Raw genomic sequence first — 72089 nt, 5'->3', positions numbered from 1 at the left:
TAGCACGGCGCTCAGGCAAGAGCTGGAGAGGCTCTCTGCTACTACAAATGGCCCCTGTTTTAACCCCCTGTTCCCTGGGGATGTCACACGAGATCTGGATCAGAAGGGACACCCAGAGTCAGGATTAAACGGGGGCCTTGTTTATGCAATTTTACAACAAGGCATTGAGAATGCAGAGCGCACGCACTGATGATAGAGTGCATTAAGGATGCTCCCTTAAGGGTATATGATTAACTCAAAAGACTTGTCACAATGCCGCCCAATGGCAGTATGATTTTTGATTTCACTTTTAACTCGATTTGAGTCACTTATAAAGCTGAAAGTATTTAGACGGAGCTCTTCAGAGATCGGCAGAATTAAGCAAAGTCCCAGCCCTGACCTCAAGGGTCTCACACACCTAGACCCCCACTCCATTTGTGACGCACTCCAGCATCAGCCTTGTAGGCAGCCCAAGGGCTTTAGGCTCAAGCCCGGCAGTGCCCAGCCGTAACTGTCAATCAGGTTTCATCAGAGCCGCACCCGAGCACTTCACAGGTCGTTAAAAGACCATTCGTATGTTAATGAGGCTTTTTTCTTGTTTCACCTCTTAGCGCCCCTGCAGCTCCACTCGGACCATCACTGGAATGCCCGGGCCCCAACAGAGCATCAGAGGCTCGGCACGCAGTGTTTGCAGACACTCTTAATTTTTTTATTTTAAACATGGGTAAATTGTCTGCAAGGTCCGCGGGCCGCCAGGGAAAGCTTGCCGGGCCGCTGGCGGCCCGCGGGCCATACTATGAGTACCCCTGACTTAGAGTAACCTAGATATGCAGGCAGTAGGTAATGCTGTGCTGAAGAATGCATTAAAGTTACTGAAACTTACATAAAAAACGTCTGCCTGCTCTTCTGATACTATTCAGTTGAGTTGGGCTGATCAGCAGCACTACGTCCTGCCATCTAGCCCCTCCCGAAAATCTCAGTGTGGACAGGTGTGGGTCAAATGTTTCCTGGTTTCTCCTTGCCAGGGCCTCCTCTGCTTCTGCGTCGTTGGTGCCCTTGGATGCAAAAAGAGAAAGAGAAATGGCCCTGTTCACCATTTATCTGGTGAGCAGCACCCTGGATGTGAATTCCCTACAAGTGCACATACAGCAGGGGGAAAGGGATGTCCAGTGCAGGTGAAGCTTTTCCTTTGTAAATTAATTCCTGCTGGCGTCATAGCCCAGGCCTGATGAGAGCAGCATCGGGATTTGCAGAAGGGGGTGGCCTGAGGCTCCTTGAAGTGCATTCGAGTGAACTCCAGAAGAAATAGGAAAATGCGGAGCGAAACGAAGGTAAGTACATTTGCTTTAAAATGATCTCTTTGCCCGCCGGGGTTGTCTGTCGCCCTCCCCTGATGTCCCTCCTGTGTTGAAGCTCACAGCCCACCACTGATAGAGACACATTTGCAGTGGTTGATCAACAGTCCGTTTTACGTTGCTTCAAATTATATTATTACAGTCCTGTTTGCTCATACCCCAACCACCATTCCTTCCGTTGGTGTTGCCGCCCGTCTGTGGGCTATTTCTTATTTTAGCACCGCGCTGGTATTTATCAATTTTAAGTTATGTTCATACAAACGAAGAATGCATTCAGACATTCCATAAAGCAGTACTAAGCTGTATGAGATTAAAAAGAAATCTCTAAGGTAAAGTTAAAATTACTACCTGCAGAAATGCTCAGTACCAGAGAGGTTGAAGGATAAATGTGAATCAGTAATAAGTAATGAGGCATGGCCTATTAGAAGAGCAGTGGCATCCCAACTGTAGATAAACGTCTCTAAATACTTGGGTCATTTGCATCAAAACTTCCTTACTGCTGTTTTATTCTTGATTTATGTTGTCTAATCAATAAACTTCAATCAACAAGGATGTGAACATAGGGCAGTCCTCTCATAAGATATCTGTTTTATTAATTAGGCACAAGGGAACTATTTACACAAATGTTTTGCTTAAGCTTTTAACATAGTTTCCTGGCAAATGATTTATGGAGAAACGTTTCCTGAAGACATATTGGACTAAGTCACCAACGAAACAAAACTCATTTGTTAGTCAAAGCCTTTAGGAATATCATACAAGGCTATCCTTTTTAAAAATGTGCACTGCCAGCGAAATTGTTTTGATTATTTATTTTTCTCAGTCGAAAATTAGACCCCAGAGCATCCAACAAAGCACACGATTTATTATCCACTTAAGGTCCATTTAAGATTTGAAGCAGCTGGAATAAATTATGATTTCATGGGTTGTTTTAAATTCTATAGGTTGGTAGTTTAGCTGAATATTTCTCGACCAATTGAATACACGTTTGAGGTTGTTTTTTGTACAATTCAATGTTCCTTATACTATTTGAGGCTGTTTCACAATTATTTGTCCCATAAACAGGAGGACATTTTGGAATTTCTTGTGCATATTTTGTGCTTCATTCAGTGACTAACTAGCCAGCAAAGAAGCTTAACCAAACGAAATACAAACGCTCCAAAATCATAATTAGCATAATATGCTTTTATTCTCCAATCTCTATGTATGTGTCGACTAGAAAATCAGACTGACTAAAAGGCAGAATTAGAAACAATGAGCGTCAATAAATTACTGGGAAAATTGCGATAAGCAATCAGTAATATTTTTTATTGAATTGTCATGATGATTAGTGGGATTCATGTTCGAAAGTTAAGGTTTAGTTATTTTTTGATATGCCTATTTTTAGTGGTATGTCTTTATCAGAGTTATACAGTATGCGAAGTGGCAGAGTCAGTGGGGCTTCATATTACCTAAAGGAATCGTTAATCATGTAAAATCCTCATCGGTACTCATATGACTCGAGTTAGAGTACTCAAAAGTGCAATGCCGCTGATGCGTGAAATAAGCATAAAACACTAGATTTGAACAGGCTTACATCATATTATGTAACTAGCAGATGAAAATATACATTCATATTAAACGTTTTTGAAGACCGTGTCTGTAGGCCATATAGTAGTTCATATTTCCGTTGCAGACCTACAGTGGACAAAACCATTGAAAAAAAACAAAGACACTGTGCCTAACTCACATATTTGTCCAACGGTACATAGAACTATGTCATAAATACTGTCATGAGGGACAATGATCAGTTATAGGATTCTTACTGGGGGATTACATGACAGCCGCCATGTGATCATTATTTTTAGGTAAGACATGCTAACTGGGCATAGCTGGTATCTTGTTAATTCAGTCCATTGCTAATGGAGTTTAGGTGTGTCATCCATTTGCTTTCTCTGAGACTCAAGATGGATCCTATGTTTCCTCCTCTCGGGCCCAGAGTCACCTTCTCCAGGACGATCCATTGAAGATCCTCCGGTCCATGCCTTGCGGTTTTGAAATGTTCAACCAGCGGTGCTCCCTGGACTTCACATCTTATTCTACTGTAGAGCTTGCATTATTTCTATCACTCCGCTGGTTTCTGTGACGTCAGACGCCAAACGCTGTGCTGTGCTGCTGTGCTGCCGAGGAGGCTGGCGAGGAGGCTGACGCAGAGTTTGCCGAGGAAGAGTCATGGGGGAGCCGCTTGAGGCAGGCAGGATTCAGTGAAAAAAGCCCCGAACCCCCCCATCGCTGCCGCTGTTACAGCCGCCGCTTACCGCTGCCAACCCCGCGGCGGTACGAGGCCGACTCGAGGACCGATCAGGAGGGGTTGTGGCGGCCGCCAGAGCGCGTGTCTGTAGGACAGGCGGTGAAGAGGCAGAGAGGCGGAGGTGCGGCTGGTGCGGCTGGGAGCGGTTGGAGCACACCGGGCAGGAGCACACCGGCACACCGGCACCAACGGCAGCAGCCGCGGCCTCAGTGAGGAGGCGTAGTAGGGAGGCGGAGGAGCGGCAGGAGCACAGAGCACGGTTTGTAAGACCCGCAGCAAGGGGTAGGATAGAGGAGGAGGAGCGGCCAGAGCTCACCAGCACCACCAGCTGCAACCGCGGCCACAGTAAAGAAGCGGTGGAGCGGTTAGAGCACACCAGCACCACCAGCGGCAGCCGCGGAATCCGAAGGCCAGCTAGTCAGCCAGCCAGGTGAGAGACCGACTTGTAGTGCCCTATGTGTCCCGACATTTGCGACCTGAGCTGGGTTCCTGGCCAGCGATTTGTTCCATCAGCATCCACCCCTAAGCTCACGGGGCTAGTCAGCGCAGGGTTGCATTCCCCGATGTACTACTGCTTTAGAGATCGTCAAGAGATCGTCAAGAGACCGTCAAGTAACAAGTCCAACTTGCTTACTGCAGCTTATAACAAGGGAGGAGGAGTGAGTAGCTTGAGAAGCAGCCATAAAAAATAGGTAGTAGTTGGAGGTACAAGAGCCGGAAGCGCTAGCAGCAGAGGTGCTGGGCATAAACCAGAGGAACCAGAGGAAACGGGGTCTGTACCCCCGCCAGACTCCACTCCTCCTCAGTCCCAACAAAAGGTACCGGGAATCTACCCCGTAGCAGGGTAGGGTGCTGCGAGAGAAAAAACACCCCTCCCTGGGAGGTTATCTGTAATAGCCAGAATACCTAAGCAATAACAACTAGCGCTAGCTACCAGTAGCTCTTGCAAGAAACAGGCAACAATCAACAAGAGCTAGCAACTCGTATCTCCCACCAGTAACAGGCAACAAGAGCCAGGAAACAACACCTCCCAGTGAAAGTTAAGGAGGTGCATGCCGGTCTCCAGCCCCTGGGTGTGCGCCAAAAAAACATAGCGTCAGGGTTCTGCACAGATGCGATCAGGAACCATCCATCAGGGGGCAACAGAAAGACCGTGAAGGAAACAAGGAAACAAAAACAAAAAAACAAAACTAAAATCACAAGAAGAGGAGGCCTCACAAACCAACATCGGTGAAAACGGAGCCGGCCATAGGGATAGGTTTGTCTCAGTCCCCACCCCACCAACAAAGTTAAACCCCAAACCGACCCAGCAAACAGTGATTCAAAAGTTCTTCTTCTTAAAAGACCCCATGGCGGCAATGTACGTCCCCCAAAAGGAATCAGCTCTGTTGCCAAACCCAATACAGCCGGCCAAAACACAACCTTCTCTAAGAGGTACCCCAGGAACGTTGGACATTGCATCACCAAAAGAACTATTTCCAGAGAATCAGTTGGCTCAGACAGATGGCAGGAAAACGGTATCAGTAACAGCCCAGGTGCACCAGGCAGCTACTGAAATGCCTGGACTAACTCTCAAAACAGAATCGGAAGAACAAGCCAAAGCTCATAAAGAAACCACAGCAAAAGTAAAAATAATTAATACCAGAGATCCAGCGGAACCCTTGGATTTAGAGGCCCCCGTGGGGATAATCAGAAAGCGTGGGAAATCTCACTCCTTTCTAGAAGGATCAATACACGAACAAAATGATCCTTCACTTATACTAAATCCTAACTCCGGAGAACTTCCCCAAGGAAACAAGGAACAGTGCCGAGTTAATACAAGATGGTCAAAGGAGGAAAAAATAGATCTAATAAAATCAGCAGCAAGCGCAGCCTCAAAGGATATGCTGATCGGCAAAACGTTCTCCAACATAAGCGAGGCGAACCTAATTGAAATCTTGGAGTCTCTAGAAGGGATGGGACAGGAGAAGGAGCAACGTACCCCGAGTCCAAAGAAAACAAATTCACAAAGAAGAGCCATCTTGGTCTCGTCAACCCCCCTGAATCCTCAAAGAAATCAGGATGACAACATGACAGAGCCACAGGAGGAGGGCCACAGTCCTATAACAAACAACCAACTAATCCTGTCATCACCAATAACTATCTCTTCCGGAAACGGGTCAAGCCCTGGTTCGTTAGCCCTGGCTCAACACAATGATGTCAATCATCATGCGCATGAATGGACACTTGTATCTACAATAACCTTTGGTTATCCTTTGAAAACCCTCATAGACGTTGAGATGTTATAAGTGCGGTATATCTTTTGTCCGCCCCTTCTCTAACGTCATGGCATATTCATCGGGTTAACAAATGACGTGCTATATGCCTGCCTCACCCGAGGCAACCTCTGGAAAGAGTAGAAGTGTCCAGAAATGAAAAAATGCACTCGTCCAGAGGATTTTAGTGTAGTGCTAGTGAGCCAAAAAATTCTAAAAACTATTTAACACCCGAACACACAATTTATTGAAAAAAGTGGTGTAAATAGTGATTAAAAATAGTGGTATATGAGGTAATCGAGTTACAGGACTACCATATAACTCCATCTAGGTCAACATGTTTCAGCTCTAATTGGCCCGAGGGGTCTATAGAGCTTTCGTCAGGACAATACATAAAAACAGGCTGAATACTCACACTATTCGTGTAGTGTTCAATGGAAGTATGAAAGTATCACACTCAGTTTCCTATGTTTAGTAAAAAACAAATATAAGAATAATTGTACATAGCGGCATATAGCATGCACATCAGGAGACTCAAATTTTGTGGCCCGGTGCAGAGAAGTGATATAAATTACATCAAACTCCATTAATATACTTATGTGCATCACGTTATGGATACAATACTACATAGAAGTGGTGGAGAAATAGAACAATGGATCGTGACACTGGGATTTCAGAGTGATACAAAATGAAATTCATAGTCATTAAGTAATTCGTGAAAGTTCCTATAGGTAACCCTAAAGCCCATAAGGTGGATTTAGGCACGAGGGTCTGACACTGTGCGTCATGCAAGTAGTCTTACAATTAATGCGCTAGAAATAATTGTACCTTAAATTGTAGGAAATCTCTCCGCATCAGATGGGATGTCAGAGTCGCTTGTTACAGGGCATTCGCTAGAATAATAATAAAGGACAACAAGGTTTCGTAATGACAGCAAGAGCGCAGCCGTTACTCACTGCGTTTGGTTAGCCGCTCTTCTGGCGCCATCCTTACCCTCGTGTACGCTGCAATTGCTGCTAGTGCTGACTCTACCCCCTGGAAAGAGGAACTGCAATCCCTCGTTTGTTTTTAACATCATAGAAAACAACAAGGGACTGCTGACAACCATGGTTCTTAAAGAGGCAGAAAACATTTCATTTGTTAACGATCTCAAGAGCACAAAATAATGATATAGGAGCAAATCAATGTCACCATTTTTCAAGAAAGTCGTAAATAATCACATGGATTATGTTGGAAAAGACTCTTATATGGAAAATTAAGGGTCTCTTATTTGATGTGATATATAATATGATTCAGCTCAAATGAGTAGGGGTTAAAGAGGATATATTACGAGCAGGGAACATATTGAAATATCAATAATTTCTAATATTGATTTAATCCCACTAAAAAGGTATTACGTGAGTACATCACAAACAGGAAACACTATAAAATATCAAGGGTTTCTCATTTAATATGATATTTAATGTAGTCCCTCTTGAATGTTTTAGGGTTCAAGCAACACAATGATGACCATCACAACACAAAATGGGCTGAAACTCTGATTCACACCCTGGAACAATCCATAAAAGTACTACATTTTCAATCAGACAAAATGGACATCCAAATTGATCTAATTAATCTCATGGCCAGTCACATCGCTGGAGTAAATAAAAAACTGGACGTAATATCAGCGCTATTAACAAAAAAAGAAACTCTAGACAGGCAAAGTGACACAAATAACCAACTAGCCACATGCCACAGTAGCCCGATCATAGAGAAACTGGCAACACTTCCGGAACTCCTAAAAGATGTTCTAGGGGCAGCAAAACAGTCCTTAAATACCTACTACCAAGGAACACCTCTAAAACCGATCGCGCAAGAGCAAACCTCTCACCTACTCAAAGTCAACAATGAGGAAACAAAAACAAAAACGAAGCTCAAATAAACTTAGAATTTGAGACAAACCAAAGTCAACGTGAAGATCAAACAGTGGCATCACAGCCAATAACAAAGGCGGGAGTCAAAATCACAAAACGGGAAAGAAAGCGCGCAAGGAAGGCCAGGCTAAAATATAACAAACAACCAAGCCTTGCCCCGGTTAAATTATTTCCACTCTTTACAGCAAAATCAACCATGGAAATGAAAGCAACGTTTCGCTCCTAATCCGAGGCAGGAAGCGCCAAAAGAAATCAAGCACACTGTTCACAGACCTCCTTTGCAAATAGTCAAGGTCTTAGGCACACAGCAAAACCTTATTCTGTGCCTCAAAATAAGCAAGGAGCTAGAAGCCCAGTGCGTGAGGACAAAGAAATTGGTAAAGAAACCCGGTCGGTGAAGAAGACAAAATTACATGAAAACGAACAGGATGAAGTGGTACATACGAAAAACCAGCAATCACCGGGACACAGCAGCCCGAGGGGCGGCAAAGTACAAAATAGCCAACAACTTGCATGGCAACATGCAGAGACACATGAGGGGCCCAACTTAGCAGAAGTTAAGCAGCACCCAGAAAATAGGTCGGAGGCCATATTGTCAACCAGCCCTCAAATCCCTCTCAAATCAATTGCTGTAATACTAAGGGGAAAGGATCGCCACTGCAAGCTTTTAGTCCAGGAGCAAGCGGACCCACAAATAAGGACGTCGACCCGAAAAAATGTAGGCCCTCCAATTGCCAGGCAAGAGGTAATAATTAAAAATCCAGTAGAGTATGAACAAGGAAGCAGCAAAGAACCCGCGCAAAACCTTACAGGATCAGGGGGAAGAAACGAAAGTGCACCACTGTCATTTGTAAAGCAAATCAGATTTGACTCGTTTGAATTGAAGCTGTCTTTTATCTCGGAATACTCATCAAAAGGCACCCAGGATATGCTCAACAGGGGAAAGCTCTTGAGACTCTTCCATGAAATCCCCGAACTAAAAGGAATCCGTTTGCGTGACCTAATTTCACTGGAATTCAAGGAAACAGCCCGAAGGGTGGTAGAGGAGTCGCTGACAACGTGGTCGTCCAAGGACCTCGTGGACAAGATTGCAGCTATGAGCGGAAGATTCGAGGCATGGGGAATCAGGCTTAAGGCAGCGCAACGCCCAAGGTACCCGTATCCCTTTCTAAACAAACCAAATGAAGAGAAAAGCCCACGAAAATACCAGCACACATACTTATGCGGAGCACGTTCCAACTCACCGACAACGTCCCTGCAAAACAATAGGCACCCCAAAAGCGAAAGCCTGGGCTCCATCGTGGGAAGCCTGCAGGAAATCAAGAATTGGGCCTGGATCTCCAAAACACTGAATGATAAGCACTCCTAACCAAGGAATACAAACACTGGGACCGGCAAGGAAAAACAACGAATTAATTAATATCTCGCTCTGTTCATGGAATGTGCATGGCTTCAGGGACATGGGCCAAGATCAAGATACCGTAACCTTTTTTATGCAACAACAAATATTCTTGCTTCAAGAAACATGGAACATGGGGGCAACCTCAATACCTGGTTTCATTGAACATCATTGCCTGGCAGAAAGATACTCAAATTATGGCCATCCGAGAGGGGGTTTATCAACTTATATAACTCAAAAATTGTACTGGGAATCAGAAGAAATAGACACATGGGCAAACTGGATCCAAGTGACCAAGGTAACCGGCAAGGAACAAGCCATAAAACTCCTCCTAATAAATGTCTACATTCACCCGGCGAGAAAGAAGCAGAATGGTAAATATATAACTCTTATAAAATTATTAAAATTATTGCAGAAAAGCCACACAAATGCTCATATGGTGATTGCTGGTGACTTCAACACCGATCTTTTAGCGACTAAACGGGGAAGAAACTATAATGTTCCGAATGGTGCGTCCAACTTTGTCTGCAAAGTAGCAGCACTCGACCTAATAATCATGAATGGTAAACCCCCATGGGACTCGCCCCCCCGTGGCAACACACCTGAGTGGAAAGGTCACCTCGACAATAGATTTTATCATTACTAGCATAAATCTGTCCTCAGAAATAAACAGTTTCAGAATAATCCCACGAGCAGAAAGTGACCACCTGCCGCTAACCCTAAACCTGAAGAATAGAACAAAAAATGCTCAGAAGAGTAATGCCATTATGCAGCACCCAGAAACGTTCAACTTGCGTAAAGTAAAATGGCGAGGAGTGGCACCACACGCCATGAAGGAGAAAGTAAAGGCCTTTAATGAAATCCAAGGCCCGGTACAAGAACGGGCTCACGTAATTCATTGGGAGCAATTGGCAGAGTTCCTGCTTCAATCCTTCCCGGTGTCCAAGCCACAGAGGTTATCAAAACAGCAAGAAGGGAGCCATGGTTTAACCATGATCTAAAGATGCGCATAAGAGAGATCGCGAGAGAAATGCGACACCTATCCCGAGAAGGAGAAAAAGGCCTAACACAAGAAAAAATAAAGTTGCAGGCACTAAGGAGTGCCTACAGAAAGAACTTGGGGACAGCAACATCAGTGTATAAAGAATCAATCTGGCAGCAACTATTAACAGCTAGTAAAAAATCTAACAGCAGCGATTTCTGGGGATCATCAATACTTTAACAGCTGGTCCAACACTTCAGCAAGAGGCAGGAATCAGTGCAGAAGTTTGGATAGACCATGTAATCTCCCTGTTTAATAAACCCACGAGGGATCTAGAACAACCACCTCAGGGGCCACACCATGATCAAAAGGAGGCCCAAGCCGGACCCAGTCATGTAACATCAACAGACAATTCAGCCCATTCGAACTCCTTTTTCAATGAGCAAACTCCTCTGATAAATGCGAAAGAACTGAAAAGACTAATAAAGAAACTACAGTCTGAGGGAGCGGCTGGGCCAAACGGCATACCAAATGCAATTTTCAGGAACAATTCAGATTTGTGGTCGGAAATGCTAACCCCGGTCTTCAATGAGATTTATGCATATTCTAACATCCCATTTTCCTGGAGGGGGGACTATCATCCACCCCATACACAAAACGGGAGATCACGGCAAGCCAGGGAACTACAGACTAATCTCTTTGATTGACTTGGAAGCAAAATATATGCCTCGTGCCTACTGAACCAACTGCAAGGTTGGATGGAGGAAAATAACATCATCCCGAAATTTCAAACAGGATTCAGGCAAGGCATGGGCACTCAATCGAATCTCACAACTCTAGCCCTCTTGACGGAACAGGCGCAAAGAAGGAAAGTCCGCCTCTTCGCCTGTTTCGTGGATATCAAATCAGCATTCGACAGAGTGAGTCGGAATCATTTATGGAGCAAACTTAAAAGATGGGGCCTACCAAATGTACTCCTCACTGCCATCATAACCCTGTACACTGACACCTGGACAAGAATCAAGCTGGGAAATGGGTTGAGCACCACCGCAAGTATTCTTACACAAAGCGGTCTGAAGCAAGGCTGTGTCTTGGCCCCCAGCCTTTTTAATCTGTACCTATCGGACATTGCCCGACACTTTGAAAACCCAGACTGCCACCCCCCGAAACTGGCAAATGAGCCAGTCGCAATCCTCCAATACGCAGATGACATAGTCTTGCTAAGCCAAACCCCTGTGGGGTTACAAAGATCAATAAATAACCTGCCATCCTACTTGGACTCGGAACAGCTAGAGATAAACAAAGATAAAACAAAAGTTGTTCGCCTAGTTGATAGTAGGAAATTAAAGTTCAAATGGATGGTTAAGGGGGCTCACGTAGAAGAAAAAAGCTCATACAAATACCTGGGCGTAATAATCGGGCAGGGCACAAGTCATAAAGAACACAAACTGGCCCTTAGGGCAAAGACCCAGTCCTTGATCTATGCTTATAGATCCTTGCGCAGAAAATTGGAATGCCCAAACCATTCTCATCTGTTAAAAGTTATGGCTGCCCAAATCCAACCAAGTCTGTCCTATGGCCTTGTCCCCTGGTGTGGCAAAGATTCGCATTTTCAGAATGAATTACAGTCAAAAATCTACAAATCGGTTTTTGAACTGCCAAAATGCGCCTCGCCTGCCCAGGTAAGACTAGAATTTGGGCTCCAGGATCATAAATACAGGGCAATGAGCAACTTTATTAAATTCTGCCACACTCTACGGTTATCCGAAGCGGACACTCTGAATAGACTCTGCTGGGACGAAGTTAGGTCAGAGAAGGATCAAGAAATTCCAAACTCTTGGGGGAGTTTCCTGAATACATCTCTGGCCATGCTGGAACATCAAACAAGAATGTGACAACAAGATGGATCGAGTTTCTTTAAACAAAATTGTGAACGTCGCGAGCAAAAAGAAATCTTTACTGGAAGATAAATTGGCGCTCACAAAGAGGCAGCACGGATGGACAGTTATAAAATCATATAGGGCTTCAAAGCCAAAAGCCTATTTATCTGCCCATTTTAGCTCGTACTTAAAGATGTGCTACTTAAAGTTCAGGATGGGGGTGCACGTCTCCAAGGATTTATCCCACTCATGGGTGACAGGTTTTGACTCAGAAGTTTGTCGTTTATGCGGATTCCAAAAAGAAACCCTGACCCATTTGTTGTGCGCCTGTCCAGCCATGTTAAGCCAAAGGAGACAGTACCTAAAGGTGATTTTTATCAACCTGAACATCCGTTCTAGCAGACAAGCAGTGTTAAGCTGGCTGGAGGGCTCGTCATGCATCCTGGCTTGCCGAGGAGTCAAGTATATATAACTCGTGAACAGTTGCCTAGCGCAAGCGGATGATGACTAATCAAAATCACATGTAAAACATCCCCACACTCTTACTTTGGGGTACATATTTTTACTTTTCTGCTGTAACTTGACTTTTAACACAGTTTTAGTGTGATTTTATAATAATAGAATTTTATACATTCGAAATGTATGGCAGACAGAGCACAGATGTAATACGATCACTCGCATAATGACAATCTTAGCTGCCTGTAAAGGTGCTTTTTATTCACTTTATGTTGGGGGGTGGTTTGTGATGATTTTAATTAATCAAGCAATAAACATTAAACTACTGCAGTGTTGCAAGACTCGTGCCTTGATCTTTTGCTGGGTCTGACCTACATAAATGAGCCCACAGGGGCACGTAATGCAGTAGATCACGTTATTAGTGTTGCAGTTTGTCAAAGACTTAATATCAATGCCGTGTTGTTTGTATACGAATCGCTTGGTCTGTACAGTCATCTTACAGGCTTTGCATTGTCCCCATCTGAAGTGTCCCAGTGTGACTGGTAAGTTCCACAGAGTTTGCAGAGTAGGTGGTTCAGGACGTCTAGGAAAGAGCGTACCACATGGTCCCTAATGATCTTTGCCTTCTTGAATGAATGCATCGGAGGAGTGGGTTGTTCGATGTCGTCCAAAATCAGATCCCAATGTTTATTTACAATCTTCCTGATGGCATTGCTCTGTGTACAATACGTCGTCACACAGATCATTTTCTGGAGACTGTCATTGCTCTTATCCTGCACAGTAAGAAGTACTTCCCGGGGACTATACCAGGCCCTCTTCTCAGCTTTCTTAATCAAACGTTTGGGGTAGCCCCGCTCCAAAAGTCTGATACTCAAATCTTCTGATTCTTTAAGATAATCCTCTTTCCTGGTACAATACCTGCGGATCAGCAAGAATTGACCTACCAACAGATTGTCTCTTAGTCCACGGGGATGATGACTGTTATAGCGTAGTAGGGAATTTCGCTGCGCTGGTTTACGATATAGAGTAGTGGATAGTTTATTGTCTTCATTGAAGATGGTGATGTCAAGGAAGTCGACTCGATTTTTATCGGACTGCATTGTAAATTGGATATCTTGGCTTTGTTGGTTGAGACAACCTTGAAAAGAGTCCAATTCCTCTTTTGTGCCTGTCCAGAGCATCAGCACATCGTTGATATAGCGCCTCCACAACGTGACCTGGTTGTAGTATGGGTTGGTCAGATTCAGAGCATACTTATGTTCAAAGTCATCCATACAAATGATTGCTATGTCCAGCGCGAAGGCTGCCCCATCACGACGCCCTTGGTCAGTTGGTAGAAACTGCCTTAAAAGAAGAAAACATTCTTCATCATGGCGATGGAGAGTAGAGCGATGATGAAATTGGTTGGTACTGCCATCACAGCTGGGCGTTGGTCCAAGGCTTGCTGAATCACATCAAGAGCTGCAACTTGTGGAATGCTGGTATAAAGTGATATGATATCGCATGTCACTAGTATTTGTTTGCCAAGATCAGAGGGATGTTGGTCAACCAGGTTGATGGTCTGGAGTGTGCCTCTTAGGTATGTTTCAATTGTTTCGGCAATTAGTTTAAAAAAAATGTCAATGAATCTGCAGAGTGGCTCCAACATTGTGCCACACCCAGACACAATCGGTCTCCCTGGTGGGTTGTGCATGATTTTTCTATCTTGGTTGGCGTATATATTGTGGGCAGCCCAGGGTCCCTCTGGTTCAGATACTGATACTCATGCTCGCTCAGGAATCCTTGTTCTTTGCCTTCCTTCGTCAGGGCCACGATCTCCAGTGCCAGATCTTTGGAGGGATCGGTTTGTAGACTCTGGTAGCTCACTCCATCTCCCAGTTGGTTAAGGATCTCCAATTTGTACTTCTCAGTATCTTGCACCACAATTGCTTCATCCTTATCTGCAGGCTTAATCACAATATCTTTGTTGTTCTTCAATGTCGTGAGGGCTTCACTTTACCTCCTAGGTACATTAATCGTAGTGTGTTTATAAACCTCAAGTGTCTTGGACACATCTTTGAGCACAGTATGTTCATATGCCAGAATCTGATTGGTCATTAAAGTGGAAGGAGGGACAAAGGTAGAGGGTACTCGTAGTCCAGTTTGTGATGTGGTTATGAATGGAGGGCTATTCCTGAAAAAATATCTAAGTCGGATCTTTCAAAAGAACTTCATTAGTTCAGTCTTAATAGCAAAGTGATTGGGTTGTGCAGTGGGCACAAAGACAGGCCCTTGCTAAGAACATTAACCTTGTCTTCTTTCAGAACATAGGAGATGTTGACCACTGGATTAGACTGTCTCTTTACCACCTGTAGACTTTCCGGCACATGGCTATTTCCCCGTGGCTCTCTGGTGGGAAATGCACTTGCTTCTGGGTCTTGGCTCATCCCCTCTCCCAGCTTGTGTTTGATGGGTGCTGTCCTCGTGGTGGTCCTCTAAACCAATTGCCCCCTCGGTCTCTTGGTTGGCGCCATTGTCCTTCCCCTTAAAAAGGAAAAGGGCCTTGAGGTTGGTTCCAGTCCCCTTGATATCCGTAGTTAGTGCTCTGGCATCCCTGGTCGTTCTCACTCTCTGTGCTGTATGGTGACTCAGAAAATGTTGTGTCATTTCTGCGACCACGGTAACCACCTCTCCCTCACCCTGTAAAGCGTCAATGAATATTGCAGGTTCGTTCTTCACCTGCAATCCAACCGGAATAACGTTTGAGTGTAAATATTTGGTCAAGAGGTGACCGTGTAACCGGGGCCGAATTAATTTCTTCGCTAGCCATTCTAGACGTGCTACTTTATCGTTCAGCGTAAAGTCAACGGTGGGTGTTGCTGAGGTTTAGAATTGGTTGGCCTGGTCATGCAATAACTGATTAATATACTCCTCCGTATACGCCAAAGTTTCGCTCTCTACCATTTTGAAGAGGTATGCTTAATTACCAAAGAACCTCGCAGGTCTGCACCTGCTCAGAGATCGTGGACATCGGCCTACACTGTACGGGGGTCGGAAGTTCGACTTTTTTTGTATTTATACCAGCCCAAAAACAGACTATTGTTACAGTGTTTCTTTCCATGGGCCAGGCTAACAACTGTTCAACTTTCTATGTGGCTAAATAATATGCTTTTTTGGAAGTCAACTGTCAATTGTGTGACTGCACCAATCTTTTGAACTGTTTACACCACTCTAGTCTTCATTGAATCACTTACCTTCCCCACTACCCCCTCCTCTCTTCTGGGCACAATATTTATGTGATACTAAAAATGTTTTCTTCATATTTCTGCTGGAACAAGGATGTGATTAAATAATATCTCTCAGTAATTCAGTGTATGAATTTCTTTATGTATACGGTGTGAAATCGTTTTTGCTCCTTAAAGATTGTGGGACCACTTTTTTCTGTACTATTGAATACCCAGGTCCCAGTACCTTTGGGTTTACTGTAAATGTAACTATTTTTAGTGGTACATCAAGTATAAACCCAGGGGCTTTTCAGTCTCAGAGCTGCACCCACCAATCGTTTGATTCATGAGTTAACTATCCTCTGATGTGATTCATTTACATCACCCTTAAGAATCCAACCCTGGGTGGAATATACCTTGAAGATTTCTACTGGTAAATGTAAATGCCAGCAATTATAAATGCCAGCATTTGTAAAGCGCACAGCTACCTCCGGAGAGGTGTCTCGGTGCTGGGGGCTGTCGGGAAGATTAAGCAAGCTATTGCCCAGAGTCACATGGTGCTGGGCTAACCTGCCGCCGGAGTACCATCCTGAATGGCTGTCTCCCTGTGTCCTGAAGAAGACCCGCCATGACTCCATCTCCAATCACACACTTTTCTGGGTTGAAACTTCAATGTGCCTGTACAATCCACACCCTACCCTCTCCAGTCGAAGTGAAAGGCAGATTAAGCCCTGACGGACTGGAGATTCATGTGCTTAGGGATGGATGTCCACTGAACTGAATTTTTTTTAGATACCTCTTGTACAACACTGTATATATTTCACTCACTTACAGTACCATGTCACTTCTAGATAACCTAATCACCTATAAGTTATCTCTTGAGTCGTTTTTCAATAATGTCTGTTCGCTTGTGACAGCCATACTTTGTTATAACCACAATAAATGAAAAATGAAAAAAGAAGTGATTAAGATGGTAATATACTGACTTTTGATTAAATCAAAACAGCTGTGTTCTCCTTTCTTTAAGTACAATTATTGCTGAAACGTTAAAACAATTACTGTACCCTACAGAGCCATCATTTTCACATACTCTATTTTTAGTGGTACCTCAAGATTGCATTAAATCTAAGAACCAATAGACAGAAACTTGTGCTTAAGCCCACTTTTAAGAATGCAATAAAAAAATCCACAAACACATGCTTGTCAATGGCCTCTCCTCCGCTGTGCTGGAGGAGCATTGTCCCTCGCCCCGCCAGCTACGTCCTGAAAACCTGTCAAATAAAATGATATTAAAACAGGTTTTAAACCTGTGTTATTATGGTTTTATTTTTCTTCAGTGTACCGAGTCTTGAGGGCGCGCGTAGGGGGGTGATGGGCACTGAGAGTGAATAGTAATTGCACTACCTTTAGTGCACATGACCGTTTGGACCCAAGTTGAGTTGGCAACAGCAGGTACTGGCTTTCAATCTCCCTGAGACCGCAAATTATTGGTGCTCAAGCCAATCCTGTATGAGCAGCGTCAGGATTGGCCACAAGGTATTCTGGGAGCCTATCTGCAGAGGAGCAGGAGAGCGAGATGCATCTGGCTGAAGGTAAGGAAAGTTCTTATTTTGTATTTCTTTTTTTGTGTAGTCCATTGTCATTGTGCTCCACCGCCTACCCGCCACTCAGCCCTGACACTAGCTGCTGGTGATGCTTCTAACTCTTGCTACAGATAGCTTCAACTGTCTGTTGGCAAGACATTATGTTTGTATTAAAAAATGCACACATAAAGTGGGCTTTCGGAAACTGACACAAGACCACATGAGCCGTTCCCTCAAAAATCTGCCAGCCATTAATTAAGATCATTACTTTGGAAGGGGAAGCTCCACAGGTCCATGCTGTTGGCCTCTACCCCTCCACAGCATAACCACCCTGTATAGAACCATCTCCCTCCACCTGCAGACACATCGAGGTCTCTCAACCCATCTAACATCCTGACATCACCATTAGTGCAAGATGGTGCCGGCATCCCACCCATTGACCAACCACAAGGACTGCCACTATCCAAGGGTTAGTAATATCACACTGCAATTACAGATGTGCCCCAGTGCACCCTTGAGTACTGGCCAGGCATCTACTACAAATAGTAGAAAGGGCCCCAATTGTCGCGTCAAGGGCAGGAGCATCTCTGAGGAGTCGCCCATCTGTGTTGCCGAAGAAGGGTAGGATGTCATGTGAGAGCATTTATGGCAATGGGAGGAGATAGATCAGCCTATTTTCTCCCCATCGTACACCAGCACACCAGAGGTCAAAACAGGGTTCAGAGTCAGCCGTAGGATTCAGTGAGTCTCAGAATCTGCTGGCACATGTCAGGATGCTTCCAAGGTCCAATTTTACATAAGGTGTGTCTGGTAGTTGGGTGTGGTGGGGGGACTGCAATCGACGTAGCTGTGGGTGCTCTGCAACTATTGAAGTGGTTGCTTGGATTCCTAGCGAGGGGTTAGGTGCACCGCGGGTCGGGGATTGTAGCACCCTGGGGCAGATGCTGGCTCCCGGTTATGGGAGTTTCATGGATTGGGAATGTGGTTGGTTTAGTCGATTCTAGGCTACTGGGGGAATTTGTGGAATGTCCCCCAAAATGTTGTGGCAGTGCCTGATCCAGGGCGTAGTCATGTTGCGAGCAGTTGTGGTTCCTGCATGTGAGCGTTTGGGCGTCGCCCCCCTAATTATTTTGTCCCGGGCAGCTGCGAAGAAAAATGTTAAGTGTTGTATTTACACAGCACTTAATCTCAGCCCATGGCAGTCAGCTGTCTCAGCCGCGGGCCGGTCAATCATCACGTGACTTTCAGTCTGCCTGAGGCAGTTTTAGGGGGTAGGGTTAGGATAGAGCAGAAGACGTTTCACAGCCAACGTAAACACCAACTGTGCAATACGCATGTCGGTTTGGCCTGGGGCCTTTCCCTGGCCAGCCCGACATGCGCAATCTTGAGCAGTCTGGCCTCTACAATCAGGGAGCCGGGGGGGTTTCAAGCCGCAGCCCCCGGTCTCCTTGCGAGTTGTCCTGCTCAGGCCAATGGCTGCTTAGCGTCTCTCTAGGTAGAGAACGCAGCCTGGGCATTTCCAAGAGCGTGTGGATCATATTCACCAATCACTGACTGGCTTCATTGTGAAGCTGTGCTGTGATTGGTTATTTCAGCCCCAGATCAGCCTCTCTCTCTCCCCCTCCCTTCTTTGTGCATGAGGGCGAATGCCATTACATACAAGGGAGTGGAGAGGGAGAGAGAGTCGAGGAGATCTCCTTGACCTCGTGGCCCGGCCTCCTAAACCTGATGCGAGGACTCCCGGAGTTCGCTCACAACTTCCAATAGGATAATCTCTGCTAGTTGAAGAATTCAGCCTGCAATAATCTCTACGATCACAGTTGAGCGCAGAGTCTGATGTCTCGCAGACAGGATGAATTTCAGAGACTGACTCCGTGAGTACAGTACACCGTGAGTCAGATTGAAACTGGTTTTAATTGAGTTGCTGCTTGTATTGGTCTTGGCCTTCCAGTTCTAGGCTGCCTAGTTGTATTGTGCCTCGTAAATCAGGCTGATTTATGTCAAATGTACTGATCAAGATTGATTTATAAATCTTATCTTCACGCAAATTTGGAGTTTGACCTTCATTACTTCTATGCTCAGGAACATTGTCTCATTTGTTGGGTTCTGACGCCAGGACCTATTACTCTGTAACGTGTGCACAGGATGTTGAACTTAACTTCAGAAGCATTTTTATCTACAAGGAATGTTATGTTTCCAAAGCTAGGACCTGCTGGCCTGGCATGCACCTCCAAGAAGCATACAGGATGTGTACCAATGCTCCCAGCTTCAGAAACATTTCTATTGCAGACTCACATCCTGTATGCTTCTCGGAGGTGCATAGAAATGTTTCTGAAAAAGCATAATGCATGACATCTTCCAACCCAAATTCAATTTCAGTCTGGGTGTTGAAGTATCAGCATTTGTCTTCGGTCCAATTAATCTTACTGGATTGCTTTTGTATTATGCAACTCATAATAGGGAATTACGTTTTTTTCTCTGTTGACTCGCAAGAAAATGTTTTTGGTTTTGTGGCCAAGGCAGCCTTGTCAAAGTGCAGGTTTGAAAAGCAAACATTGAGACAATGACATTTGACTTGGATGTTTGTTACAGCAGACACATGTATATTTGTGCCTTTGGTAAGTAAATTGATCTGTGCACATTAATGAATATAGGGATTGTACCCAAATGTTGTACATTTCAAGTAAATGACAACAGCCTGACCGGCGAGTCCTTTGCATAAAGTAGCATCATCTAGAAATGAAGAGATTGGGCACACCTTGAAGGGTCATTCACTGTTTGGAGGAATGTTCTGAGACTCTGAACTTTCATTATTATTAGAATTTGAAAAACGTTTCATATAACGTTTTTGTTTGTGGTTGCTGGCTCAATACTTTTATTTTACCTTATACAGATCATGCAAGTAATTTAAACCAGGGGAGAATATACACACTGCGTCTGCATAAAAATAAAAAATGTAAATGTTGTATTTGTAAAGCGCACGGCTGCCTACGCAACGGGGCGTCCCGGCGCTGCACTCATACCGCTGTGGAACCCTTCCTGGCTTTTCCATGTGATATGTCCACTCCTGGGCACCCCCAAGGTGAAGCCAGGCATCCAAGCGCTGCTGGGGCCGTTGTGGAGATTAAGCAAGCTATAGACCAGAGTCACAGAGTGGGACCCATGATTAGACTAGCTCCGAGGCAAGAATTATCAGGTCCGGGGAGATTGAGTCCAAGAGCCGCTGAGGCGGGAATTGAACCGTGGTCCCGGGCCAGATCTCTGCATTAGGGTCTGCTGCTCTAACCATTGAGCCACGCGTGCCAATGCTCTAAGCTTCAGAAACCTATCAACAAGATAGAAAGTTTTCTGAAGCTAAGAGCATTAGCACGCAGCGTGTATGCTTCTTAGAGGGGTGTGCACACTAGAACTAATAGCTCAGAGGCACACAAGAAAAAAATCCACAATGTCTCACTCACAAACATATACGTATTTTTATATGTGCGAGGATGCACAGCCACACAATGGTGCACCTACACATGATTATACCTGCACTGAATATGTTAATCTTAACATTTCTTGAATGCTGCTAGTTTGTGACCTGATTACTTTGATAAAAAAAAATCTGTGAGGTACTCATCATTGTTAGCTTGAAGTCTACTATGAAGCTCTGTGGTTGTACTGAATAAGCAGGTACCCATGTTATTATGACATCTCTTTATTAACGTAATAACCGCCCAGTCTTTTTTCAAACTTTTCAGGGGGGAGACCCACTGTAGGTCGCTCGGGCTCACTATTCTTGCTAGCCACGGTGCGCTCTTCCACAAATGGTTCGCCCTACCACTTACAAATGTAATCAGTCGCCACTGGTTCTGAGGTTTTTGATTATGGCCGTAGCTCCTGAGTTATAAAAAGGACACCAGGCGTGAGTCAACGCATTGAATGAGCTCTCTAGTCCAGGTAAATCACTGATTATCCCTGTGCATAAGTATGCATAGCTTAAAGGTTCATGACCTAGCGGGTCAGGTTGCTATCCTAACAGGGCACCGTAATTCAAAGGTTTGAATGTTTGCTGCAGGGATCTTCTTTTTTCACACGTATGGCCGCAGCATCATGTGTGGCATCTGAGCAACCCTCACGAGCATACAGGGCAAGTTGTGCTGCATAAGGGCCAACAGAGGGAGCTGGGAGATCAGACACCAGCTGGCCATTACGATAATGAACACGAACTTCGGCGTCGATTGTGGCATGAGTGCTTGCGGTGCACTTAGGCGTAGATTGTTGCACAATTGTTTTGCTGAGCTGCTTTATTAATATGCTGTATGTATTTATAATGAAGTAAGACGCGCACACATTAGATAAGGTAAATGTGCTATATTTATTCCGGAGCGCCGGGGCTCTGCTTCTGTTCCTAGCGGTCGGCGCCAAGCAAACAATATGGCCGCCTTCCGCTTCCTCTTTTACTATATCCGGTTCCTGGATCGGAACACTAGAACGTTACCACATATCTCCCCCCTTAATGCAAAATCAACAATGTAACAAAAGTCTTACTTCCAGTCCATATAATAGTCCTTGAATCTCTCAGGTACCTTTACTCTTCTTCCTCCACGAGTCTGTACTCTCTCTTCCTTTCTCTCTCCTCCTGCCGTCTTGTTCTCCGTACGCTCTCTCGTTCCTTCTCCTTCTCTGTCCCTTGCACTTTTCTCACTACCTTCATCGCTTCCGCTTCTTTCCTCCGTTGTCTCTCTCTGCTCTCTTTCTTCACTTGCTGTCTGTCCCTCTTCACTGTCGACGTTCTCTCCTTGCCTTTCTCTACCTTCACTTTCTCCTTCCTCGAAGACATGCTCTGCTCCTTCTTCCGTCTCCTCTTCCCACTTCAGTATCTTGCTGCACTTCGCCATTCTGTCCATAGACCAAATCTTTCCGTCACTCAATAGGGCTGACCGGGTGTAGGGCTCCACAACCTTGAGGGGAGGTGAAAACTTGCTTTCCCCCTTTCTCTTCATGATGGCTTGCTTTACTCTAACCCAATCACCTTTCTCCAGCTCTGCATCTTGGGTGTTGCGTCTCTTGTTGTAATGTGCCGTGTAGACTGCTTGGGCTCTCTCCAGATTCTTTCTGACCACAGCTGGTGACCACTTGCTCTGTACCACCAACTTCCTCCATGCTGTGTTGTCTTTCGTGAAGGCTTCTCTACCTCTTAACACCTTGAAGGGGCTGTAGCCTGTGCTCCCAGGTGTGATGCGGTAGGCCCAGATCATCTTCTCCAACTCCTTCTCCCAGTCTAGACCATCCTCGATGGCTGCTTGGATGGTGCCCATTATCACCCGATTGAAACGCTCTACTTGGCCATTTCCCGCGGGGTGATAGATGGGCGTGTGCTTCACTTCGATGCCGTTTCTGGTGGTAAAAGCATTCCATTTCGTCGATGTGAACTGGGGGCCATTGTCGCAGGTGATGATCCTCGGAATGCCTTCTCTGACGAACGTGGCTCGCAGAAAGCGAATCACTGCCTCGGTGTCAGCATGCTCCAAGATTTCTAATTCTGGCCATTTGGAATATTTGTCAATGACCACTACTGCGTACTTCTGAGTACCTTCTTTGTCTAGGACGGGACCCATTATGTCCACCGATATCATCTCCCACGGGCCATCTGGGATGGGGAATTTTCCCAATGGTGGTCTCAGCATACTCTGAGTCTTGTCGGCTTTAGCACATGATTCGCACATGCGCACATGTCGTTCCACCTGTGCATCTATGGCCGGCCACCAGTACGCTGTCCTGGCCAAGGCTTTCGTTTTCGTGATTCCTTGGTTCCCTTCATGGAGTAAAGACATCAGATGATTTAGAATGTTCTGTGGCGGGACCACTTTGTCGCCTCGGAGGAGGAACACGGGGTTCTCCGCCAACGACAGTTCATCTCTGACCTCCCAATACCTCTTTAATTCTTCTTTGAGGTGCCTCTTTTCAGGCCATCCATGGACTACATAACCTTTCACGGCCTCCAGATCCGTGTCTTCCTCGTAGGCCTTTTCCCAGTCCTGGGCACTTATTACCCCTTCTGCGTCTTGGATGGTGGCCACTACATAACCTTCCCAGTCCTGTCTCCTTTCATTCTCTGCTTCGTCCATGGCTGCCGCCCTACTCAGGAAGTCCGCTACTTTGTTCTGCGGTCCCGGTATGTGTTCCACTTCATAGACGAAATCCAATAACCTGAGGGTCATTTTGGCGATTCTGGGTGTAGCGTGATCATGACCGCTTGATGTCAGGACACGGACTAATGGCTTGTGGTCTGTCTTCACTAGGAACTTGGCTCCCCACAAATATTGTCTAAATTTCTCCATCGCCCATACCACGGCCAGCATTTCTTTCTCCACCACGCTGAACTTCTCTTCATTGGGGGCCAACGAGCGGGAGGCGAAGCTGATGGTCGACAACTCCCCTGACTCTTCCTTCTGCATCAACACTGCTCCTAGGCCGCGGTCACTGGCATCAGTGGTGAGGATGGACTTTGCATGTGGGTCGAATCCCTTGAGGGGAATGGCCTTGCTCATCTCTTGTTTGAGCGCGTCAAACTCCATCTGTTCTTCCTGTCCCCACTGGAATCTGTTCTTTTCCTTGAGTAATTGCCGAATGAAATGCGTTTTCGTGGCGAAGTGGGGAATGAACTTGCTGTAGTATTCGGCCATTCCCAGGAATGACCTAACATCTTCCTTCTTTCCCGGAGTGGGTGCCTCCAAAATGGCCTTCATGTTTGTCTTCTTGGGAGTAATGCCTTGTCCACTCACCTCGTGACCAAGGTATGTGACGGATTGGACTCCCAACTTGCATTTTGACCACTCGGCGGTCAGTCCATTGTCTTGCAGCCTCTGTAATACTTTGTGGAGCTTCGTATTGTGGTCATGCTTCGATTTCCCCATTATGAGAATGTCGTCCTGAAAGAAAAGTACATCCTTCAAGTCTTTCAAGAGTTTGTGCATAATCTTTTGGAAAACCGCTGCGGCCGAAGCTAGGCCAAAGGGCATCCTCACGAACTCGTAGCACCCAAATGGTGTGATAAATGACGTGAGGTGACTGCATGATGGATGAAGCTTTACTTGATGATACGCCGACGACAAGTCGACTGTGGAGAACCATTTGACGTCCTTTGTTTTTGCCAACATTTCATTTATGCGCGGCAAGGGGAATTTGTCTATGATGATGTTTTTGTTTAACTCTCTGAGGTCCACGCAGAGGCGTACCTTGCCGTTGTGCTTTTGGGCTACAACTAGGGGTGAGAGCCACTCGGCGCTCTCAATGGCTTTGATGACGCCTTCTTTTTCCAGTCTGTCCAGTTCAGTTTGTACCGCATCTCTGCTACGGAACGGAATGTTCCTCACTTTGTGCACCACCGGCACGGCTCCCTCCTTCAGCTTTATGAGGTGCGTGTACTTGACCAGTTCCCCAATCTGGCCGTTGAACACCTTGGGATATGCCGCCTGCCACAACGCCACATCTTCCTTGGTCTCCATGTCCATGAGCAAGATCTTTTCGATACCACCTGGGTTGAGCTGGATCCCTAAAGCTCCTTGGTCCTTCCAACTCAGCACGAACGGGCCTCTCTCTGCGACATATAGCTTGCACTGCGCGTGGCGGCCCCTGAATTCAAACATGAGAGGGCAGTACCCCAACATAGGAATCTTTTGTCCAGTGTATGTGACTGGTCTCACGTCCATGGGTAGGAGTGTCTCTTTGATTCGTGACGCGAAGTTGTCTTCCCAAACCTGCCTCTGAACGATGGAAATGGGCGCCCCACTGTCTGCGATCATCTCCAATGGTATGCCTCCTATGTGCATGTCCAGCCGGGGTCTATCTGAGGTCGAACCATCCATTTCCAGTATTTGTACATCGATATACAGGAATTCCTCTTCTTCTGCTGTGTCTTCCTGGTCGCTGGCCACATCTCGCTGTTCTTGGTCTACTAAGCGTACCATGGCGTTCTTGGGTTTCCTGCGACACACCTTTTCGTAGTGTCCGAAAATGTTGCAGTAAGAGCACTTAGCTCTAAAGGCGGGGCACGCCTTGTCGTTTCCTAGATGGGCATTGCTACTACACCTGTAACATTGTGGTTTTCCTCCTTTGTTGGACCTGCTGTCCGTCTGGTGTCTGGTGGAGTTGTCGGATCTTCCACCTCCTTGGTTTCTCCGCGTCTCGTTCTGCCTCGAACGGTCATTTCTATTTGGCGTCATAACTTTGCATACGGTTTGCGACTCCTGGACGTCTTTCTTCGCTGCTTGAGCGCACCTTCTTGATAGCTCTGCCTTCTTGACCATCGCCCAGATTTCTTTGAGTGGAGCGTCGCCATTCACCCACAATTTTTCTTGTATGTGAGAGCTTGAAGTATGCATGATAATTTGGTCCCTGATGAGTTCATCATGCAGTCCCCCAAACTTGCACGTGAGGGCCAACTTCCGCAATGCCACGACGTATTCGTCTACCGTCTCGCCGCTTTTTTGCTTCCTCTGAAAGAAGTTGAATCTGTCGATGGCGACACACACTACCGGTCTGTAATGCGCGTCTAGGTCAGCGATGGCATGATCAAACACCTCAGTGTCCGCTGCTCCTCTCTCGCCTTTCACAATGGTGTCATATATCCTGAGCCCTTCTGGGCCTAAATTATGAAGCAAGATTTTCTTCTTCCTTTTGCTTGTAAACGGGGTGTCACCCTCTTCTTCCAGTGCCTCCAGATAGTTAAGGAAGTACCTCTTCCAGTCCTCCCATTTCCTTTCTGGTTCACCACTTTTCGTTAGGAATGGTACCAGTTGGTGAGGGACGTGCTCTGGGCAGCCATCGCTGGCGCTTTCCTATTAGCCCCTGCTGAAGCGACTGTCCGTCTGGTCGGACTCCCTGGGGCTTCCTGTCCCCCTTCGTCTTCCTCCCTGTTCTCTTCGTCACTTTCCTCCCCTCGTCTATTCTTGGTGGGGTTAGATGATGCCTGTGGGCTGCCTCCTGTCCCTGGATGTGATGGGCCTGGAGTTTCCGCCAGTGTGTGCTGCTCTGCCAGGGTGCCTGGATACTAACAAGGGACCCTTGTGGTCTACTGTGCTGGGTACCTTTGTGCCTCCTCCTGGGTGTTCTCCGATGTCCTGCAGTGCTCTCTGTCCACTTGGGGCGAGGTTCCACTGGGCAGTGTCTTTCCTTGAGCCCTGGTAGTGGATTAGGGTGCAACTCTGGCCTGAGGGCGTGATGTCTCCCCTTCGCGCCAATTTGCTGCTTCTGGTCGGCTCCTCTGCCACGCTCCGGTGAGATACAGATGTATCACGCAAAATGCGTGCGCTCGCGTTGGTGTCGCGTGTGTGTCCGGGAGTTAAATCCCCCAACTCGTCGCCATTATAATGAAGTAAGACGCGCACACATTAGATAAGGTAAATGTGCTATATTTATTCCGGAGCGCCGGGGCTCTGCTTCTGTTCCTAGCGGTCGGCGCCAAGCAAACAATATGGCCGCCTTCCGCTTCCTCTTTTACTATATCCGGTTCCTGGATCGGAACACTAGAACGTTACCACAGTATTTCGTGTTGCCCTCAGAGAATGTTTAGGATTTCACCAGGTGAGGATTGTATGTGATTTGGGTTTGAGTGTGAATACTAGGTGGTTGGTGCCTTCAGGGTATTTGTCTTCCCCAAGCCCTTTATGACAGTGGTATGCCTACTGTTCGGCACCATCACAAGTGAGAGTCCCCTCAATCATGGGTGCTCACAATTCCAGGTTATTAAACCTATGCAGGTGGAGGTTAGGTGAGCAGGAAGGGGCTGGGAGGGGGAAGAAGTAGTGTGTGGGTCAAGTACATCAGCTGGGGAGAGCGATGTGCTTGCTTGAGCACTATGTTGACTAATCTCATTTTACTTTGTCTTTTCTATACCTAGTGTCACTAATTGATGTACTATTACCGGTGATGGCACCCTAGGTTTTCATAGGATTTTAGCAGTACCTTCCCTTCCCTGGTTGAAGAAATTCTGAAAGTATGTCACCTAAAAGAGCGCCTCCAGCTGTGGATGGTCCAGCCACTCAGGATAAACTATGATCATTCAGTAAGATGTGGAAAGCGGCATAAACCCATGTAATTGACTAGGCTCTAAGGTTGGTATTGAAAGGCCCAGGTAAAGACCAGCAGCCATCAGCCCCTCTGTCCAAGCAGCAGAGGAATGTGCCAGCATGCTATGAAGATGCAGTCCCAACTTGAAGAACAGGTTGTGGGCCAAGGGCCAATTTATAATACTAAGACAGGGGTAGTTGGGCCAAAGCAGTGTTGTGATATTTCCAACTCCCCAAGAGGAAGGTAACCCATAAGCCGGTCTATTCCCCGCCCCTTCGCGGGCAACAGTGGTATCTCTCAGGACACTGACTTGGCTACAATATCTGCAGCGTGAACACCCATGGAGACATCAGTACCAATAGTGGATGCAAGCTCAGCACCTGAAGAAGGCGAGGTTGTGGGGGGCTGGGGGCTTAGCAGCTTGGCCACACAGGCCACACAAGTTTGGGCTCCGCCAGCGTTGCCTCCTCCTAAAATTAGTGGTGCCATGGGGCAAACTGCACTCACCTTCAGTCCCATGCTTTTCAGCTCAGCCTTACACACTCATGCCCCCATCAGAAATAGCATGGTACGTACCAAATGAGACAGAGAAAAAATTTCACGAAGAAGAGTTTCATCACGTATTAGACTTTATAAATGTGAGCGTGGTCCGAGGGAACAAGCAAAAACCAAAGAAAGTCTGGGTGGAGTGGTCTTTAAAGAACTGGGTAACAGGGTTCTCCATATATTTAGTAATCCTGACAGAAAAGTTCCCTGTTTTAGCACCCCAGTATTTTGAGTATATGTCATTGTACACAGTGCTGCCTCTGAGTTACAAGGATCGCCTTGCAAACAACACAACATGAAATTTAAGCAGATACAAGAGATCAGCCTTAGGTAGCAAGGGAACAGAGGGTGATTAATATTTGGCACCCCCAAATTCAACAAGCCCCCCTCACCCCCATGGAAGATAAAACCAGTCCTTTCTGGCAGAGAAAGGGTCTCGAGATAGAAAGTCAGCATGCTGGCCGTACAATAAGAAGGAAAATCTTGGAGGCTCTGCATGCAAGTTCAAGCTCCTGTGCTCATTAGTGGGAACCCAAGGCCACCCGGAAACCAAGTGCTTCTAAAAGCATGAACGTCCCAAAGAGCCGCCCGCCCCAAAGGTCATTAATACTTTCCCACCCATAACAAGATCCCCATCTTCTGTCCATTTGCATGTTCTGGCACACCTGTTTGGAAAGTACAAATATATCCATGACTCACAACTACTGTACTACTGTATATGGGATGGTTTCCGCATCCCATAAAATGCCTTACCAGCTCAAGCCCCACCTAGGAATCAACAGTCAGTGGCATGGCAGCCTGAGATTGTCAGGGAAAAGATCCAGGCCCGGAGTTTAGCAGGTCCTTTTGATACCCTGCTTTGTCAAGCCTTGGTCTGCTCCCCATTAGGTCTGGTACAGAAAAGGCAACTGGGCCAGTTCTGCCTCATATTTGACCTGGCCTTTCCCCCTGGGTTACCTGTTAATGATGGCCTTGAGCAGGAATGGCGAACTGTGAGGTACACTAAATTCGACCAAGCTGTTGGCAAGCGGCAGAAGCTGGGACAGGGGGCTTTGATAGCCAAATCTGACACTGACACTGAGGCTGCCATTCATCTTTTACCAGTACGCCCACTTCCTTTGATTCACTTTTGAAGGACAATACTATGTAGATTTGTGTATGCCCCTGGGGTTCTTGATAGCATGTTCCCTATGTGGGTCCCTGGAGTGAGTGATGAGGGATTTGATGCAATCAGATAACATTGTGCACTACTTGGATGATTGTATGCATGAGGCACCCGGGCTCCCAAGCTTGCAGGAGGGCCCTTCCACACGCTAATACAAGCCTTAGGGGTCCCATTAGTGGAGGACACGATGGAACATCTGGTAACCACTCTCTCCTTCCTGGAGATAGAGATCGACTCAGTGCTGGGGAAGTTCAGTCTACCTCAGGGCAAGGTATATGTTTTTCAGGCATCAATCAAAGTGTCAAAAACAAATAGAATCCATGGTCTAATAGCCACTGTATCTCAGAAAATAAGTCTAAGAACGTATACCACTTTTGTGTGATGTCTCAAATTAGTGAGAAAAAAGAAGAAACAGAATGATGCAGAAAACAGGAATAGAATGAAAAGGCTGGCAAGAACCACCTCAGGATATTTGGTATCCCATCATAACACATTCATATGCCCAGTGTCATCATCTGGGTTTTCCCAACAACTGCCTCTAGTTCTCCCTTGATCATTAGGGAGCGACAGAGAGGTTGAGTTGCATCCTCTTGTGGATTCTCACAAGGGAGAAACAAGTGCAAAAGGGATTTTTTAACTTATTTGTGACGTGTTTATGAAAATTCCCTGAGTGGGTATTTGGGTTCGCAAGCTGGAGAACGTTTTTGGGCACCTGCCAGGGGCACTAAAAAAGGGGGATGTTCCCTTCTCAACATCTTTGTAATCATTGTTAGGTGCAATGACATGGTGCCCTTGGGGAGGAAGGGCATGCAGGAAGCTTTGTCCTTGGCCCTTTCCAATGTGAACAATGAACTCCCAGAAAACATGATCCTGTGGTCAGATGGTATACCTAGGGTGGTTTAGCCTGGGGGGGGGCACCCTCAGGGGCAATAAATGTCTCTGTGAAGAAACTTAACCACTCAGTACAGAAGATCCTGGCAGGCTTCTCTGTGGGCACAGTTTGTTACAACTTAATTTAACTCTTAAAGGCAGAGCTGTTCCAGAGGGATGGAGTGCATTTTTCACCCAGGGGCCACAAGTTGTTCATTCACACAATTTTGGGGGCCTTTACAGATGCCCTTGAGCGGCGGCAGGGGGGAGGTTGAGATAACCAAAGACCTCTTTGTCCTGTGGTGGAATTGTTATCCGCAGAACAAGGGGGCTACCCCAAGATTTGAACTAAGTTACAGGACTGACCCCTAGATTTGTGTGGGCACTGGGCTGGCAGAAGAGGGGAATGACCTGCTGGTGACCTGGATCATTCTGCCCTAACACCTTATACCTGGATTTAAACATTGTAGGGGCTTCGCCTGGTGAAATGCGCCCTAGCAGGGGTGGAGCACTAGTCGGTGCCCTGGAGTATGTGTGAGTTTGGAACTGAGGATATTGCCTTAACCCTCTGTGAGTTGTGGGGGAAGTTGTCACTATCTATGCTTACCAATAATCCCTCTATTGCCCTCGGTGGAGGGCATGGGTGATGTGTTTGGAAAGGAGCCTACTGGCACAATCCACTCACTCAGGAGATTTCATGCTGCAATGTACAATGGAGATAATTGTTGTTTTTTTGTACACTCCGTTAACTCTTTTCTAATCTGGTGCCCTTCTTTATCATAACTAGGGCTCCTGGTTTTATGGTATTTATTTTATTGGCATTCTGTCTGTATTTATACATATTTATTTTTTGTCAACTTTATCTGTATTCATCCATATTTATTATGGGTTTTGTGAAACAAATAAAGCTGAAACTAGTATATTTTCACATTTATTTAACCAGCAAATATGCAGCCATGCTTGAATGCCTGCCAGGTTTCAGTAATATGAACACCTGCAGAAGATAAATCAATGCACTTATATGAACAGATGCACATTCAGTATCAGCCTTTGCACATAACTAATGCTGTTTAAGCCTATTTACAAAAAAATCTTTCTTTTTTAGCCCCCTTTCCTATCAATCCACACAGTTATTGGCCTGGCAGTCATGGCAAAGTTTATTTACAACCTGCCAAAAATCACCCAATTTCCGTTTTTATCCACATTTAAAAATAAATACAGACAAGAAAACAAATGGTTTTTGGTCAGTATTTATCTGTAAAAATCTGTAAAAATGGAAAACAGGGAGCATTAATCATAACCAAATGTCTACTAAACTCTGATTCTATTTCTCACTGCTACTGTATGAATAAAAGACTACATCAGGCTTTTCCGACAAGTGGCTTGTGAGCTACTGGTAGCTCTCCAGCTATTTGTAATTAGCTTCCCTGTGTGCACCCCAGCGGGCTAAAATAGAAGCTTTTGCTTTGTTGGATTAAAATCTGTATAACTAAATTGGAAAGTGTGCCTTCAAGATACACATGTATGCATTTATTACGGTACTCATATGCTAATTTTTTGAGCAAAATGGTTTCATTTCCAAATTACCTTTCAAGCTGTGATTTGAGTGATACGTGATGTGGCATTTAGGGAAACATTTAACATTATCAATAGTATTACCTTGGTGCCAGCACTGGCTATTATGTATTACTCCTAGAGATGCATTACACATTGACAAAGCCTTTTTTACAATACTGTAAGCAACCCTTCAAAATGCACTGATGTTTTCACTGTTGGTAACCTTGACTAGGGTGGCCACCTATAAAATTTTGTTTGTTGTGGCCATTATTACAGGAAGCAGCATTTACAACGCTGCCATTATATTGCGTTCCTTTACAATGCGGTCGTTACAATGATTGCGTTGTTAGAATGTGATGCCTTTACAACAGAAATCATTAGATTGACTTGCTGTATGGGGCGCTCTAATCTAAGGAACAGTATAATATACTATTCCAACACCTTCCCTATTGTTGCGCAGGCTGGAGTTGGAATAGTAAATGATACTATGCTTAAGAAGGTCATGATGTCATCAGGAGGTGCCCAACGTGCAGGAACATTTAAGGTGACAGGAGGAGAGTGATCAACCTCTTTTCTTCCCATCACTCACCAGCACATTAAAGCCCTAATCACCCACTCACTCATGGAGAAAGGTGGTATTTATAACAGCAGAAAAGGGGGCACACCTCAAGATTTGGCCTTAGCTCTTTGACTGACCACTTGGCGAGTGTTGGTTCATGTGGGCACAGGGCTGGCAAAAGGTGGAACTGACCTGCTGATGGTCCTGAACCTTTTTTACTCCAACCCCTGATGCCTGGAGTTCAACATTGTGGGGGCTTTCCTTGGTGACAGGTACCTATACAGGGACGGAGTGGTATGTGGTGTCCTAGAATATGTGTGAGTTTGGAACTGAGGATATTACCCAAAACCTCTCTGAGATATGGGGAAGGCTGTCAATATGTATGCTTGCCAATAATCTCTCTAATGCCCTTATCGGAGGGCAAGGGTGATGTATAGGGGCTTTCTGGCACAATCCACTCAGGGGGCACTAATGGGAAAAACGGCTTTTGAAGAGGCTCTCATCTCCCTTCTGCGTAGGCTTCATACGTTCACTACCGTTGCCCTAAGATATGGCCCTTGGGGGAAAAGACTAGGCCAATTCTCTTAACAGAAGGTGTTCGGCAGGGGTGCATTTTATCTCAATTTCTCTTTTTTTGTACACTAAGGGCTTAGAGGCATTTTTAATAGAGAAGGGCTTTGATTTTCCTAGAATTGGAGACAATCCCATTGTTATCTTATGCGGATGGCACTGTGCTAATGGCTCTGACAGCTAATAGCTTTCATAAAGCACTCAATGCTTTTACAGATTTTATGTCAGCACTGGACCTAAAAGTAAATTTTACTAAATCATACATTATGGTGTGTGGCCCCCAATCAACTAAAACAAGAACATTTGCTGTAAGGGGTAAGACCATTGATAAGTTGTTCAGTTTTACATATTTAGGGAACATTTATAATAATACTATGAATTGGGATACCCTTATCACTGCAAGGGTTCAACATAGTAGTCGGGTTGTGGAGGTGATATTCCACTTTGCCTGAAAGCTAGGCCATAAGCCGGTGACAGACATGGTTACCCTCTACAAAGCTAAATGCTTATCTGTTGCATCCTTTGGGGCAGGAGTTTGGGGTTACCAAAAAAGCCGAAACCTACAGGTCTTGGAATTTATTTTAATAAAAGGGCTTCTGATGACCCCAAATAGTGCCCCACACTTTTTTTGTCATCATAAGCTGGGGCTGGAATATATTGAGGATCAAATAGATAATGCCCCTTTGGGCAAAGGTCTGGCTATATGAGGACTTAATGTTCTCAAGGGAAGTTATTAAGGATTGTATCAACTTAGATCCATTGGCTCTGTCTTGTGAAAGACAAATTCCAAGAGGTAGACCTGGGGCACTACTATGACAACCCTGCTAGTATCTACACAAATGTAAAATCCATTATAAAAGAAGCGCAGTATTCCAGGGCAAATGTGCACCTCTTACAACTCGTAGTGACAGCTCCCTCATGTTTAATTCCTGCGTGTTAGACCTGTCAGCCTTTTGGTGGTCCCTCCTAAGTATTTATTTATTTTGTCCCCTTTTTGCCACTCAATCTTTTTATTTTTTATGTCCACTGGATTTTTCAAGTGTTGACTTTGGGGTTAGGTGCTCCTTGCCCCTATAGTTCTCTTACCCTAGGTGCCCTTCTGACTAAAAACCTACAAGACCCACAAAATGGTGGCTTACAACTGCCATAACTGTCACCTCAGAGACCCGAGCCATAGGGATACACTAGGAAGGTACTAGAACCTTCTAGTGCAGTGGTTCCCAAAAATTTTTAACCCGTGGCTCCCTTGACCTAATTGGCAATTGGCCATGGCTCCCCACCATTTATTTTTTTACCAGTGGGCGGATCGGGGAGATGTAAGCAAGACCGTGGGAATACTTCCTGTTGGCTTCCTTAAATTAATTGGGATGAAATCAAGGTATTAGGGATAAAAAGAATAGCAGCTGCTAGCTAGCTATTCACAAACTACCAGCAGACCATTAGTCATTCTCAGAGGTGTTGTAAGCACATCAAGTAGTAAGCGAAGAGCCTCACATTGCAAATTTTGGAACACTGGACAGATGATTTTTCACCTTTTCTTTAAATTAAAGGTGACGAGTAGCATATTGGCAAGACCTGGGGTGCACACCTACAGCACTTTATTCATTTCGAAAGTAAACACAAAAAATATTTCTTTATAGATGCACATTAGGGAGGGCGAGATACAGGATGTACTCAAATATTGTGTGGTTCCCGTATTTGTTAGGTTGACTTGACATGGTGGCCCACTCTCCCACCTCATGCCATTGGCATTTAACCTTTTATTATGGAGTTTGTGCACTGTCCTTCTGTCTTTCCTCCGTTTTTTACCCTCAGCTCAATCTCCCCCATTTATTCTCCTGTGTCCTTCCTCCACTCTTTCTTGCACTTTTTCTGTTGTTTCCCCCTCATTTCAAGCTCCCCATTCACACTCCTCCTGTGTCTTTTCTCCGTTTTTTACCCTCATGTCAATCTCCCCCTTTCACTCTCCCCTGTCCTCTGTATCATTCCTCCTCTCTTGCTGGCACTTTTTCTGTTGTTTCCCCCTCATTTCCAGCTCCCCCCTTCACTCTCCTGTCTTAACTCCGTTTTTTACCCTCATCTTAATCTCCCCCTTTCACTCTCCTGTGTCCTCTGTATCATTCCTCCTCTCGTTCTTGCACTTTTTCTGTCGTTTCCCCCTCATTTCAAGCTTCCCCTTCACTCTGATTCTGTCTTTCCTCCGTTTTTTACCTCTGCTATATATCGTTTTCTCTAGTATCTTTCTTGCATTAATCTCTTTTTATTCTGTGACATATCCCAAATACACGCAGTACAATTTTTTCATTTGCACGCCTGACAATATGACGTTTGCTGGTCTACATACAACATTGAAGGCCCTTCGAATAAAACAGAATTATACAATCCTTCCTCTGCTAAAATGAGATGTGTCGACTTTAATAATACCAGCCAGGCGATTCATAATGTCTTTGACCCCTGATTGATTCCGGTCTCCCCGTGTAGGAATAGAAAGAAAATGAGGCTTGACTTGTTGGAAATAAAGCCTGTGCGTAGCGTTTGTGTGTGTATTTATGCATCAGTGTGCATGTGATCATTTGTTTTCTTTGTTTTTATAGCGCACTATTACTCTGGTGCTTCTGACATTGCTGCACAGGGGGGCCAAACGCGGCCAGACCCTATCTTTACAAAATCGTGCGCGGCGCCCCTGGCTACTGATAACGGCGCACCAGGGCGCCGCGGCGCACACTTTGGGAACCACAGTTCTAGTGGGTTCTGGTAGCCAGAGCCCAGTCTATAAAAGGCCAGGTACAGGGCAGCCATTTTAGAGTGTCCAGTGTGCTGCGTTAGAACCTGGTGAGGAGTGAGGCGAAAGCTGAGGGAGGAAGGCGCACAAGCTGAGGCTAGATTGTCCCAAAGGTCAGCTGTCTCCCTTGAGGATGTCACCCTCTTAGTTATTGACCGAGCCCTACCATCAGGGTATTGACTTAAACCTACGTAAATTAGCAGTGAACTTGAGCTCCTGGAGGAGTGGTTTCCCGAAGTAGAGGGGAATACATCAAGGAGGACTCCGAGCGGGAGGAGACTGTTCCGTGCTCTTCTTTCCTTCCCCCGTGAAAGGAACCTTGGAGTTGGCCTGTCAAGTTCTTGCCTTCCGGTTGCCACTCTCTTGGACCTTTCCAAACCAAGCACAAGGAGGGAGGGGGAAGCTGGGGTACCACTGGTACAGGCCCCAGGACTCTGCTTTACGGAATGTGGGGAGGCTAATGCACTTTACCTTGGTGTGGCTGCTCCGCTGGGTTCCCCGCCGTTGACTGGTGGGTCGCCTGTCAGGTTGGCGGAGTCCGTGGGGTTATTTCCCCTTGTCTCCCGTTTCTTCTGAGGAGGTCCGGAGGAGTAGAGGGGATCTGGTTCTGGCCAGCGGTGCGTGAGACCCGCTGGAGACACGTCGCGGGAAGTCGTACGCTCTGCCCAGCGAGCGCCGAGGAGATCGGCGCTGTGGAAACCAAGGAGGCCGGGCTGAGCTCAACTCCCACCCCCTCTGACAAGCGAGAGGTGGGCGGGGTTCGAAGCTGGAATCGGTGCTGTAGAACCAAGGAGGCCGGCCTGAGTTTAACTCCCACCCCCCTCTGGCAAGCAAGGGGAAGGCGGGATTCGAAGCTGGGATCTGAGCTGTGGGGAGGTGGCGCACTTCCAGTTCAAGTGATTGCAGGACCCCAAGGTGAGCGAGCGGGAGACCGTTCAAAGCGGCTGAGAAGGCTCCACACTAACACCGCCATTCCCCGGTAAGACTATCCAAGCGTGATTGGGGAAATCGGGTGGTTTGGGGCCTTCGTTGCTGCCTCCGGGGAGTGTAGAATCTTGCTAAGAATCTTTGAAGAATCTATCAAAGAAGCGGAAAGAGGGGTAAAGAAGAGGCCTTCTGAACTCAATTGATTCTCCAAGTAGCTCGGAGAGAGGAAGGTTAAGCAGCAGGGAGGGGTCCGTTGGGTGAGCACTGCTAAAGGCAACAGAGCTTAGCTCCTGACTGAATCACTTGACTGCCTGATGCCTAATCCTGAAGGGGATACCATCTGTTGAAATTTCCTTGCACACTTGCAGGAAAACTGGTACTGATCGTCATATGTGAAATAAAGTTGGAATACTGATGGTTAAGATCTAGTTAATGTCAGGATTTATTATAGAGATGCTGTGAACCTGTTTCTTTTACAGAGGAGGAAGGGGGAGAGTGGTAAATAAGAACTGATGCCCTAATAAGCTGTGAGAGAATGTATTGACCAGACAGAAAATGCAGAAGTAATACAGATTATCAGAAATAGGAAAGTTTACAGAGACAAGACATTTAAATGCAATGAATTAATTGTAAATGTGATACTGATTTTGCACCTGAACAAAATACAAGAAACTAGCAACAAGAGGGAAGATAAAGCTTTTCTACTTTTATACAATAATGGTGTAGTGTCATTTTTGAGTGGATGGACACGGTGTTATTGTAAGGGTGCGACGCAAGCTTAACACTATTGCCTCTAGAAATTGACTGTCTTACACTGGGCCAGGTTACCCTATGTGATCTAGAAACCTTAGGTCCAACACTGCGCAAATGCAATTTTATCTAACATTTACTGCCAACGAACGCACAGGCACGATTCTTTTTTACTAGATTTTGTCTAAGTACCTTGCACTTTCTTGTGGCATTCCCCAAACCACCGGCTGGGTTGATAAACTAACACCTTGCCCATGTGACTATTTGGCAGCTCAGAGCACTTTGCACGTTATATTGTTCTGCCTTCTATATAAAGAGCTGAGGGGAAAATTATTTGCCCCACTTTTGAGGGAAACCTGGCCCTAGACTTATATTGACGGTTTTCATTTTTTTTCACTCTTTGTCTACTTTACCTATTTGCACTGCAGTCTGTAATTACATCAAAGTTGGGATGTTTATAAGAAAACGTTATGATTCACAATAGATGAACAGAACATTTGTAACCTTTTAAACAATAATTATTCTTCTTTATGAAATTTTACTGTTGATAATACATGTGAGAAGTTGGCCTGGTATATGATGCTCACTAGTTCTAGTGATCACCTTGTACCATGCCAAGCAACCCTTATGATGATTGGTTGTAAGTCAACCTTATAGACCAGCTATCCTAGGGGTAGCATGGACAAAGCAGTCTTAGGATAAACTCTGTAAAGGCATGTGAAGCAAGCTGTTTTACCATATACACTCTCCTTGAATCACAAATGAAAGGACACCACACAGATATATATTGAAACTTTATAGATATTTATTTACTACAAGTACCCCCTATACTCTTTATGAGCACAGAAGCAAATGCGTTAAAACAAAACAGTGTTTAAATATACAAAAGTTGCACAATATGGATAGGCCCTGGTGGCCACTAAAACCATATACTAATATAGTGGTATAAGTACCGCTATACGAACAGTGATAAGGCCTAGGGCCTGCAGAATCGCTGGGACTTCAAGGAGCTAACAAGAGTTAGTGACCAGGTGGCCCACGGAGTGCGTGTGCAGTGTTAGGAGTTACACGCGGGCGCCAATAGACTTTCAATGCGTGCGTAAAAAGTATAAAGTTACTGCAAAGGGAACCTTCCGGATGGACCAGAACCTAACAACTTAAAACCTAGACACTAGAGATGTTTCTCTCTACAGGAGCACCGGAGTGCCAGCGTTACCTCACCCACAGGAAGCGGGTGCATAGGGTTCAAAGTGCGTCGGGTTTCGTCGTGTAGTTCAATGGAGCCTGAAGATGCTGATGCTGCAGGCGGCCAGTCGAGAAGAGTTCCGGTGGATCCAAGGGTGGATCTGAAGAAGTGAAGACCTGAAAGCAGAGGGGACAATGTTCAAAGTCACTAGCCAGTGACTACCATGGAACCAGGAGGGAACCAGGCGATGTCGGGTGCCAACAGGTGAAGAAGTGAAGATTGTCTCTGCAGCCACGTGGACACGAAGAGGTCAGCGACGTCCAGGAGTCGATCATGAGCTGTCCCACAAAGGCCCTGCTGATGGCGGTGTCGGCTTCTTGATTGGAGCAAACAGGCCTTGGCTAATGCAAGCCACGCAGGAAACGATGCAAGCTTCTTACTCTGACCAGCAAGGTGTGAGGGGCTGCTCCTTTTTACAGGAGCAAGGGCCCGTCTGGAGCAACCAGACCAGTGGTGTTGCTTGCAGTTTTTGTCGCCAAGATGGCCACTAGCCAACGGGCCAGTAACCGGGATGACGCGTCGAGTGGCAAAATGCAAGAGGGCCCCACGCAGATCGTGGAGATGCTGGGGGGCTGATCTTCGGTGCAGATGCTGCTCGGTGGTGGGGCTTCTCAAACCCCAAGGCACAGCATTGAGGATCCCTCGGGTGCTGCGCAGTCAGCTTCTCGGGGGTCTTTCAAGATGGTCGGTCCCACATCTCTCGATGCCTCCACGGGACTCTTCTTTTCAGGGACTGTGGATAGAGCTTGGAGATGTCTGGGAATCCAGGTCTTGTTGGGCTCTGGGCTCGGGCTCCGGCGGGAGGTTGCAGCAAAGCAGACGTCGAGTTGCTGGATGGTGCCTGTATTCACAGGGTGGTCACTCCTTGGCCACAAGGGAGATGCTCTTCAGTCTTCTGTGCAGCAGAATGTCGAAGTCCAGCTTTCTTCTTAGTTGCAAGTCAAGTTTAGGATGATCTGAAGTCTTAGGACACAGCTCCTACTCTACAACCAAATCTAGGGGCCGGATCATCTACTAGGTCCCTCCTCTGGGTTTTCCGCCAGGACTGGGGATGGAGAGCCCCAGCACCGGTTTGAACTGGCATATGCACAGTGACACCTTGTGTGCCCCAGGCATGTCTCATTCTATTCAGCCCTCCCTAACCCACTACACAAAATCCTGTCTGGGGTGGTGCAAGCACCTCCCCTGACAGGAAATCCTTTGTCCAAGCCTCCCAAGCTGGAAGGACTCCCAGCAGCAGGAGGTCAGACTTGTGTCTGTGGTGGCAGCATCCATTTTGTGATGCTGAGGCTCGTGTTTAACTTTACCCGGGTTTCAGGTCAGGTACATGTCGTGTTCCTCTAGAAGGGTGGAATGCTACCCCCCGTCACCAGAATTGGCGAGGGGGTAGTATTCCAATTCGTATGACACCTTACTCGACATGTTTTGATAAAGCCAAACCAAAGATAGCATTTAACCGCGAGGTTCATAATGCACTTAAGAGTATATGGTATGGCAATATCATGAAACAGCTGAAGGACGTTGTTCCGAAAGCTACAGACAGGCTCAGCTCATGCCAGAGCACCATCTCACATGAAACCAAGCACTCTGCCTCCAGGATTGTTGAGGCCTTCCATAGGAGTGACTCATAGGTTAACATGTGTCCATATATGTTAGATATAGATATACTATACCCAAGTAAGAGGTGATTACACCAACTTACCCCAGCTGAGTGATCAGCCAGTTGTGTCAAATAGTTAGGCCAGGCCAGGGGTGGCACAATACATGCTGCAGCCCCTGGTAGGCCTTGGATACACCTATGCCCTGGGTACCTAGGGTACACTGTTACAGGGGCCTAAAAGGTGAACCAGTTCCAATTGGTAATGCACCTAGAGTGCATTGGCATTAATTTAGAGAGAGAACAGCAGGCTGTGGGTCTGATTAGCAGGCCCACAGCCACATTAAGTCAGAAACCAGTGAAGCAAAAAGCAAAAATTTGGGGTGACCATAGGATAGCAGACCCTACTCTCCTACAATACAGACTGTTGCAATGTGTACCTGGTGTTGATGTTAGGGATTGTATATCCTATTTAATTGTTTGAATGCTATCTATTGTTCCTATTTACTGATTTTATATGCGCCTCTGCACATGTACGATATGAACATGTTAAAGTGTAATGTATGTCTGTGAAACTTGCATGGTCTATGGAACCGAATAAAGTTATTGTGATTGATTGATTCGATTTCGCACTCATATTGTGTGAATAATAGACTTTGCCTTGGATGATGTACTAGAACTGAAGTTGTCTCTCTCCTTGGGAGGTTTTCAGTGGGGAGGGCAGTGAACTGCACACTGTGAGCACACTATGCTGCTCTGTAGCTTCTGCTCTGCTAGCCTTAAGCAGTACTCCAAAGACACACTCTACTGTTAGTGTTGCACTTGTTTTTCTGCATTGTCTGTCCCTGCAATGCAGCTGTTCTTTTCTACGTGTATCATACCCAGTAATAAAACACAGCTATACCCCTGCACTATACAGTTAAAATTGGTACTTGATAGTAATGGTATTACAAACAGGTATTTGAAAATAATCTGAGCATATCAGTCCAATGATCCTTGATTTCAGGAATAGGTAAGCATTGATAACACAAATCACTACAGAAACGTTTCTTTCTTGTATGAAGTGTTCTTGTTTAATGTTCCTTGGTATATGCCAACACGTGTTTCATCGCAGGGAACAAACTGCGAATCTTCAGGGCCTCATGTGCGGCAGGATTATTACTGCCATGAAGGAGCACCCGGTACGGTATTTAGGCGTGTCCAGCGGTCTGGGCTTCGATATTGCGAAAGTAAATTGGTAACTCAATAGTCTATGGCAGTCGTGTAGTAACCGGGAGGAGAATTCTGTGGAATCACCGTCCTTGTTAGACGGCGCCGGGAACCACGAGAGGGAGACAGGTACCAGTTAGGTGTATCCGCCTTTGAATCGGTATTTCCACAGAATTCTCCTCCCGGTTACTACACGACTGCCATAGACTATTGAGTTACCAATTTACTTTCGCAATATCGAAGCCCAGACCGCTGGACACGCCTAAATACCGGGTTCCAGCACAGACCCATACCGGGTGCTCCTTCATGGCAGTAATAATCCTGCCGCACATGAGGCCCTGAAGATTCGCAGTTTGTTCCCTGCGATGAAACACGTGTTGGCATATACCAAGGAACATTAAACAAGAACACTTCATACAAGAAAGAAACGTTTCTGTAGTGATTTGTGTTATCAATGCTTACCTATTCCTGAAATCAAGGATCATTGGACTGATATGCTCAGATTATTTTCAAATACCTGTTTGTAATACCATTACTATCAAGTACCAATTTTAACTGTATAGTGCAGGGGTATAGCTGTGTTTTGTTACTTTGGGGATCCCACGGGGTCCACTTCCAGAGCGGTTGTGAGGGTTACCGCTCACCTCATTGCCTATACGAATTACTCACTGCCTTCATTACCTTGCGGTCACCCAGGTTGTGCGCCTATATACTCTGAACCAGATAAAAACCTCCTAGTTGTTTGTTCATACCCAGTAATGTTTGCTAAAAGCTAAAGCCAAGAATAAGAGAAAAGTCAATGGGAATTATTCGGTTAAGGAAAGGGACCGTTGTCACTTAAAGAAGAGCAGTGGCTGATGAGTGGCAATTGAGAACTGAATGAGTGGCACACTGCTCATCTAATATTAAATATCTCAGCAGCCACTGCTAAGCTATCTTGAGTTTTGACTGATAGCCATGCTAATGTGTAACCAGTGCCCCGCCTTACACACTTCTACCCTAGTTCGCAGAGTCCTTACCTGCTACTCGCTCCTGGCCATGACATGTGCTAAGCAAAATGGATGCAAGTGTCAAGGGTGATGGCTCCTAAGCACTGGTGCTAAACGTATGGGGTACAGGGGGGGCCTTTGCAGTACTTCCATCCCATACATTGTTGATGGAGCTTAGATGAATAATAAACAGTTAAGATGACTTTAATTATTAATGTTGAATCAGTTGTAGTTCAAGTACAAACTGTCTCATGACAAGTAATTGTTAACGTGGACTGCTGTGTTTACTACTCCTTTCACTGACTGCGTGTTTAGGACATTAGGCAATTTTAGCTAGTGACAATTTTACTGGTGATCAGGTGAAAGGAGAGGGTCACAATATTCCTAAGGTTTTCTAACACATACGGTCCTTCCAGTCGAATCAGAAATAAAGATTAACTCTTTTTGGGCATATTTTTAGTGTTTACTTTTCGATCAGTTGAATGCCTTTCGAGTGCTTGTCATGTCTTTGTCACTAAGGAGTTACCAAGAAATCCTAACCAAAGCCATGTCTTATAATCACTATTAACAAGTAATGTTTTGTAAAGCATTACATCTGTGGAGTTTGAAGCATAACATCTCATGCTACTATGGATGCCCCATTTATGTTTGAAGAATAACATATCTTGCTACTATGAATGCCCTAATTATTCAGTTCTTTGTGGCACCACCATTTGTCTTATCCAAGACATGGTTTCCCCCAATAGAGTGGGAGGAATAGATTTATATATTTGTGAAAATTTGTTAAACGCTTTAGATGGATTGGAATTTAGACGAAGCAGAAAAACAGCATTATTGATTATTGATTTTGGAAAAGAAGGCCAACATGTCATTTTTGCTGATTGCTGCAGGTCCTGAAGATACCGTCATAGCTGACTTGTGAGGAAGCAGAGGTCAGAAATTCATTTTGGGAAAATCAGTAACTTAGCTATGTAAAGGCATGCGTTCTCTAAATACACAACCTCAAAAAATTCATGAAAATATCAATTTGTGGCATCATGAGGAGAATAAGCATTTAAATGTGACTTTGATATTATGCTGGACCAAATGATAAAGGGTCAGTGTATCGTGAAATATAATAATAAAAAAAATGTAAGACATGTTCTGGCTGCAAGGAGTACCACCATGCTACAGGAATAGCAATAATAAAGGAAGACATGAATTTTTTCATTGAGAGAAATGGAGAAGATGGATTTGAATCATCTTAGTGAGTTGAACATGAATGAAGAAAAGATGGTAACAAAAAAGTGTTAAAAGGGGAGAAGGGATATCTGGTGTTGACAAGGTGTGCTGCACTAGTAGGTTAGGCACCACCCAGGCATAACAACTATTTGAGGATTCAAATGTGGTAGCACAATGCATGCAGTGAATTACAATGTATGTTTTGCACAGGAGAAGCAATGCTGCAAATGTGGGAACATGGGACATTTAGCTAGTGCATGCAGGGATATGAGTAGAGCATGTAATGGCAATGTAGAGGAAGTGGCAGACAGTGTGGGCATGTACTATGCATAGGGAATAAGTGTGATTGAAAAAAGTGTGAACCCAAAGCAAAGTTTCTGATAGATGACAAGGAAGTGAAATTTATGGTTGACTTGGGGTGGGCAGAACTCACAGAATTTCACTCCTTGGATTTCTGGGGAGTTGCATTAAAAATCCACAAAATTCCACCAAGTTCTACCAATGGGCATAAAATATGTATTCCACGTTGCTTGATCTGCAATTTAGCACCAATAGTGCGAGCAGCACTAAAAAACAGTACAAATGGCACATGTGGTGTGTTAGATTAGGTGCCCATCTGAGTTGATTTTGCTGCCGTTTGAGTACAAAGTCTGCTCTACCAGCAGCAAATATTCTTGAAAAGCAGCCCTTTGACTGTAAACACTTGTGATCGCCTGAGTTAGAAAATGGCGCTAGTGTTCATGAAATCTTTCTCGTATATCAGGAGACTCATGAGAAAAATTCTGACACACAGTGATAGGCGGAATTTTGCTGGAACCTGGGTTTACAAGAGTAATGCAGAGTCATCAAATTCTACCAACTCAGTGGGCGGGATTAAAGATTCTGCCCCCCCCCCCCCTATGGTAGACTCAAGGCTATGTGCACAAATAAACCTCCAAAAATGTTTGAGAATTTGTGGCCAGGAATTGTTCTACAACCTAATGATATACTCCCAAGAGGTTAAAGGAGAAGATAAGCATGTTAGGCTATCATTGTTGAGATTTGAATTCAAAGAAAGGAAAGCAGAAGGAAAGATGTGCATAGCCCTATTTAGTCCAGCATCTCTGAGATAGCTCAACAGTAGGATCTTCATATTGTTTGAGACCGTGGACTAAGGGCCATATGTATCAAGCTAATTAGCATTCGCAAAGGCCGAAATTTCGGCCTTTGCGAATGCTAATTAGCTAAATGGTGTGTATGAAACATTTTCCCAGCAAAATAAGGAATCGCACATTTTGCCATTCCTTATTTTGCGATGGCACTTAAGGAATCGCAAAATCTGCGATTCCTTAAATGCAATGTATGAAGGAAATATTCATGCAAAAATGCCCATAAGGATTCGCAGATTACCACCAACTTCAAGTTGGTGGTGAATTGCGAATTCTTTTAAATAAGCAATTTATTTAAATTCCAAAGGTGCCATATGACGCTCATACATGCCCTTAGGGCATGTATGTGCGCCATATGCCCACACATGTCATTTTCAGTGGTGCAGCAGGGTGTTCTTGTGACACCCCTGCACCCTTGAAAATAATCGCAATTTGCGATTAGCAAATTGCTAATCGCAAATATCCCCTTCATTCCTATGGGCCTCCTGGCCTATAGAAATGAATGGGAAAATTGCGATTAGCAATTTGCTAATTGCAATTTAGGAATGTGTAGGAATCGCTAAAAATAAGCGATTTCCTACACACATACCGTTTTGCGATTTCTAAATAGCGATTCCTTAAAAATCGCTATTTAGGAATCGCTAAGCGGTATGATGATACATATGGCCCTAAGAGATTAGGAGTTGTTAGTAAAAGCTAGGGGATTATTGGATATTATCTTCAATCGCTATGGAGATGTTTCAAGTAAAGATTTGGACATTGATCAGTTATGTCCATGAGATAAAACGCAAAGCAGGTGCACTGCCCTTGAGACATGTGAAGAATTATATTGGTAGCATGCAAAGAGATTAAAAAGATGTTATTAGAAAATAAAAAAGAAGTAATTCTGTAAAGTGGTAGAAGCCTCTGAATGGCTTGGCTTTCCCAGTAGTCATCACCAGAGAGGTTCGAAGGTTGTTTGAGGTTATGTGTTGACGTCAAGAGCCTCAGCCAGAATATTGTAAGGGAACAGCTTCCCTCTTGCAATCAATGATAACATTATTTTATTGGTAAGCAATGCAAAGTTCTTTTCTAGTTTTCACTTAAAGTCATCAGCATCTCATAGGATAAAGCTACACCATTGATCCAACTCTCTTATGTGATTCATAATGATTGAAGGGGGCTACCTGATTAAAAGACCTCCATTGGGGTTATCATTGGTGGCCAAAATCTTTAAAGCATGATAAACCCTTTGTTTAACAGCAAAGCTAATATCAGTTTCTTTTAGGATGATATTCTGATCTTTGGAGAAAGTAAAAAACCCAAGGTTGATCTTGTGGAATTAGTTACATTGATACTACCACCCTAAGGAATAGAACAGCTTTGATCTGGTATGTGACTGATCGAGTATTACTTGATAATGATGGAAAATCGTTCAGAAAAATGTGAATTCTTAATTGAATTATTGTAAAAGGGTAAAAGCCTTTAAAAGAATCAAACAGGAAGATTGTAATAGTAAGATACCGTGCCCCGTTGATATTATATCAAAGAGTGTCCTAACAGACTTGGGCCCTGAAGTGTCGGAGACCACCTACTCTCTGACGAAACACGTGTCTGGCTGTTCTCTGTACCAACACACATTAAAGGAACCAAGAAAACTACAGCGAATATTGTCTTGATGTATTGAATACAAACATATATTGATATATTGTTTAGTTTTGATTGTATGTGTGCACGGGACTGTTGCAATTCTAAACTGAAAACAAACCATAAACCACTTGTGAAAGTATTACAACCTGGAAGGACTGGAAAAGGGCCTAAAAGGTACTGAGGTCTGCTTAGAGGTAACAGGAATTTCGGCATGTGGTAGAACATGTTGCTGGGTTGAAAAAAAATATGCAAACCATTTGTCAAGAATGTCTCTGAGGATGGAGGATGGTGAAGCGCTTATGGTAAAAGAAGTTTGGACAGAGTCTGTTTTTCCCAGTCTGGAGAATTCATTGGAAACGGGGGGGGGATCTCATGGGAGGAATGGGACAGTGCCTTATCAAGAGACATGTTATTGCTAGAAATGATGAAATGTATGCAGATGGTATAGAGAAGACAGTGGAGATTTGAGCTCCAATGTATATATAATTTCGAAAGCTAAAAGTAGAGCTACATTTGGGAGCCTCTGAGGATCTTGTTCTTAGGATTGAATGTTATATTCCACAGGAAGGAGTGAAGAGGATATTGATTGAATTTGTCACATAAGGGGCATTGGGCTCGAATATTTCCCCAAAACGTTCTGGTGGCCAGGTTTGGACAAGGATTTCAAACAATGGTTGGTAAGGTGTATTAAGTGCAAGAAAAGTGAAAAAAATGAATGTATGACGAGCATCAACAGGAAGCCTTGGTGGATCAGAGGGACCCTGGCAGCAGATCTGTTTGTATTATATCTGTCCAATGGACTATTTGAAGGAGTCAGAACTCTTTCTACTGGTTGTGGTGGACATTTCTCTAGGTGGTTAGAGTTTGTCTATATGGAACATCACCGCAGATTCTACCATCAAAATGTTAAAAATAATTCCAGAGAGAGGGTTGCGAAACATTTTTGGTTACCGAGAATGGAACACAATTTCTCATGTAGAAGATAATTCAGAAGACAGAAATATAGGTGAGAACATCTATACATGTAGGTTTACTCTTATACATTTTTGTAACTTTACTACTTTTTGTTAGTTACCATTTATGAGTTTAAAGTTACTGAAAGTTTAGACTTATATGCCTCCACCCTCCTAATAAGGGAGCTAAAGCATAATTTACAAGTGTTTAGGTACTGTCTGGAACTATTTACACATCGGCAGAGGTCTCTTCCAATGTGGCGGAGATGACCAAATTGTGAAGTATAGGGAAAAGTTTATTAAACTTAAAACTTTATATGTTAATCTTGAATATTAATGTAAAATATTTAAACTATTTATTATAAATGTAGATGAGAATTAAGGAAATGCTACAACATTATTAACTTAATTGTTAATGAAATATTGAGTTACTTGTAATACATTAAATTACAATAAAATTAAATGTCTAAAGGTTTAAATAAAAATCCCAGCCTGCAGCATTAAATTTGTGTTGATGTATAGTGCTGTTAAATTATTTAAATGTATGTATAGAATACATTTAATTCATGTAACTGTTTTGTGAAAACAAATAAATGTACATTAATGTGTATATTAACAAAAAAGGTTTGTAACATGTTTTATAGTTAGCAAATATTTAAGTTTGATTTGTATTTAATTTTGTACAATGAATTAGTTTTTGTGTTTTTTTTAAAGTTATCATCATTTAATTGTAAGCATTCTTTTCATACTTGTGCTTGCAATTAAATTATGTTAACTTTTTAATTCAATGTAAGAAAAAAATGTGGCACCTCTGATCCCCTGTGATCTCTGGCTCACTTATGCTTGGCTTTGGATTGCGGGATTCTCAGGGAATGGCCGTGTTCTTAGGGGCGAGTTTTCCTTCCGCCTGTTTATACAACTTGAACTTAGACCACACAAAGGTGAGTCCTTCCCTGCATGTGGGCATCTCTGCAACACAACAAGCAGGGTTCGTTTTTTGGGCATATGGTGATCCTAAAATGCTATCGTTTACGCCTTGTGTTCTTGGCTCACAACATAGCAGTGAATTTCTTGAAATACAAATTATTCACAAAATTTAGTTTTTTTATAGTTATATAATATTGTCCAATCTAAACGGGTCGAACTACTTCCTGGATTACGTTCCCTCCTGTTTTGCCCTATATTAGTGTGGGCCAGTTAATGCCAGTTGTCTCTTGTGCTTGATAGATTGCTTGCTCTTTAGACTTATTTATCTTTGCTTTCTGTCTTGCCTCTTGGCCTGGTGAGTCGGAAGGTTTTTCTGTCATTCAGTTTTTTCCTTCCTGCTGTACCCCTAAAGTTTTTATCACTAAACAATCAATGTTAACAAAAAAAATGGGGAGTACAAACAATGAGAAAAGTTATATACCCTGTTTGAGGCAATTGCATATCAATTCAGTAAGATATCATAGGAAGAGTAAGAAAGAGGAGGTGTCTGTAACCCCCTCTAAAAGGAAAGTCCATGGTGAAAAGGGCCCAAGAAAGGTAAAGGAAAAACGAAAATAAATAGTTTTTAGTAGAAAGAAAGAAGCCTGCTCTTTGTAAATGTCCAAAGAGTAGTGCAAGTGTGCTTAATCAGGAAGGTAGTCCCAAAACATTAGAGACAATTGTACTTAGGCATGAGAGAAAGGTCATGAGGGTGGGAATTAGGGATCAAAATGCACACAATTCACCCCATCAAGACCCTAGGCCGAGGAGGATAGGGTAGATAAAATGGAGGTGGAAAGAAGTGCTCTGAATGTTGGTGAAGTAGGTCAGAGAAACCTTAGAGACTACAGAGAGGATAGCTTATGGATTTACCTAGAGCAACAGGAAAGGTTGAGGGCTGCCAAAAGAATTAGAAGGATATAAAGCAAGTGGGTTTTGTTACCGATAAAGCAGGGAAAAAGGTCACAAAGGTTTTACTTTTTTCAGAAATTGTTAATTTAGCCTTTTAAAACACAGAGAAAGAGACCATTAATGAAGGTATGAAATGTGTTTTTACCAGAGAACAAAATAGCAACGAGTAAAGTTAGAAGTAATTGCTTCCTACAATCACATGCTGGGCTCAGTAAGAACCAAAGTAAAACTATTAATCCTCAAAAGACAGAATAGAAGATGTGTAGATAATGGAAAAGATGCTTCCTGAGTGTAACGGTCCCAGTAGATAATGTTGACAGAGGTAGCTAAGTAGAAGGGAATTGAGATGCTGATAGAGGGACCCTTGACACTACCAGGTAGGTCGTCCCCCCTCCGCACAGCACCGCCTGTGTGTCCCTGCCCCAGCTGCTGCCACTGAGGACGTTCGAGGCCCTCCACCACGCGCAGGCTACCACCTGCGCCTCATCCCTGGTGGCCAGTGGTAGGCCATAGGTAGGGTTGTTCATCCTCAGCTTTATTGCTTTTATTGTATTGCCTGTAGTTTCATTGTTGTGTCTGTGACTGCTGTTGTCTGTCTTCCCCGCTGCCTGTGCGTGGTCCATGCCCCTTTTACTTCCCTCTGTTCCCCTCGCTGTCCCCGTGCTCTCTCTGCCCGGTTTTCCCTTCTGTTCCCCTCACTGCCCCCGTGCCTCTCTGCCCGTTCTGCCTTCTGTGCTCAGCTGAACCTGTTTTTCTGTATTCTGTATTTTGTCTCTGTGCCACCCATTTTTCCCTCGTTTTTGTGCCCCTTTTACCTTCTGTTCCACTAGTTTTTTGTACATGTCTGCCTTCTGTGCCACTCGTTTTTCCCTCGTTTTTGTGCCTCTTTTGCCTTCTGTTCCACTCGTTTTTTGTGCCCTTCTGCCATCTGTTCCACTCGTTTTTTTGTGCCCTTCTGCCCTCTGTGCCACTCGTTTTTTGTGCCCTTCTGCCTTCTGTTCCACTCGTTTTTTTTTTTTACTTCTGCCCTCTGTTCCACTCATTTTTTTGTGTCCTACTGCCCTCTGTGCCACTCGTTTTTCCCTCGTTTCAGTGCCCCTTTTTGCTTCTGCTACCTTCGTTGTCCCTCACCTCCCTTGCCCCTGCTTCCCTTGCAGCCCCAACCCCCTGAGTGCCCACTGCCCAATCACTGCCCCTGCCTCCCAGCTGCTCCTCCCTCCTACCTCCCTATATATGCCGGCAGAGGCCACTGGCGTGCCGAAGGTGCGCCTAAGGCAAGCCCGTCTGCGCCCGTCCACGCCTGGACCGCGCCCAGCGCCAGAACCCCTGGCCCTCGCACCTGCCACGACGACTGCCGCCACTATGACGCCAGCACTCTGCACGCTCTCAACTCCGGACAGAGCCACACCTGCTTCAAGGCCACCCCGAAACGCACACGTGGCCCCTTCACCTGCCGGAACTGCAGCTACACCAGCCTAAGAGCCGACGACCACCCGCCAAGAAAGACTCCAACCACCTCGACACAACATCCCAGGATGTCGCCTTCCTGACAGAGACCTGTTTTAACGACTCCTCTGCACCCGACATTGCCATAGCCATCCCAGATGGCTACAAATCACCCATAGAGACCCCACCAACGGAGTCGGAGGAGAAATCTCCATCATCCACAAGAACAGCATCAGGGTCTCGACTAGCACCGACGACGCGCTCAGCACCACCGAACACATACATTTCTAGATCCACACAGACTCTAGCTCCACCATCAGAGGCACCCTCGTCTACCGACCCCCCGGACCCCAACCCCAGTTCAGCTGATCCATCGCCGACTTAATCAGCACGCATGCCCTGACCTCCACCGACTACAGCCTCCTCGGAGACCTGAACTTTCACCTTGAGAACAACAACGACAACAACTCCACTACCCTGATCGATAACCTCGCCAACCTCGGACTGAAGCAACTCATCACAATGCCCACCCACTCCGCCGGCCACACGCTCAACCCCATCTTCTCCTCAAGCCTGCACGTCTCCGTCAGCTACACCACCGAACTCCTCTGGACCGACCACCGCTGCATCCACTTTGCCTTCCAGAAACCCACCACACACCACCGCACCCAACAGATCCACCGCCGCTGCTGGAGCAAAATCAACAAAGACCAACTACACGCAAACCTCGCTCCTAGCCCACCCACTGAACCCTCCAACACTGACGACGCTGCCAACAGCCTCAGATGCTGGATCGAGGACTGCGCCAACACTCTCGCCCCGCTGAAGAACCCCTCACAGAGACACCAGCAAGAGGGCCAGCTCGTTCACCCCAGAACTCCTAGCCTCCAAACAAGCCTGCCGGAAACTAGAGAAGAAATGGCACAGTGAACAAACTCCGGACAGCCAAGCAGCACACAAGGACGCCATCCCCAACCACCACCACCTCATCAGGGCAGCCAAGAGGACCTCCTTCAAAGACCGCCTCGACAACAATGCACACAATAGCAAGGAGCTCTTCAACACTGTGAAGGAACTCTCCAACCCCAGCTCCAACACCAACAAAATCCTGCAGTCTCAAGCCCTGTGCGACTCCCTCGCCACCTTCTTCCACCGCAAGATAGCAGACATCCAAGGCAGCTTCAACACCCAGACAGCCCCAACAGACAGCAACACAACAGACCCTCCGCACACCCTCGACCACAAACCCCTGCTAGCCTGGGCCAGTGTGAGCATCGATGACACCAAAAAGATCATGTGCACAATCCACTCCGGCTCTCCGTCAGACCCATTCCCGCATCACGTCTTCAACAGAGCAAGCAGCTCCATTTCACCCCACCTGCGCAACGTCATAAATCTCTCCCTCGAGACCGCAACCTTCCCAAAGAACTGGAAACACGCCGAGATCAACGCCCTACTAAAAAAACCTTAGGCAGACCCAAGAGACCTCAAGAACTTCCGGCCCATCTCTCTGCTCCCCTTCCCGGCCGAGGTCATTGAGAAAAGCGTCAACAGACTGCTAACCTGATACCTCAAAGAAAACAGAATCCTGGACCCTTCCCAGTCAGGGTACCACAGCAACCACAGCACCGAGACAGCCCTCATCGCCGCCACGGATGACATCAGGACCCTGCTGAACGACGGCGAGACGGCAGCACTCATCCTCCTTGACCTCTCTGCTGCCTTCGACACCGTCTGCCACCACACACTTCGCGCACGCCTCCACGCCGCAGGGATCCGAGACAAGGCTCTGGATTGGACCACCTTCTTCCTCTCCGGCAGAACCCAGAGCGTACGTCTCCCCCATTCCGTTCCAAAGCCTCCAAGATCAACTGCGGCGTCCCCTAGGGAACCTCCTTCAGCCCAACGCTGTTCAACATTTACATGGTCTGCTCGCACATGTAGCCCGACAGCACGACCTCAACATAATCTCCTATGCCGACGACACTCAGCTGATCCTCTCCCTCACCAAGGACCCCATCCCCGCCAAAGCCAACCTCCACGAAGGAATGAAGGCCGTCGCTGACTGGATGAAGACCAGCCATCTGAAGCTGAACTCGGACAACACAGAGGTACTCATCCTTGGCTCCAACCCTTCATTTAGCATGGGACGACTCCTGGTGGCCGACAGCACTGGGGGACAGCCCCAACACCCACCGACCACGCACGCAACCTGGGAATCATCCTTGACTCAACGCTCTCAATGACCAAGCAAGTCAACGCCGTCTCCTCCTTCTGCTTCAACACCCTCCGCATGCTCTGCAAGATCTACAGATGGATCCTGACAGATACAAGAAAGACAGTCACCCAGGCCCTCGTCAGCAGCAGACTCGACTACGGAAACGCCCTCTAACTGGGAGCCCCAACCAAGCTCATCAAAAGACTACAACGCATCCAAAATGCCTCGGCATGACTGATCCTCAACGTACCACGCCACGGCCACATCACCCCCCACCTAAAAAACCTGCACTGGCTCCCCGTCAACAAGAGGATATCCTTCAAGCTCCTCACCCACGCACACAAGGCACTCCACAAGATAGCCTATGGCAGTCCCAAGACCTGCTGACCTTCAGGAGGATACTCAAGACCTGGCTGTTCGATCAGTAGCATCCCCCCAGCGCCTTGAGACCCTCGTGGGTATGTAGTGCGCTTCACAAATGATTGATTGATTGATTGATTGATTTGTGACCCCTAGAGGACACAGATCTGGGGTGCTTAAGAGACATAGATTTGAATAAGCTTTCATTACACAGCATGCCTGTTCAGTGATTGAATATATCTGGTTTCATGAAATTAATTTGTCCTGAAGTTCTTAAAGAAAGTTTGCATTTATGTAAGATCATGTGTTTTCAGGACATTTTGCTGTGTGAAGACCCAACGCTAATTGGTGGATTCCTATAGGTTAACAAATAAGGAAAGAAATTAGGCCCAGGATAACCTTTGAGGGGGTTGATAACCTTCATTTCTAGCAAACAGGCAAACGGACATAAAAAGTGCTTTAGGCTGTGGGCACTAGTTCAAAAGTCGGGTGAACAAAGGGGTATCCTGTTCTGTTGCCTCATAGATTTTTGCACTGCATTCAACTTGTTGGTTTGTATAGTGCTGTGGGAAGCATTAACAAAATTAGAAATACCAAAAGGTCTTCCTCCAAGAACAACACAGGCTGAATTAGGAACGGGTGGTAAAAGTTCCAGAGGGAACACTAAAATAACATTCAAGAATTGTCTAAGACAAGGGTGTGAGTTACAACAGTTGTTATTTTTTTTATTTTTACTTGATTTTCCAGCCACCCTATCAGCATCAAAGGGCTAAAGCTAAAAAATGAATGGCGCCCATTTACCATGTTTCTTATATGAGGACGATCTAGTGATCATCTGCATGCCAGAATTAGGCCTCCAAAGGAAATTAGTGGTGTTAATGCTTATTGCAGCAAGAAGAAACTGATAATATGGATAAGATCTACATTCTTTCATTTGGGTCCAGGAATGCAAATTATAATTGGTACTTAGGAGACATATGAATACTGACAGTTAGTGTTAGATTTATGGGTCTCTAGTTGGCAGAGGTAGGTACATTTGACCAAATAGGGACCCTTGCGTCTAGTCAGGGTAAGGGACTACCAGCCACATGCATCAAGTGATTTAGGAATCGCAAACGGTGCGAATCGCAAAAATCGTCCGTTTGCGATTCCTAAATCACTATTTGGGATGCATCAATCAAAAACTACAAGAAATCGCTATTTTTTGCGATTTCTGAAAATGCGATTGCATTTAAGGAATCGCAATTTGCGATTCCTTAAATGCAATGCATGATACCTAACAAAATTGCGAATTCGCAATTAGGAGGAAAAAATTACCATGAGGTTGGACCTCATGGTAATTTACGAAAAATCTGAAAAATGCAATTTTGTGCATTTTTCAAACTGTCATGTTGTGCACACACATGCCCTTAGGGCATGTGTGTGCACAACATATGTGCATAGATTGATTTCAGGGGTGCAACAGGGTGTCCTTTGGACACCCCTGCACCCTTGAAATCGCAATCTCAATTTGCGATTAGCTAATTGCTAATCGCAAATTAAGATTGTCTTCCCATTCATTCCTATGGGCCTTTTGGCCCATAGGAATCAATGGGAAGGGATTCCTTAATTGCGATTCGCAAATTGTGAATCGCAATGAAGGAAAAATAAGGAATCGCTAAAAAAATAGCGATTTTTTGATGCATTGCCATTTGCGATTCCTTAATTGCGATTCCTTAATTTTCGCAATTAAGGAAGCGCAAACGGCAACAATGATGCATGTACCTGCTAATTCCTAAAATAACCACTGCTCACCCCCTTGTTAGCATGGCATGAGCAGGCAGGCTTATCTCAGAGGCAGTGTGTAAAGCATTTGTGAACACATATAGTAATACAGTGACAACACTACAGATGTACACCACACCGGTTGTATTATAAAAATAAGTATTTTTATATATAGGCTTATCACAAGACCAAACTACAAAAATCCACAATACTGTACTCGAGATTAGACTTGAACATTTTAGGAAATAGCTCAGTTCTCTTAAGATTGTAAATACAACACTTTACTCTCAAAGTACCTTGGATGTGTAACGCAGAACAAACAAAAGGGTTGCAATTAAGGTGATGCGTCAGTTCCTTACACTCAGATGAGTGGATGCGTTGGTTCCTTACTGCTGCGAAGGGGATGCTCATTTCCTTACTGTGTGGAGAGGTGATGCATTGGTTTCTTACTGCTCTCCGGTACGATGCAACAAGATGGCACCTCGATGGAATACTTCTCTCATGTGCAATGCGACAAAATGGCGTCTTGGTTACGATGCAACAACAATGATGCGATGCGTGCACACCTGACATCCATGCGGTGACTCAGTGATCTTCTAAGCCGCAACAGGCCCTTCAACGCGATTCTCCGGTGATGCTTCGGCAACCTCTGTGGCAGCGGCACACTTTTCCGGTGATGCGACGCGCTTCCGCGAAGCGATGCAACAGCAGCTACTGCGGTGGTCACACAATTATCGTCGTTGAGTCGCGCTTCCAGCTCCCAGTGACACGCTGTCTCTCAATAGGCCCAATATGAGTAGACTCGGGGTAACCCAATAAACCCTTGTAGGGATTTTATTTGTTCACTAAGTACACTTAATTTTGTTTATGTCAGTCATGCGGTCATCAATTAATTAGACCCTTTTGTATCCATAGGATGACTAGTACATTCAAAATGTAGTTTAAAAAGTACATTCAATGAATCATAAGGCGAGGAGAATGGAAAAGAGCACACAGCAAATCAGTTATATCATGAAAAAACTTATATTTGAAAGAATCAAAAGATCTGAATCATGGGGATAAACTTGAATTAATCATACAATACAAAGTCATGAATAGCTGTACATATACATTGACACACCAATTCACAACATGTCATCAACTCCAATCATTGTTAAAGAAGACCCAATTCAGAAATGTAAAAAGGTTTCTTTCAATGCACAAATGCTGTGGAGATGATGTATTTGTCGACGTTTCGGTCTTCCTTGTTCACATCTATGAGACCATCATCAGGACTAGTATTTTTCACAAAGAAAGCCCCTTTTAAAGACTGAGCGCAGATGCGACTGGTCTTCAATTTTGAATATTTGTTCGTCAACAGGATCCGTAATGGCAATGATGTTCAATCAGTGTTGCGGCAGTTAATGAACCTTTTCAGGAATTTATAGTTGGCAGGCTGAAGTCGTGGTATATATCACACGAAATACGATATCGACAATGCAATCCTTCAGCGTCTCGAGTTGACAAGCAACTCGAGACGCTGAAGGATTGCATTGTCGATATCGTATTCCGTGTGAATAAAACCCCTTGTACCTCTCTCAATAGGCCCAGCATAACAGCAGGCACTTCAATTCCCAGCCAGGGAATTCAGGTGGGAGCTTGTTGGTGAAGTCTTGTATTCCTGAGACTTCAGGCAGGAGGCAAGCTCAAGTTCAAGCCCTTGGAGATTCTTCTTCAAGTTGATGAAAAGCACACTCAGTCCTCTTCTCTTTTCTTTAGCAATGAAGCAACCACTGCAGGCCAACCCCCAAACACACAGCACAGAGGTAGTCTCCTCCTTCAGCTCCCTGGTCCTTCTCCTCAGCAAAGGTCTATCTTGATTCCCAGAAGTGATCTAAAGTTCTGGGGTCTGGGTCCCCCTTTTTATACACCAAAAGCCTTTGTTTATAAAGGCAGAGAGTGTCTGTACCTAGTCCAAACCAGTTCTGGGTGCATTCTGCCAGTGTACACCTTCTTCCTTTTTCAGTGTCGGCCAGGGTCCTCAGACACACCACAGGAGGTGGAGCCAGCATTGTCGAAGGCAGGCACATCCCTATTCAGGCTCTGGTGCTACTCCTCCCACCACTCCTCATGCAGATAGGTCTATTCAGCCTTGTGCTGACTCACCCTGTCTCCTGGAGCTCCCCAGCCACTGTCACTCAGAAACCAGATATGGAATACACAACCTAGCAGAGGCAGGCTTGGATAGTTGGGCAAGAACATACCTACTTTCTTAAAGTGGTATTTTCAAGCACAGAATGTTAAAACTAACTTCACTAAAAGATGTATGTTATCATTCTGAGTTCAGGCATACTAAATAAATGTTTCCACCACGTTCTCCGGGTCAGTTATGATTATAAGGTGTTATAATCAAACTGCCCATTCTGGCCTGGATCAGGTAGCCTTGACATAGTGAAAAACAAAAATGGCTGTAATTCACTCTTAGTACTTGCCATACACATCAGGGCATGTCCTACCTTTTACCTACAATGCACCCTGCCCTTGGGCCTACCTTAGTGGGTGGCTAACATGTAGAAAAGGGAGGGTTTGGGGACTGGCAGGTGGGTGCACTTGCCAAGTCAACATGGCAGTACCAGACTGCACCCAGACTCTGCAATGTCAGGTCTGAGACACACTTTACAAGCTGCTCCGGTGGGTGGTTCACTTTCTTGGGCTGCTCCGTGGAAGTTAGCTCTGTCAAGGGTGCAACAATGCTGCCATACCCCTTGACAAACCCCCTGCAGTACCCAGTGAGTCCTAAAAAGGCTCTCACTTCTTTCTGGGTCTTACCAAGCCAGGATGGTCTCAATCTTGGGCTGTAGGGGCACCACCTGGCCGCTCCTTACCTGCTGTCCCAAGTACACTACAGAACCCTGTCCAATCTGGCACTTACTCGCCTTGATTGTGAGGCCTGCCCTCCGCAGCGCCATCAACACTTCCCAGAGGTGGTGCAGATGTTCTTCCAAACTGGCGCTGAACACTCCAATGTCATCCAGGTAGGTGGCACTGAACTCTTCCAATCCAGCCAATACCTGGTTGACCAACCTCTGAAAGGTGGCAGGGGCATTCTTCATCCCAAAGGGCATAACCTGGAATTGGTAGTGCCCATCTGGTGTGGAGAATGCTGACCTCTCCTTTGCCCCATCAGTCAAGGCGGTCTGCCAGTACCTAGACGTCAAATAATACGTGACGAGGTACTGGGCAGCCCCCAACCGATCAATGAGCTCATCAGCTCTGAGGATGGGGTGCGCATCAGTCCTGGTGACTGAATTGAGCACTCGGTAGTACACACAGAACCAAAGTTCTGACGTGACACCCAGTGTGGCAGCCTTTGGGACCAAGACCACTGGGCTGGCCCAAGGACTGTTAGAGGACTCAATCACCCCAACACAAGCATCTTGGAGACCTCCTCCTTGATGCAAGCTCTCACCCTGTCAGTCACTCTGTAGTTTTGTGCTTAATAGGAGGACTGTCCCCAGTTTATACATCATAGACACACCAATCAGTGACACTGGGAATCAGGGAGAACAGGTCAGAAAACTTTCCCAGCAACTGGTGACAGTCATTCTGCTGCTCAGGGGTCAGGATGGAAGAGAGGTTCACACCATCCGCTGACCCATCTTGCTCGGTTGCAGACATGAGATCCGGAAGAGGCTCAGTATCCTCCTCCATTCAAGCATCTGTTGCTAGGAGCATGCCCACTTCAGACTTCTCTAAGTGGGGCTTCAGGCGGTTGACATGTAGGACCCACAAAGGGTTCCTTTAGAGACCGCAAGTCTGCCAAGTAGGTGCAGGACTCTTGTGCTCCACCACCTCAAACGGTCCGGTCCACTTATCCTGGAGCACACAGAGCTCCACTGGGGCCATGACCCACACTTTTTGACCAGGCTGAAGCTCAACCAGAGTGGCATTCTGGTCGTACCAACACTTCATCTCCTCCTGGCTGGCTTCCAGATTCGTCTGAGCAAGTTGTCTGAATCGCCTAGTCTGGTTCTTGAAGGGTATCATGAAGCTAAATACATCCTGGGGAGGTTTCCTGGGAGCTTGCTCCCAGCCTCTCTTGACCAAACTCAGAGGTCCTCTCACTGGGTGACCACAGGGAAGTTCAAAGGGGCTGAACCCTAGGGACTTCTGTGGCACCTCACGGTAAGCAAAAAGAAGGCATGATGAGAGCATGCCACACTTATGCCTCATAGGTTCCTCAAGACCCATAATCATGCCTTTGAAGGTCCAGTTGAATCTTTCAACCAACCCATTACCTTAGGGGTGGTAAGGAGTGGGGAACTTGTATGTTACACTGCACTCTTGCCACAGGGACTTCATTTACTTGGAAATAAAGTGTGTACCTCGGTCTGACACCACCTCTCTGGGGAACCCACGTGGGAGAAAATCCCCATCAGTGCAAGTCCCACCATGGGGGCCGTCACAGTCCGGAGAGGGATGGCTTCTAAGTACCGGGTGGCATGGTCCACCAAGACCAGGATTAACCTGTTGCCCATGGCTTTCTTGGGATCCAGAAGTCCCACACTGTCAATTCCCTGCCTTTCAAAGGGGGTGCTGACCATAGGAAATGGCACGAGAGGAGCCTTGTGGCTCCTCCCACTCTTTTCACTTGCCTGGCAAGTCTGACGGATCCTGCAATGAGTGTCTGAACTCTTGCGCATTTGGTGCCAATAAAAGTGGGGGACAAGCCTTTCAAAGATCTTGGCTTGCCCCAAATGTCCTGCCAAAGGCACATCATGAGCCAGTCCCAGTAGGAAGGCTTTGAATCACTGGGGTACCACCAGCACACAGGCTGACCCAGGCTCAGCACCCTTAGGCTCACTATACAGGAGACCATTCTCCCAGTAGGTCCAGTGTGATCCAGACTGATTACCTGCTGCCTAGTTTGTGGCCTGTTGCTGCAAACCCACAAGAGAAGGGCACTTCTTCTGCTCCTCGCAGAACTCATCCCTGGAGGGTCACCCTTCCTGCTGCCAATGGGTCATGTCAGGCAGGTCCCCCAGTTCAGCTACCTGTTCCCCTGTAGGTTTCAGGGCATCCCCCTCAAGGTCTGCCTCCTCCTGGACTGTGGGAACTGTAGGGGTGGGTTTCCCGTGAGCCGGCCTATTCTCTTTAAGGCAAGCACCTGTGCCACTCTGTGAGGCTCCAGGTCCTCTTGAACACTCTTACTGGCTGTCATAGACCGAGTGGTCACATATTCTCACTCAGGCAAACCCAACATCTCTAAATAAACACTTTGCTCTACCTTAGCCAAAGGGGAGCTTTCCAAATCGTTACCCAACAGACAATCAACAGGCATGGCTGGCCTTACAGCTACTTGAAGAGTCCCCGAGACACCCCCCCCTACTCAAAGGGAACCTGAGCCACCTTGCAGTGGCTCTCTGTGTTGTCAGCAGCAACAACTGGGTAAAATGTATTGGAGATTGCCTGCTCTTCAGACACCAACCGACAACTGACAGCTGTTACACTGGGTCCGGTGTCTCTAAGAGCTTCCACCCTATGGCCATTTATGGTCACCCACTGCGTGTACTTCTTAGTGTTATCAGGCAGCTGGGTCCTGGGAACCACCTCACAGTCTAATAAAGAGACATGGGACATCCGAGTAGGACCCCGCCCACCTTGGGCACCCATCTCCTCCCCCAGGGCTACACTAGCCATCTGATGGGGTGGTGCACCAGTTGGTGCTGTCTTCCCATACAAGGGATATCTAGGAGCATACGAACAGTGACCCACTAGACCACACTTAAAACTGGTCTTGTGCCCCCTGTGTACAGGCTTATCTGTCCGGCCCCTGCCTTCTTCTCAGGGGGAAGTTGGGAACCTTTCCCTTGGTTCCCTTGGAGATTCCCTTGGGGATTACTTTTCGGTCTGTTGGAACATGACTGGTAACATAAGGGATTTCTTTCAAATATGTATTAGAACTACATAAGGTGGTGTTAAATAGTGTTCCAAATGTGCATAATTAAAAAACAGCATGCAGCGTATTAGCTCTGTATCAATAATGATAGACATAATGATAGTTACAAAACATTTCACCATACTTTCCATAATGCAAACACAAATACTTATTTTCAAATACTATTCATGATTCTAATTCAGACAGCATCTTAGTAACAATAATAACATCCCATTAATCAGAAAAGGAACCTGAGGCAATAATGTCATCCATAAAATGTTTGACACAACTGGAATTTGCCACATTTCAGTGGGACCAAAAATATCATAAGGCCAAATTTTCCCTAAAAATTCCATCACAAGCAGGGAATGCAATAATGTTAGCATTGCTCAAGTCTCTTCAACCCTTATGTGATGAAGAATGAGGTGTAAGGCCCTCAGGTACCAGTTCAGGAGAACCATCAGGGAGGTCATGTCCATTTAAAAACAGAAGGAAAACTGTAACAAATCCAATCCAAAACAGAAAAAATGGAGAAAGAAAAATCTAACAACATGACCAAGGGGGAATAAGACATTTATGTTTCAGCCAATGGAATAGTCTATGCACACCACGCAAGGGGGTATGTGAAGACAAATCAAAAATATTGACAAAGTAAGCAGAGGTAGTCTCAGAAAAAAATAAGGACCTCAGCATGTAAAGTAGATGCAATAAAAGCCTCAAAAGGTTGCTGATAATAAGCAATTTCATTGCAAGGAGCAGGAGTAGAAAACAGCAAACTCATGTTTCAAACTCTGGAACACATCTTGTGTTTCCATCATCAATCTGAAGAATAAAAAGTTTCTCTCCTCTGGCTTGGTCCAATATATGAAGAACACTTTTTTGAATTAATGGCTATAGGGGCAGACCCTTTTTAGGTCGAGGAATGCGTCGTACTGCGTAAGCAGTGGGCGGAGCTCCGAGATTTAATGTTTTTAGTTAGGGGCTTGAACCCGCCTCTCTTCTCCATTGGCTGGCTTCCGAAACGGAGGCCAGCCATTGGAGGAGAGGGGCGTCACTTGGTTCAAGCCCCGTCTTTTCCAGATTCGGGGCGTGTTTTTTCTCTTCTTTCTTGTTTCGTTCTCTTCTCTTCCCATTGGCTGGAATTTTACCTTCCAGCCAATGGGAAGAGGAGAGAACGAAAACCACGCCCCCGAATCGGAAAATGTCGGCGCTTTGCTGAAGCCATTTCAGGCCGACTGCCGCCAGAAGAAGTCGTCCTCAGGTGAGTGCTTGTTTTGGTCTCTTTCTGCATTTGTTGTTGTTTCCTTTTTTCGGCGTTCTTTTCTCCTCTCTCTTTCTACCAACCCAATCCCACTATCGTTCTCCTTTTCCCGGCCTCTCCACTCGCTCCCTCTCCCATCATACTGTCTCAATTTTCCTTCTATTTCCTTTCGTCAGCAACACCCTGCCACCCCTTTTTTTCTGCGTTCTGTCCTGCTTCCTCAATCCCGTTCTCCCCTTTTTTTCTCCTGTCTTCGACAACATTGCTTGGAATCCATAAACTCGTCCGAGAAGCAGGGGGCACAAATGATTGGTGATTACGGATGTGTATTGGCAAAAAAAAAGTAAATACAATGTTCAGTGTGCATTTAAAAACAGCACTCGTAAATGGGGCGGAATACATAATTCGTTTAAAACGGGTAACTCTCTATCTACTTTCAATACCGATTATGGTTCATTTACTGTACCCCAGACTGACTGCGCACGAAGGATAAAATGAACTGTGAACACCCTGCTCCAACAGCGGCTGCACAACTAAACTGAACCAATCACAATCAAAGACAAGCAATTCCCGCTGCCTATTCAGAGAGCCTGTATGAGAGGCGGGGCCATAGGTGGGTGGATGGACGCGTTTCCATAGACAGCGTTCTTTTACGTAACGTATCTCGTTCCTTTGGCACCCCCAATAATGTGTTATAGTTTTGCCCAATCAAAGCCGCCATGAGGTTCCGTTCTAAGATTGTGGACGTCAGCTGCCTGAACCATTTCACTCGTAAGTTTAGAGGGACGGATGTGCACCATAAACAGTGGGGAGGGACAGCAGTCTCAGTCAGACATAGAGAGGGGACTATGGGGTTAGGTGTTTCCTGATCTTCAGGTGATGCATCCAACAAAGTCCGGGAATCGCACACACAGCACAGTGTTGTTACTTCCCCAGTTGCCAGTGCTGAAAAGTTGAGGGATCCCGGCTCCGCAGCTATTTCGGAGCCGCTTCTTTTATCCGTCCGACCCAGGCAAACATACTGAATGTGTCCTGGTGTCGTTATTCCGACACCGCGATACATTCAGGCGCGCAGCTGGACAACTCTTAAGTTTCACTCACGGAAAAAGACTAGTTATTAGCTGACTCGTACCAGCGTAAGCTGAGTGCTATTTATAAGCAGATGCACAAACCCAGATATTTTTGGTACACACCCTGGCAGCGAAAACATTTAGAGAACATTTAGAGAACAGAGTGGCAGAGTACATTAAAATCCAATAAATAATTCGCGAGAGCGGAGGCCTGGGTGTAACTTGACTTTAAGAGAACTAGCCTCACCACCAAAACACGTTGGCATGTACATGGTACAAGACACACGAAGTCAAGCTAACACAAAGAATTCCTGAAAAGTGTTTTCATAAGGCGGAAGTGTCCCAACTAATGCATTAGATTGTATCACTGTATTGAGCACCATCTATCCACATGCTGCCCGTCTTCCCCTAGACACTTATATTCCTGTTGCCCAACACACGCTGAACGACCATCACCCGTGCATCGAAGCTTCACCGCACTTGATTTTCGCCTCTGCCAATTGGATCATTGAACTGAGCCCTTCGGGCTCTTCACTCCTTGCGTACTTCACCACCATACGCTGTGCTACTATAATTTGTGCCTGGAACCATCACTGCACTTAATGTATACCACCTATTGAATTATTGTACTGAATCTCCCGCACTCTTCACCTCTCGCGGAATTCACCCTGACTCACTGTCCACATGTCAGACCTTGATTCTCGCCTCAGATCAGGTCGCTGCAGATTGTTCTCACACTAAGTCACTAATCACATGTTTTAATGCCTAGCAGGTACCCTTATTCATTGTTTTTTATTGTTTTTCTTCTTCCCTTTTCTTGTTTACAGTAATGTGATGTAGACATAGTGCTTTCTAAAACTCTAGGCAACAATGACTTATAAAACTGTCCTGAAGATGATGCCCTGTAATTAATTAGGAGGCATCGAAACGTCGTCGACACTTTCGCGCCATATACAATATGAAAAAGCAATATTGTTAAGTGTAATGGTGTCTAAATGCATAATCAAGTCTGTTTTACTGAATACTATTTTACAGACATATATGTACGTCGCCTATGGCTATCTCTTTGTTCGTTGGTTTGTCTTATGTTCTGTGGGTCACGGCTGTGCCCACTTGAAATTTAATGTTCTCAATCAATTTGATGAAGACTCTTACATTTGATTAATAAATCTATGTCCGGCTGGACATAAAAACATACTACCTATTTAGTGTATGTTCATCCTTCCACAGTGATTTTTCCTCCAAAATAGGGACCACTGTTCTCGAGAATACGTCATTGCCCAAGGTCCCTATGGCATACCTTCTGGGTTCCCTTGTCCTTTTGTAACAATGTACCCAGAGCTGGCGCTAGGCATGGACTGGGTAGCTGTACAGGGCCTCCCACTTGACCCACCAACATGGGGTTCAGCAGTAGTGCGACACAAGACAGCAGATCTTGGCAGCACACCGGTCCAATTGGTGAAACAACTAGGAAACAACGGCAGACTCCTCAAACCTTACCCCCCCCTAAAGTTCCGTAAATAAGAAGTTTGTGCACTCCTTCCTCATTACAAGCCGTTTATTGGTACTGCTGCTTCAGCAGACAATACATAGAAACACACAATATCGAAATGTGCACCCAACCATTAAATAATTGCTGGTCCAAGAGTCTTGAGATTTTTTTTTTATTGGATTCCTTTATTTCATTCCATCAAAACAGCCAACTTTTTTCGTTCAATGAACTTGAACTTCCGCAGGGCTCTTTATGATAACTAATAATTTGTGCAGTGATCAAATCCAATGAGTCAATTGTCAACAGTCATGGCCAGAATGGGAAAGTCATCTCAAATTCCAATGGCGGGGATTCTACCCCAATGTAGACACTTAAATCACTGCATAAATCAATAATTATTTATTATCAGAATAATCAGAATGTTTTTATCATTCCACTGATTTTACTTTCTGTTACATCTTTGCATCTCTGTAATCAATAACTATGTAAGTGATATCCGTTATTTCATTTATTACTCCCTTATCGGAATTTTGAAGACTTTTTCTATACCTGCATACTTGCGAACCCTACTTATTTGGGTGGTATGCCACTGTATTTTATTTTCAGCAGCCCTACTGCCTGCTGCTTTTATGCAACTAGGGCAGGCAGATGCCAGTTCCTGCCAGGGGTCCTGGAACAATTTTCAGAGTGGGGGTGCTGCTATCAATGTTACATTACTGAAGTCGAAGAAATTGTGAAAAATTCAAAGCGCCACACAAAGAACAAGTCTAGCAAATAAGTGATGCCCATTCAGCAGAAGAGTGATAAGGGTGTAGTTTGTGGTGCATTTTGTAAATGTAAATGTAGTTGAGCTTATATAGCGCACAGCTACCCGCAGTGGGTTTCCCAGCGCTTGCTTAGGGAACCCTTCCTGGTATTCCCCTGTGAGATAGCAGGGTATCCACAAGGTGAAAGTCAGGCATCCCGCCGCGAGGGGCCGTTGTGGAGATTAAGCAAGCTATTGCCCAGAGTGTGAACCCGTGAGTCGAGGAGGCACTGGGGCGAGAATTATCGAGTCTGTGGAATTTTTTTTTTTAGCCCAAGACCTGCCGAGGCGGGGAATTGAACCCTGGTCCAGGACCGATCTCAGCTTCCGGGTCTGCTGCCTCTAACCCCTGAGCCACACTTCTCCACATTGTTGCAAATATTTTACTAAAATATGGTGTGGTAGTGCACTCTGATTTACAGATACCACTTTTGCACTGACATGCCGTTTTACTGATACAACTATGTTATGCACAAGTGATAATATGAGGAAATCCACTTTCTACAAATATTTTCAATTTCCTCATCACCAAGTAATGTATCTTGATCCTTTTAAAATCTTTGTTAACATCACACTTCAGAATTACATAAAAGTGCTTAATTTGTGCTTTCCTAACTAGTTAAACCTTTTGAAATGTTTGTAAAGTTCTTTTACAGGTATTTACATTTTGTTGTGTGTTAGAAAAAAACCTGGGGCCTCATTTATGAGGCCTCGCGTCAGTTTTGCGCTGCTGATGCGTCACTTTTTGTGACGCATCGGCGGCGTAAAACATGCGCCTTGTTGCGCCATATTTAAAAAGGGACGCATCTAGGTAGATGCGTCACTTTTTAAACCCCTGCGCCACATTATACCTGCGTCAGGTGTAATGTATGCAGAGGGGGCGTTCCCCTGCAAAAAGCCTCGTAATAGTGACGCAGTGAAATCTATGAGATTTCACTGCGTCACTTTTAGGACGCTGTTGCGTCAAAATCTTGCGCCTGCCTCACAGCAGGCTTAAGACTGACGCAGGCCCTTTCACATGGGACTTGCCCATGTGAAAGGACGCATTGCTGGAGTTGCGTCACTTTTGTGACACACTCCAGCAATGCATCACTTTTGCGCTTACAGATACGTCAGAAATACTGACGTAGCCGTAACTCCTTGCGACATGATGCGTCATACATTAAATATGACGCATCATTGGTGTCGCAAGGAGTGCGCAGTGAAAAGTGATGCATCGCTGTTTTCACGCAGCGATGCGTCACTTTTCATAAATAAGGCCCCCGGCATTCTGCAGCCTTTCCTTTCACACGTCAAATGTGACAAGATACAAACAAAATTTAAAAGCCTCTTTAATTCTTATTCACCTGCTAAACACCACAATGTCGCCCTTTAAAAATCCTAATCACCCACTTGATATGGCAGAGCCAGATTTGATCAGATTGAGCTATTTTTAGCACCTACTCCTCCATTCAAGTGAACTTAGGCTGGAAGGAACAGTGTTCTGTTCATTCAGAAAGTGAATGAGCAGTAAAGACACCTTTAGAGGACAAAAGTCAAATGTAAGTTTTTCTTTTTACTAATTGTTTCTTATCTTATCCTGAAAAATGGTGTTTACTTTTCTTTCTCTTATTACAGTTAGAGGTTTTTGTCAAGTGAGCTATCTGACAATCATTGTGAAATGACAGGCTTTAGGATGTCAGTTTTTTGTCTAACACACACCATTGAAACAGCTTGCAAATAAAATGAATAGTACTTTTCATTATTTCAAAATATATCAGGAATTACGAAATCATTTTTTTGGTAATTCAGAAGGGTGATGCAAATAAAGGTTTAAATAGGAGCAAAACAAATCAGGACACTTTATTTGGTGTGCAAATGACAACTATTTGCAGAAAATCGATTTCCAAACATACACTATATCGTTTTATCAGTAAAGCCACATGTCAGTGGGAAATGTTGTTACCACTTCAATGTAAAATCTGGTAATTGCAAGTAAGTGTGCTACCATTTTATGCTTCAGGTATATATTTATCCAACGTGATATGTAAACATTGAAACATTCCTACCGCCGCCCTGATGACAATGCAATTAATAAACTAAGAGGCAAATCAGCGGTCATGTGTATCCTATATGTGGCTAGATTTGTATTAGATATGGAGCAAACGTTTAGTCTATTAAGTCAAACAAAAGTGTTTTTGTATGCGAGTTCAGACATGCTGAACTCGCATTTTTAAAGGTGCTCTCGTGTTAAAGAAGAAAATAGAAGCTCGGTGAATTAAAATATTTGCCCACAATCCAAAAATTTGAAACCAGTTTATAGGTCAAGAGCATTGTAATTAGGTCAAGTAGATTATTTGTCACTAAACCTGCAGGTCTAGTACCAGTTTTATGATTTTTCAAGGCCTGCCATGGCTATTGTGGGCGTGCAGTAGCACCCCTACTTCCAGTACCTATGATTCTTGTTCTTAAGCAATAAAAACATGAAACCAGCACCCAATGCAGCTCAGGATTAAATGACCTGGGAAAGGAGTTTCATGAAAATGTGGGACTAATTAACTTGCAGTTTCTTTTTTGTACCTCTCAGATTAGAATATTCCTCTTTTATTGCGCACAAGGGACAGCAGCGCTGTACTCCAAACTTTATTGTTTGTTTAATGCTCACTGTAGTCAACCTGCTTGCAGTCAGGATTGTCTTAGCAAGTGTCTTTTTGTTAACCTGCCCCCCATGTGTGAAACCTGCCCCCCCATCACCTACCATGTGTGCATCTGGTGTCTCCTGTCTCGGTGCCCGGGTGCATCGGGACACTTGGCACTGCTGCAGCAGGGAGCAGCTGCACGTCTTGGGCGGACCTTGCCCCCTGAGCGGAGGGTGTGTGTGGGTACTGGTACCAGCCGGAACAGCCATGGTCTCCCTTTAATGGTGCCACTCCAAGTTGCCAATAATGCCCTCTCCGCATCTTCCTGGGGTCTGAGGTGGCGGCAGCGGCTGCCCGCGCAGCTCCGAGATGACAATGACATCAGCGCTGTGCCAGCCCCTCCCGGGCTCCCAGACGCACCCCACCCATGTCTTTTCCCACCACACTCACTGCCTTTACCAATGTTTCAGCAGTCACCTTTGTTTGGGAACATTTTTGGATTTTGATTCTTTCGGTTTGGGCCTCCCACATTCTATTTTATCTGTGGTATAAGTTTATGTTCATTTGTCCTGACCTTTGACCTATGTTTTTTACCCTTTAGGCTCCGACCTTTGAATTTGACTTTGAACTTGTGCTTCTAACCAACCAATGCCATTTGCTTTATGTTATCTGGTTCTGATTTGTGACAGGCGCCTGTGTCGTCCTAGTCGCGACCACTTTGTGTGTGTCTGTGTGTGGGGCTCTGTGTGTTGTGTGGGGCTCTGTGTGTGTGTGGGGCTCTGTGTGTGTGTGGGGCTGTGTGTGTGTGTGTGGGGCTCTGTGTGTGTGTGTGACTCGCTGTGTGTGTGTGTGGCTCTGTCTGTGTGTGTGGGGCTCTGTCTGTGTGTGTGAGGCTCTGTGTGTGTGTGTGGCTCGCTGTGTGTTTGTGTGTGTGGCTCGCTGTGTGTGTGTGTGTGTGTGGCTCGCTGTGTGTGTGTGGCTCGCTGTGTGTGTGTGTGTGTGTGTGGCTGCGTGTGTGTGTGGCTCGCTGTGTGTGTGTGTGTATGGCTCGCTGTATGTGTGTGGCTCGCTATGTGTGTGTGGGGGGCTCTGTGTGTGTGGGGCTCTGTGTATGTGTGCGGGGCTCTGTGTGTGTGGGGGGGCTCTGTGTGTGTGTGTGGAGGGCTGTGTGTGTGTGGGGGGTTCTGTGTGTGTGTGTGTGGGGCTCTGTGTGTGGGGCTCTGTGTGTGTGGCTCGCTGTGTGTGTGAGTGGCTCGCTGTGTGTGTGTGTGTGTGTGTGGCTTGCAGTGTGTGTAGGTGTGGCTCGCTGTGTGTGTTTGGGGCTCTGTGTGTGTGTGTGTCGGGCTCTGTGTATGTGTGTCTGTGTGGGGCTCTGTGTGTGTGTGAGGCTCTGTTTGAGTGGGGGCTCTGTGTGTGTGGGGGGCTCTGTGTGTGTGTGTGGGGCTCTGTGTGTGTGTGTGGCTCTGTGTGTGTGTGTGTGGCTCGGTGTGTGTGTGTGTGTGTGGGCTCTGTGTGTGTGTGGGGCTCTGTGTGTGTGTGGCTCGCTGTGTGGGGGGGCTGTGTGTGTGGGGGGGGGGCTCTGTGTGTGCATGTGGCTCTGTGTCCACGAATACTCTCTACTACTCTCTAATGCTCACCTATTGCCATTGTAAATGACAATACAATTTATTTATGTTTTAAAAAAAACAAAATGAAAAAAAATGTCATGAGCAATGCCAATAGCTCTACCTTTAATAATGCCGAGTCCATTTCATTGTAAATGCTTTTTTTTGTGTTGACGGAATAGCCTGTGGCAGACATCTAAAGCTGTCTCCAGACAGACTCAAAAAGATACACTGGATTGATACTTAATAGTGCCATCGAAAATAATCATATGGCATTTTCAGACAGATGAAAATAAAATTGGATATTAGGCTTAGATTAGTAACGTGAAAATCTATGGGTTCTGAAAAGTTGTTGTGAGTCATGAGGTTTTTTTTTTTTGCAGGAGTACATCAGATCCATCCCATAGAACCTATGTACTGCTCATTAGCTCCCTATTGTACAATATGTCCAAAACTATGACTGTCTTCAATGAGAGATTACTAAAATAAAATGTAAATGTAAATTGATACTTGTATAGCACACTACTCACCCACAAGGGTCTCAAGGCACTTGTACGAATACCACTGTGGAACCCATCCTGGCTTTCCCTGTGAAGTGTCCACTCCTGGGCACCCCCAAGGTGGAGGCCAGGCATCCTTAGCGTTGTGGGGGCTGTTGTGGAGATTAAGCAAGCTTTTGCACAGAGTTGCAGAGTGGGATTCCATGATTGGAATAGGCACCGAGGTGAGAATTATCAGGTCCGTGGAATTTTTGAGCTCAAGACCCGCCGAGACGGGGAATTGAACCCTGGTCCCAGGCTAGACCTCTGCATCAGGGTCTGCCGCTCTAACCATTGAGCCACACTTCTCCACTGGTTTCACTGGAAGCAAACAGGGTACATTTAGGGAGGAATGTAGAATTTGTTTTGAGCAAAGTGGTTACTCTTTCTAATGGCGTAACTAGAAGGCAAGTGATCTTATTTTGAGATAAATATATTTGTGATTTCTAGCCATAAGTTAACCCAAGAGGATAGATGAGTTTATATTTGGTGAATAAGGACCTTATTATGAATACTTGTGTGACCTTGCTGAGGTCGGTAACAGGAACTGCCAGTCCTATACCATAGTGATTAAAACAAAGAAATACAATGGGTTGGAAGTGTTCATCCGAACACTTCTCCTGCTGAAAATAAGTTTGTCTATTTTTATTGAAAAAAGAGTACTGCTTTTTTTTCATCTTCTTAAGTGCAAATGATATCTTTAAACAAAACAGTACAGCAGTCTACATGTCTTGGATTTTGCAGTATTAAAAATTTGAATATGCCAAGTATTCCCCCTGTGGCATGTTTTCATAACTGGCAACAGTTGGGTAATTGCACCGAAAAACAAGTTAATTAAATGGTGCAGAATGGAACTACAACTCTTCACTTTATGGTTTAGATGGGTGGTTATTTTGGCCAGTGGGTACCAATGGCTGTAATTCTCATTTTTTTAAAGTCTTACACAGATTTTAAAGCAAAAAAGGTCAGACCCCCAGTAATATTCAGTCATTACATTTGGGGTTGACACACATATATTGTGGGTAAACTATGCCAGCAATGGTTAGAACACAGAACATTCTCAGAAGTTAAAAACCATGTATCCCTCCTTTCAGATAATAGGGATGTACAGGATTTTTTTCTAAAGTCTCATATCTCCTTGTTCTAAATGTTGTATATATGCCAGTGATAATGAAATTTGGAAAGTTTCTCAACAGAAAGAAAATTGATTAGGAACATTTGGAACAAAATTTGACTGTTGTCGATAATGCCATGAAAACTTTGTCAACTCCTATTTATTCATTGAATAATATTGTTTCATCTGTATTCAATATCATACAAAATGGACAGAGTCAGATGAGTACTGTGAATTTATTTGAATGCTACTGGGTTATTTTTGCCTTTTAATTTGACTCGTATGCAAAAGATAGTGGCTTAAAAAAACACTTTACTTAATTTCGAACATTTGAAAAAAGTTATCTTCTCGGTTTTTGAAACTCCCTATGCAGTTTGGTAACTCCATGGTTTTGTTTGTCTTCTGTTTTTCCTATTTCATTTCACATCATGTCTTCAGCATTTTCTAGTAGTCCGATACTAGAGGATGGGTATACATTTTTTACACAAATCTTGGTTTCTCCCTTTTCAGTACAGATGAATGAACGAAAACAAAGTGGTCATTGTTATTCTCCATCATTGTGGTGCTTTCTTAAGTCGGTCCTCGGTTTGCAAGGATATTACATTTAAAAGTTTTTGTAATGCTTCTATTGATAACTTAGCATGTTATCTGATGGGTGTTCCAGTACAATTGATCAAGAATGTATTTCTGTTGCTTTCTACTGGAACCTATATACATTTAAGTGATCAACGTTGTTGCTGGATGCAACCAAGTTACTTTATGGCCCAATGTCCCTGTTGTTGAAACAGATAAATTGAGCCAGCTCAAAGCCTTATTGTTTTAAACTGATGTAGCTCTCACATCTGCCTGAGAAACTTTTAATCTCCAAGTAACATGTTCCTCATCAGAGTTGCAATCTCTGCTATGGACACAATTGCCACAGCATTTTGGTGAGCTT

The sequence above is a fragment of the Lissotriton helveticus genome, chromosome 6 (assembly GCF_964261635.1).
Source record: "Lissotriton helveticus chromosome 6, aLisHel1.1, whole genome shotgun sequence".
NCBI lineage: Eukaryota > Metazoa > Chordata > Amphibia > Caudata > Salamandridae > Lissotriton > Lissotriton helveticus.
Note: the sequence above shows the minus strand (reverse complement) of the source record.